Raw genomic sequence first — 72,089 nt, forward strand, 5'->3', positions numbered from 1 at the left:
CAAATTTAAAAAGAAGGCTCCTTTACCAGATTTTTCTAAAAAAGGTTTTTTTTTTCTTAAAAAAAAAGGGATATTTTCAAAAAGAAGTTTTTTTTAAAAAAAAAACCAATTTTTTGGTTAGATATATATTTTTCTTTATATTTTCCCTTTTTTTTTTGGTATTTTTGGAATAAAACCTTAAAATTTATGAGAAAACGAGGATTAAAACTAATTTTTTTGTATTTTTGGGAAATATTTACAAAAGAGGATTTTCAATGCTATTTTGGGAAAATTTCTTCAGAAAATGAATTTACGTCTGGATCTTTAGAAATAAATTCGAGGTTTAAAACCTCGAATCGAGAAATACAAGGCTGTGGATCCAACAGGATACCAGATGGACAATCTGAGCTTTTCAAAATTTATTTTTGATATTTTAAAATTTTAATTTGGAACTTTGGACAACGAGGCTCAGATTTAGGTTTTTGACACTGGATCCGGATCCGAAATCAAGTTGGATACATCAATATAATTTTATTTCAGATAATCTGAAGAATAACTGAATTTTGGCTTTGAAATTGCTATTCATTTTCTTAGAGAATGGGGTCAGGGGCAAAAAGGGGATATTTACGATATTTTGAAAAATTTGGGGTGTTCACAATATGGTGCCATCTTCAACACAAAGTACGTTGCCAATGACTATTTTTTTATTTTTACCTAACAAAATGATTGAAATCAAGGAGCTACATGGTGCTAGGGTGAAAAGACATACCTGCCCATATGTGAGAAAACAATAAGTGATTCATAATGCCATATTCAACACGATAGAATATGAAAGTGTGGCACGAAAAGTGCGGATAGACCGATTATGCAATTATGGGGTAAAAAGATAAAACTACTACTAAAATCAGAAACGATGCCGATGTGTTCATGGTATCGTGTTTAATAAGAACAAGTGTGAAAATATGAATGAGAGGACATGATGTTAACAACACATACATTGTTTGAGTTTGACCAACCGAAATAAAAGAAAACATGTATCTACATTTTGTCGGGGTAAAAGGACAAACCTACCCTTATGTGATAAAACAACAATAAGTTATTAATAATGTTATCTTCAACACAATGGAATGTCAAAGTGGAATTAAAAGTATGGATATACCCACTACGCAATTGTTGGGTAAAAAGGCAAAGTTAACCCTAAATTATGAAACCATGCAGATGTGTACATGGTATCATGTTCAACAAGAACAAGTATGAATAAAAAGATATAATGTTAAACAAGTACGTTGGTAATGACTATTGTTTGAGTTTGACCATACAAAATGAGAGAAAAAAGAGAGTTGCATGGTGCCAAAATAAAAAGACATACCTAGAACTATGTGAGAAAACAATAATAAGTTATTCGTAATGTCATTTTTAATACGACAAAATGTGGAAGTGTAACAAAAAAGATTTGGAAAGAATGACTATGAAATAGTGGGGTAAAAAGACAAAACTACTCCTAAAATAAGAAACCATGCTGATGTGTACATGGTATCATGCAAGTGTGAAAGTATGAATTAGAAAATATGATGATCAATAAGAAGGACCTTGGTGATGACTATTATTTCAGTTTGACCTAACAAAATGATAAAAAATAGGGAGCTACATGGTGCTTAGGTAAAGAGACATACCTACTCATATGTAAGAAAACAACAATAAATTATTCATATTGCCAACTTCAACATGATGAATTGTGAAAGTGTGACACGAAAAGTATGGATAGGCCGACTATGCAATTGTGATATAAAAAGATAAAACTATCTCTAATATAAAAAACCATGCTGATGTGGACATGGTATCAAGTACCTTGGTGATGGCTTTTGTTTGAGTTTGACCATACAAAATGAGACAAAAAAAGTTACATGGTGCTGGGATAAAAAAAAATAATCTACAACTATGTGAGAAAACAAAAATAAGTTATTTGTCATTTCATTTTTAACACGATGAAATGTAAAAGTGTCGCAAAAGAAATTTGGATACAAAGATTTTGAAATAGTAGGTTAAAAAGACAAAAGTACCCCTAAAATTAGAAACCATGCTGGCGTTTTCCACAAGAACAAGTCTGAGAGTATGAAGTAAATGTATAATATTCAACAATTTCAATGGTGATAGATATTGTTCGAGTTCGACAAGACAAAATGAGCGAAAACATGGATCTATATGGTGGTGTAAAAAGATAAAATTACTCTTAAAATAGGAAACCATGTTGATGTGTACATGGTGCAATGTGTTACGACAATGAAGCCATACATGATACTTCAAGAACAAGGTTTTGATGATGAGCAAGTAGAATCAACTGCATTTCAGCTAAGGCTATGAAGAAATTGAAGAATTCGATGAAGAATCTTTGAAGACTAGTGTGCAAATGTTTAATTCATTAAAAAGTCTTAGATTCTTGTAAGAGCCTTACTTAGAGTGCATATTTAGGTTGCATTTTACCTAAAATGTCTTTAGAAAAACTTTTCTAAAAGAAACCCTCTTGAAAATCTTTTTAGAAAACTCTTTTCTTAAATTTTCGTGTTTATTAGTCGACCAATAGACTTACCAGTAGACTAATCCTTTCGCGCCATATTTTCTAAAAAGTCATTTTTGTCAAATTAGTCGACCGAAGGTTTTATCAGTCGACTGGACAGAATGTCTATTTTCTGGAAAATTAGCAGCAGTCGACTAATGGTTTTATCAGTCGACTGAATAGAACATGTGTTTTCTGAAAAATTTAGCAGCAGTCGACTAATGCTTTTATCAGTCGACCGAACAGAATGTTTGTTTTTCAGAAGATTTTAGCAGCAGTCGACTGAAAGGTTTTTCAGTCTACTGATGATATTATCAGTCGACTAATTTTTCTCTAGTCGACTAAGTTTCAAAAGTTTAGATTTTCAAATAGCTCGATTAACAGATCAGTCGACCGACGATAACTGTCAGTCTACTAATAACTAACTATTAGTCGACTAACTGATGTTTCAGTCGACTAATTTTGCCATTTTCTGAAACTTCAAAAAGGTGTGTCTTTTCATTTTTCAAACATTTTGATCGTTCAAAATGGACGATTTTGACACCCTTTCATACTCTCAACGTATGGAATCTTTCAACTATAAATATGAGTGCATTTTACACTCAAATCAACTGGAATTTAATCGATTTGAATCATTTACTTCTTGCTTTTCACTCTTATTCATTCAAGTATTTGTTTTCTCACTCACTTGATATTTTCACTTCAGTTTTTCATTCAAATCACTTTGAGAGATAGTGAATTTGTGAGTAGAGTATTTCAACAACCTCAAAAGCCAATTGCATCTCATTTGCATTCAAAAGAAAGGCTCATAGGTTGTATTATAAGTTGTTACTTATTTTCTGTAAAAAGAAGGACTCCTTGGTTTAAAGGAGTTGTTTGCTTTCAGTAGGGTTGTTACTGAAAGTGGGACCGGTTTTGGTCTGTGTGATCTTGTAGTTAACAAGGTTGATAGTGGAAATCTTAAGCGGGTTTTGCTTGGGGACTGGATGTAGGTCGGGATAGATCGAACCAGGATAAAATCTTGTGTTCTTTGTGTGTTTGCTTTTCAAATTGCAAAATCCTTCAATATTCCACAAACAATTTATAAAAGCACTATTCACCCCCCCTCTAGTGCTTGTTGTCTCGATCCTAGTGCACTTTCATTTGGTATTAGAGCAGGTTTGCTATTATTTTGATTTAATCATCATCTAGCATGACAACTACAACATCTCAGTACAAAGAAGGATGCTCCTCTGTTCGTCCTCTTCTCTTTGACGGAACAAACTATGGTTACTGGAAAGTAAGAATGACAATATTCTTGCAATCCATAGATCTAGATATTTGGAGAGTTGTTTCAGAAAAGTACCAAACTCCATCAATTGATTTCAGCCGATGGATCGATGAAGAAAAGAAGACTGCTTCACTTAATGCCAAGGCAATGAATGCATTATATTGTGGCGTTGACAAGGTAGAGTTCAATCACATCTCTCAATGCTCTACAACAAATGAAATCTGGCATACTCTTCTCGTGACTCACGAAGGTACGTCAAAAGTAAAAAAATCTAAAATTGCTTTTTTAGTTCATAAATTTGAATTGTTCAAAATGAATCTATATCGGACATGGTAACTAGAATGACCGATATAACTAACACTTTGAAATCCCTTGGAAAAGAATATTCACAAGTGGATTTAGTAAAAAAGATCCTAAGGTGTTTAACTCCTGAATGGGAGAGAAAAACCACTGTTATTGAAGAAGCAAATGATCTTAACACTCTCACTCTTGAAGATTTGGTTGGTAACCTAATGGCATATGAGGTCCAACTTCAAGACAGACAAGAAGAAGAGCCCAAGAAGAAATCTCTTGCTTTTAAGGCTACTTCTAACTCAGAAAATTTAGAAGAAGATGAAGATGAAGATATTGCCTTCATCACAAGGCAATTCAGAAGATTCATCAAAAATGGAAGATTTCAAAGAAAGGTAAAGAAAGCAGATTCTTCCAATCCCAATGAAGTCAAGTGCTTTAACTGCAAAAAGGCAGGACATATCAAGAAAGATTGTCTGCTTCTCAAAATCAAGCCCAAGGACCAATTCAAGAAGAAAAAGGCATTTCAAGCATGTTGGGATGATAGTGACTCCTCTTCCGATGAAGAATCAAATGAAGAAGTTGCTAACATGTGTTTTGTAGCACAAGAAGATTTGGTAAGTCAATTTGACTATGATGAATTATATGAAGCATTTAATGATTTATATGCTAAATTTAAGAGTCTAAGTTCTAAAAATAAAGAGTTAAAAACTGAAAATTTAATTCTTGACTCTCAAAATAAAGTGTTACTTCAAGAGATAGAAGATCTCAAGAAGGAAAATTCTTGCCAAACATTTGAGATAAAAGAAATTAGAGTTAGAACCAATCTCTTACAAAAAGAACTATCTAGTCTAAAAGAAAAATCAAATGATCTTCTTTCCATAGTGACCAAATTCACAAATGGTAAAGAGAATCTAGAAAAACTTCTTGGTTCTCAAAGATGCTCTGTTAATAAAACCGGATGGGGATATAGCTTCTTTGATACTCAAAATAGACCAAACTATGTGGTGAAAAATCAAAGACATTATTCTCAACCATTTGTTCATAGAACTAAACTTTCTAGTTTCAATTTAAATGCATCTAATCATGGAAACTATAATGCTTATAAGCCTAGAGATGATTATTCTAGACATGCTAAATCCTTTTATAGAAAGAATATTTATTATCAAAGGAAACCAAAATCCAAATAGATATGGGTTCCTAAGACTAACTCTCATGGACCCGAAAATAGAAATGGGTCAAATGCTCTGTTTTCTAATTTTGTTGTAGGTACACAACATAAGGAGCAAATGGATATTGGACAGCGGTTGTTCCAAACATATGACTGGAAGGCCGGAGTCATTTTCCACCCTCCAAAATAAGGATGGAGGAACCGTCACCTTTGGTGACAATAACAAGGGAAAAGTAATAGTTATTGGTAATCCAAAATTTCCCTTGATAGAGAATGTTCTTTTAGTAGATGGTTTAATGCATAATTTAATATCTATTAGTCAATTATGTGATAAAGGTTTTCATGTTTCTTTTGAAAATGATTTATGCTTAATTTCTGATTTTCAATCTAAAAAGATCATTTTTAAAGGTAAAAGAAGGAACAATGTGTATGAACTATATCTACATGAATTACCCACTTTTAATGAAAAATGTCTTATTGTTTCAAATGAAATTCAATGGTTATAGCACAAGAGACTTGGACATGTTAACTTTAAAATTATTTCAAAGTTATCCAAGAATGATCTTGTAAGAGGCCTACCTAGAATACCATATAAGAAAGATCACTTATGTGATGTTTGCCAAAGGGGTAAACAAATCAAGAGTTCTTTTAAAGCAAAAGATATTGTTTCAACAAAACATCCTCTTGAACTTTTACATTTAGATCTATTTGGACCATCTAGAATTCAATGTTTGAATGGTAGCAAGTATGGTTTTGTTATAGTAGATGATTATTCTCGGTTTACATGGGTAATTTTTCTAAAAAGCAAAAATGATGCTTTTTTGAAATTTTCTAAACTTTGTAGAAGAATTACAACTGAAAAATCTACATCTATAATTAAAATTTGTAGTGATCATGATGGTGAATTTGAAAATGAGTCTTTTCTAAAGTTTTGTGATTTACATGGTATATCTCACAAATTTTTTTTTCCTAGAGCGGCTCCACAAAATGGAGTTGTTGAAAGAAAGAATAGAACTTTGCAAGAATGTGCTAGAACCATGCTTCAAGATAAAAATTTACCAAAATACTTTTGGGCTGAAGCAATAAATACAACATGTTATGTTTTAAACCGTGTTCTTATTCGACCAATTTTACATAAAACATGTTTTGAATTATATTATGATCATATACCAAAGATATCATATTTCAAAATTTTTGGTAGTAAATGTTTCTTGTTAAATACCAAAGATAATCTTGATAAGTTTGATTCAAAATCAGATGAATCAATATTTCTTGGATATTCTTCTAGAAGTAAAGCTTATCGTATTTTCAATAAAAGAACATCTTGTATTGAAGAATCTTTACATGTTGCATTTGATGAGAATTGTGAGCAGATTATACCTCTAAGTGAAGGAGAAGAAGTTTATGTAGAGCAACCTCCAGGCTTTGAAAATGAGAAATATCCAGAAAAAGTCTACAAATTGAAAAGAGCTTTGTATAGACTCAAACAAGCACCAAGAGCGTGGTATGAAAGACTACGAAATTTTTTAGAACAATCTGGTTTTTTCATTAGTCGGGTAGACTCCGCTTTATTTATTAAAAATCTTAATTCAGATATTTTTATTGTGCAAGTTTATGTTGATGACATAATATTTGGTTCTACTAATGATTCTCTTTGTAAAGAATTTGCTAAAGCTATGCAGGAAGAGTTTGAAATGAGCTTGATGGGTGAATTAAACTACTTCCTTGAACTTCAAATAAAGCAAACTGAAGAAGGAATCTTCATCAATCAGGCTAAGTATACAAAAGAACTTCTTAAGAGATTTGGGATGGACTCATCGAAATCAAGAAGGAATCCTATGGGTACAACTACTTCTCTTAATAAAGATGAAAATGGTAAAAGTGTAGATACTAAGCTCTACAGAGGTATGATCGGATCTCTATTATACTTAACTGCTAGTCGACCTGATATTATGTTTAGTGTTTGTATGTGTGCAAGATTTCAAGCTAATCCAAAGGAATCTCATTTAACTGCAGTAAAACAAATTCTTCGTTATTTGAAAGATACTTCAGATTTTGGTTTGTTTTACCCAAAATCATCTTCCTTTGATTTAGTTTCATATAGTGATGCAAATTTTGCAGGAAGTAAATCTGATCGCAAGAGTACTAGTGGAACTTGTCATTTCTTAGGAAATTCCTTAGTCTCTTGGTTTAGTAAAAAACAAAATTCAGTGTCACTCTCAACAACTGAAGCAAAATATATAGCGGCTAGTTTAGCATGTTCACAAGTACTATGGATGAAACAGACCTTAAAAGATTTTGGTTTAAATTACTCCACAACAACTATTTATTGTGATAACGCTAGTGCTATAAATCTCTCGAAAAATCCTGTTCAGCACTCAAGAACTAAGCATATTGAAGTTAGACATCATTTTATAAGAGATCATGTTTTAAAAGGAGATATTTCGTTAAATTTTATTTCCACTAAAGAACAACATGCCGATATCTTCACTAAACCTCTGAAAAATGAAGATTTTATAAGAATTAGGAGAGAACTAGGTATTTGCTTGTTTTTGGATTTGTAAAAATATTGATTTTTGAACAAAATCTCAAAATCACACTATATTAGTCGACCGATAAAATTCTAGTCGACTGATGTTTTAAAATTTTAGAATGAATCGCACCATATTAGTCGACCGATATATTTCTAGTTGACTGATATTTTTAGAATGAGTCGCACATTCTTAGTCGACTGATAAAGTTTTAGTCGACTAAATTTTTTTTTTTAAATTTTAAATGAAGGGACCCGAAACCCCTTGGATTTTTTTTTTTTAAAAACCCGTTTTTTTTTAATAGGCATTATTTCACTTCAATTTCGTACCTTTTCGTTTTTCTTAAACACGAAACCCTTAAAACGAAAACCCTCTTTCTCTTTTGCCTCTCTCTCTTCCGAAAAATCCTTAGAGTGTCGTTTGATCCCATCTTCGCCAGGATTTTCTTGCCGTGACAAGGAGACACCGGAATCTTCTGGCCGTGATCTTGAAATGCCGGAATCCTCTTGCAGTAACTGGCGCATCTTCAAAACACGCCGGAACCCTCTTGCAGTGACAGTGTATTTTCCGCCATTGCTGGAATCCCCTTGTGGCCGACTTCACACTCGCCGTCAGCCATCGTATCCTCCTCTGTTTCTGTTTCACAACGCCAGACAACGTTCTCCTTCTGCCAGAAATCGTTTGGAAGCCGACATTTTTTGGTAACTCTATTTTTAATCATGCCTCGTACTAAGTCTGCATCTGCAAAAGGTTTAGGTTCTCCTCCTCCTACACCTTCTTCAAGACATGGTTTTTCACTCAGATTACTCAGAAATCCTCTTTTGTATGATACTTTTGGATCAATTTCTGCACTACCTATTTTACCAGGCCGAAATGTTCTATTTCACTTATTTTCTCGTTACAACATAAGAGAATTATTTCCTGGAATTTCACATCTTTTTTATGCTTGTGCAGATACCCTTCACTATCCTTTTCTTATTCACTTGTTTTACACGAATTTACAAATGGATCATGAAACTGGAGTTTTGTCCTCTCTTGTTCGTGATGTTGAAATCGAGTTTGATTCAAAACTACTTGGAGAAATTCTTGAAATTCCACCTTCAGACACTCTTTTCAACACTATTGAATTAAATGATGAAAGAGTTTTTGAACAAATTCTTCTTCCAGGTGCACCTCATTGTCCTCCTTTCAAAAATACTAATCTTCAAACTCGTGCACACATTGCTGGATAAATCCTTGCCCACAATGTTCTTCCTAAAACTGGTTCTTTTGATTATTATTCCACAGATCTATCTACGGCTCTTAATGTTTTATTTGGAAATATTTCTGTAAATTGGGCCAATGTGTATTTTACAAATTTGTGGAAACAAAAACCATTTCTTCCTTATGGATGTCTTCTAACTTGTATTTTTAGACATTTCAAAGTTCCCTTAACAAATGAAAAATATATTGAGCAAAAAGAGTTCTTTGATCAAACAAATTTTAAAAGAATGAAAATTAAATATCTGCCTCCTTTAAATGTTGATCAAACTGAACCATCTGATCCTACTGAACCATCAATTTCTGAACCTTCACCTTCTGCGACACCTTCATCTCATGCAAAAAGAAAGAAATTTTCTACAAATCAAGACAATGATGAAGTTATGCAGAGACTGGAAGCTTTGGAGTTGCATCAACACACTTTTCGTGAAGATGTGACTCAACAACTATCTTCGATTCAAAAAGAGATTACTTCAATCAAGGATTTGCTCAACTCACTTTTCTGATCTTTGTTGTCTAAACTTTCATACTTTATGGGTTGTAATATTTTAAACTTATATCTCTATTTTGCTTATGCTATTTCTGCCCTTATTCTTTTTTATTATGACAAAGGAGGAGAAAAAGAGAAAAAGTAAGCTTTGAATGAATGCATGAAGTAATGATGAATGGAAATGCAAACCAATCAATATGTGATATATGTGCTTTGAATGTGCTAACTTTTAATGTTTTGCAGCATATTAATAGGGGGAGTAAAATCTCCATCTAAATGCTTCATCTTTGATTAAGTTTGTCATCATCAAAAAGGGGGAGATTGTTACGACAATGAAGCCATACATGATACTTCAAGAACAAGGTTTTGATGATGAGCAAGTAGAATCAACTTGGGGATCTTGACTGTCAAGAATGGGAGATCTTGATAGTCAAGAATGGGGGTTTTGATTTACGCTAAGGGGGTTTCTATCAACTCTAATCTGAAAACCCCAAATCCATGATTTGGGGGTTTCAGATTTCCTTTGTAAAGGGGGTGTTGAGTTCGATTTCTGTTACCGTTAAGAGGAATGCTTGATTGAATGTTCGATCTATAATTCTAAAGGGGAGTGTCTGATTGAATGTTTATTCTCTATTACTGCTAAGGAGAATGTCTGATTTAATGTTCGATTTATATTACTGCTAAAGAGGAATGCCTGATTGAAATGTCTGATTTCTATTATTGCCAAATCAGTAGACAAAGGGGTTTTAGTAGTCTGCATGGATGTGGATGTGGTCCCACTGAAATTTTCAAGTTTACAAACTCACTTGTTAATTGTATATGTATAATTGAGTTGCACCTCATAGGGGTTAAGGTGGTTTAGTGATGCTTACGTATTCCAAGTTATGTTTATTTGAAATTTTGCTTTTCTTTTTCGGATATTACTACACACCCAGGGTACATGCTTAGTCAACTTTGTTGCATTGTAGATGTATAAACATAGACATGCTCTGCATTATCTGCTATGCCATGATTTTATTCATGATATGTCTGCCTATTTTCTATGGATATTCATCTGATTAACTGAACTCCCAGCATGATCAAAGATCTGTTAATTTGTTTGTTTTCCACATGCAAATGCACATGAACTGAATCTGCGTAAAATATTGTAAAAGAGAAGTGGCCTCAATGAGTTGAATGTTGTAAAATCAAGTGTCATTATGAATTAATTTTTGGGAGGTTTAATGCATGCTCACTAACCCATTCAGAATGTATAAACCAATTGCTCCATTATGATGATAAACATGTATATGTGAAGCCGGCATGAGATGGAGTGTCACAATGAAGTGCAATGTTTTGTTGTCCTAACATGATATGAAACCATACATACTACATATTGAAGATGTTCAAAATTTTTAAGTATTTGGGGTTGGCTGAATATAAAGCTTTATTGTTCAACTGTAACCTATTTCAGCTGCAACCGTTTCCTTTTTTATCTCTAAACATATGTTACATAACTTGTATTTCCAATGTAAAGTCCATCTATGGTAGATTGTACTGAGTTTTTCAATTCCTATACTTGGTTGTTGAACATGTGAAGACTTATCTCATGCACGTGTTGGGCTCGAGATTAGCATGCTTTAGTAGGATTGTATCATTCATTTTCTGTAATACTCCAGTGACTGTTTGTGTGGATATGTGCAATGCTCAATTATGTTAACTAGAACCTGCATATTATAATGAAATCAAACCAAGAATGGATTGAATGAACTACAAATAGTGTTGTTTGAGAAAAACCCTGCCTAATGGCAATAGAGGTTGAATACCTGATGCAGGTACTTGGGCTATTAGCTTGTGTGCTATGGAAATAAAATGAATGAAAACTTAAAGGTTGCGCGCCCGACTTGTTTAAAGGTATCGGGGCATTGGTGCTTGACGGTTTAAAGGTACTAAAGCATTCTGGGTAATAAGCATAATACTGATGAGAAACTTAAATTTAATTTATGTAGCCTGACTGGTTTAAAGGTATCAGAGCTTGTGTGCTTGACTGGTTTAAAGGCACCGGAGCACTTTAAGTGGGTTTATGCAATCAATATGAAAAAGGATGGGATTGTTTATATACCTTGGTAAAATGACTAAGGTTGGAAATCTACTACTATGGTAGTAGGAGGTAGTTGGAGGAAAATGCCCTTTACTACGGAAACTTAATTAAATGAAAAGATCAACCCACTCAGTTTGAGGATTACCTTGGAGAGGGTAGGTGGTACAAAACTTTGAGGACTTGTATTTTGGTTTTGAGTGTAAAGCGGCTCGTTGGTCCCCCGTCCTCGGAGTTAGGGAATCCGAACTACCTATATGTCCTAGGTGGTAGTTTTGTGTCTTCTGCAAAAGTTAGGGATACATCCTATTTTGTGTTGAGCCCTTGGGAGATTCTCTCGGCTACTGGTCACTCTCTTGGGGATTCAGTCTCAGTTAAAACGTTCGAGTTAATAAAATACCCTTGAATAATATACCCCCGGACGTTTTCTTCTGTGATGGTTGCCTGTGCCTATGTGTACCCGCAGGATAAGATAAACTAATCACTATTTAGAATGGTTAGGTATCACAGTGAGTGGAGTTACTAGAGAGACAATTTCATATTCTTGCAAACATGTTTTATATTCTGAGCTTGTGATGAAATGCAAATTCTGAAATGCGTAGATATGAGATAATTGAATTCATATTGTTACTGTTACATGAAAATTATGCATGTTACTGTTGTTGTTGTTGCAAAATATGTTTTGTTTAATTATACCTGTTGCACAATATGCTTATTTGCTTAGATATATGTCTGTTTTATTGCTGTTGCATAGTCTGCTTTACGTGCTTTTATATATGTTAAAGATTCGCACTTGACACTTACATCACATACTAGATTCATGATATACCTGCAATAAAGTTAAAAAAATTCTACTTAGACAGTTGTAGTATAATTCGTATAATTTTACTATTTTCAGGTGAATAATAGCATTTACGAGCGACTGCAGGATGAGGCATCAGATCGAGATTTTGGATTTACTGTTCCAGGGATCGATTGGGTTTATTGTAATTTAATTGTTCATATCATTTATAACTCTTATGTTAATTTTCATTGATATTGAAATGAAATAAATGTTTTGGGTTTTCTCTCCACTATAATGTTCCGAAATGCTTAACCCTATAGTATTTCTTGTTTCCGCTGTTATAAAAAAAAAAGATTTCCTTAAAAATATAGGTTAAAATTTTGGGGCGTTACAATATGGACAAATATTATTAGCGAGAGAAAAGGACAATCTAAAGCCTATCACATGGTGGTCAAAAGGATTGCACTTGCTACCTAACTTTGAACAAATGATACTTCACCTGCTAATGGGTAAATCGGGAATGATCGTCCTAAGAAAAGAAGATCATATGGCGAGCTTTCATAATGGGTAAGTTAAAACCCCTTGCAGTGGGCAAATGCTCTTTAAGTGCTCAGGTGGGCAACGCTTTTTTGGATTTTCTACCTTGTTTGGAGGACTAGTAAGAGAAATGAAGAATGAACCGATACAAAAAAATGTTAGACATAGCTGTTTTGAGGCATGTTTTAGCTATGTTTGGGAGCCACTGTTGGGGAGGAGATGAGATATAGGCAATTGTAGTTGAGAAGAAAATGTGAGATTAGGTTAGAGTCAGCAGCATCCTGGTGAGAATTAATTGAAAATGGATCATTTCCAATTTTCCACCAACACCATTCTCTTCTCTCAAAATGAGGTTCTTAAAGTACCTATTAAATCCTCATTAAATACCATCTCCCCTCCTATTTTAAGCGCATGTTTGGTTGAGTCTCATGAGATATGAGAGAATGAATATTATCTCATTGGGATCGGCTAAACAAACATGAGAAAAATGAGTGGTGAGAAATGGACTCACATTTGCCTTTACAAATAAGAGTTGCTTTCACATTTAAATGAGAACCACAATACCTCGTGTGATTCTGATTCATATGATTTAAGATCAAATTCATATAAAGCATATGATTGAAGTATTTTTTATTATTTGCAAGCTATAGGTTTATAGAGTAAATTACGGGAAAATTTAATATTTTGGTGAACCCATACATGCATGATGCAAGATATATAATTTTATCTTGAGAGGGAAAAACAATAATCTATTATTCCTAGTTCTGTCAAAGATAAGCCACACGAAGTTTGCAAACCTATGTTACCATGTAAAGGCTTTTTCTTTTCAAGCCAAAGATGAGGAGATTGCTTGTTTTCTCTAGCAGAACTTTTCCCAGTTGTGATCCAAACACGTTGTACGCAGGATACTAAATTAAAAGGACGTATAGTGCCTGAATAATATCATATTATTTTTTTCAAAGGTGTGTTGGTGTGTGTTTTTTGTGCCAGAGATATGAGAGAGAGAGAGAGAGTTTTGTGTTGTTTGGGGTGGATGGAAAAAATTACTTCTATCATTCAAACAATGTATTTTTTTTTATTAACAAGCTAGCTCAAAATACGCTCAACTTATAAGAGAATGAGCGAAGCTTGAACACTTCAAACTTGGTCATGTTAGCTTGTTTACCAGCCCTTCTTGACAAAACCTTCTCCATGGTCACAAATCTCATTATAGGTAAAATATCACAAAGTAGAACTCAAGATAGTTTTTTTGAGATTTTTTACAAATATCAGTATGTATAAAATATAATAATGTACATAACACAAAAATGTGGTAAATATGTTTTTGTTAGAGTTGTTCATTAAATATAAGCATTTTTTAAACTGTCGTGCTACTTTTAATAAAATATCAACGATATTTGTTCCATGTGCATGTCTGCAACTACTCCTTACAAATGGAATTGGTATGGGTGCACAACAATTCAACAATCACAGATCAAATCTTTTATTTGGCAAAATCTTGGTGAGGGAAAATATTGTGATATTTTAGTAAAAATACAACAAAGTGTTTTATCAAGTTAATATTGTGATAAAAATTATATAAAAACAATTTCATTTTTTTCCCAATTATATCAGCCATCTTATTTACAGTACTTATGACACAGATTGGGTCCAAGCTTTACAGTTAGCTGTTCCCACCGCAAGTAGACAGGCATTGACAGCTACTACCAACCCCACAAGGACACCTTCTTTACCAGTGTCATGGCATATTACTTGGAAAGTACATAATTTTCTGAAGGAAAATATCATGATAATATTGCAATAATTTCGTTTCAAAGATTTTTTAATATATTGGGATATATTGTGATATTTTGGAGTTTTCAATATTTTTGTGTTGATCTCTCTTCAACTTCTCCAGCATAACTTCCCACTTTTTTCGAGTTTTGAGGTCGAAAAAAAGTGATCCAAAAACCTCGAGAGCTAATGGAAGTCCATCAGTAGTCGCTACAACTCTCTTAGATAACTCCATGTACCGTTCAGCTGGCTTGTCCTTTCCAAATGCATGATAGCTGAAAAGTTCAAGAGACTGGTCAGGGTTCAATTTGGCAAGTTGGTAAATTTCATGTTTGTGAACTCTTAGAACATTCAACAGATGATCATCTCTTGTTGTGATGATTACCCTACTTTCTTTACAAAACCAGTCTTAAGTACCAGCCAATCCATTAAGCTGGTCTTGATCATCGACGTCATCAAGAATTATCAAAACCTTCTTAGCTTTAATCCTTTTCTTGATCAGGTTGACTCCTTGACTAACACTAGTTATTCTTATACTTTCATCTTTTAGAACATCATGCATAAGCTGCTCCTGGGCAACCTCAATTTGTTTATGCCTAATATCAGAAATAAAGTTGTTGGCTTCATACTTGGAAGAAATTCTGTTGTAAATGGCCTTTGCGAGGGTGGTCTTGCCTATACCACCCATTCCATGGATACCAACCATTCGAACATCATATGCTTTGGTATCCAACATCATCAACATACCATTTACAGAAGAATCAAGACCAACAGGGTACCTAGCTACATCCAAGGGAGTCTTATTAACTTCACTTAGAATCCTCTTAACAATAATTTGCGTAAGCTTTGATTCATGTCTGCAAAATGGAAGAGAGATAAACAACTCAAGTAAGACACATGCTTATCATAATCACAAATAGAAGAAAAGATCAAACATATTGAAAGAAAGAAATAAAAGCATTATATTGTTTGTCATGTATTGGAGTTGCTGAGTCTAATGTTGATAGCTAACTGTAAACGAGGATTCTGGGATTGCATCCCCTTGAGAATTATCCTCAGCTTGCTTATTAAATATAAAACTGAACAAATAAGGGATTTCTGCAAAATGGTCCCTGCCTTATGAGCATATTTTCAAAAATGTCCCCGCCATATGTTTTTGCAAACCGTTCCCTATTTTTTGGTAACTTTTGCAATAAAGTCGTTGAGGTTTCTGTCACCCCCTTATAGAAATCGTTTAAGAGAAAAAGAATGATGTTTTTACCTTTAAAGAGGGTCTTTTTGCAAAAAAGAGTTACAAATGGCACGAGATCGATTTGTAAAAATGCATAAGAGATGTTTTTGCAAATCGCTCATAAGGCATGCTAAAAGAATTTAGCATCATTAAACTGAATGAGGGTAGGTAACCATAAGGTGGTCATGCCATAGATCACCGAACTCTGTTTAGTGTGATTGAATGAAGAGATCTACAATGCTAAACTGGATCAAATGAATCTGCTTACATAATTTCCCAATACAACGAGCTAAAATCAACAGAGAGAGAGAGAGAGGGAATGGTCACGCACCCATCAAGCTCCGATTTGAGATCGAAATCTCTCCTGCTTTTCTCAATGCGTCCCTCCAATCATCCACCTTCTTCGCGTCCAATTTCTTGTTCTTCCGATGCCCTCTGAATGTCGATTCGAATGTTCCGGTCTGATGCCACACATCAGAAGGATCGACATCGAAGAACACAGGAATGATCAACCTCCCGCACTTGACGATTTTTGCGATCTCCATCAAACACCATTTAGACTCGGCATAGCGCTTCGAGAAGATGGGCACAAAGATCTCGCACCTGTCGATTACACCGAACAGTTCATCGATCCTTTTGCCCTTTTCGAGCTTCTCACTATCTATGAAAGCAGAAACACCACGGTCCACTAAAGCTCTGTAAAGATGGCTGGTGAATCCCTTGTGGGTGTCTTCTCCTCTGAAGCTCAAGAAGACATCAAACTTGAACCCACGACTTTCTGATGATGATGGTTGGGCTTCCTTGTTGGCTATCCTTCCAGGATCTCTGTTGTTTCCTTTCTTTCTTCTGAAGCAGTAGATGGCTATGGCGATGATTATGGGTGCTAGTAATCTGTCAAAACTCAGATTTTACGATTTTAAAAGTCAGCGGAAATAAGTTGTGATGTATTCTTTTAAATTGTTGTAATTTTGAAAAGATTTTTATATGTAAAACATGTGAAAACTAGACATCAAATAATAAAAACCAGTTCTCACTAGTGGATGAGACCGGGTCGAACTCAGGGAACGGGAATATTTCGTATTCAAACACACAATTCTAAACTATTCTTTATTGCTAAATTATTAAATGGAAAATGTTCGAGAAAAGTAAAAACAACTATCTATTACAACAAATGAATACCCTTCGCAGAGGGCGTAAAAAGCAATATTTACAAACCCAGAATTAAATTCCTAATTCTAAACTGAAAATAACAACTTCTACTCTTGTGCTTCCTGTGTCACGTAATCGCTTTCGCTCCACTCCTGTGCTATCCTGCACAAGTCAAATGAACACGAGCAGTATCAAAGATAGAAATAGACTATACTAAACTAGATAAATGCTAAAAATGTGAATCAAATTATGCAGGAAATTTAAATGACAAAATAAAATTGATTTCTAATTAAATCTAACTAACTACTTACTAATTACAAACTAAGTACAAATGCTAATTATCTTGCTTAACTAACAACTAACTCAATTAACTGATGTCTAACAGGAAAGTAAACTAATTAAAAAAAAAACAAGAATTTCAACAGTTAAACAAACTAAAGAAAACAAACAAGAATTTTGTATTGAGAAAAGCAGGAAATGAAGTTATTAAAAGAAAACAGGAAATAACTGAACTGTAAGAACAAGAAATGAATTGTAAAGCAGGAATTCAAGAGAAGAAAGAAAAAAAAACAGGAATTTAATCATGCAATTACTAAAGATTATACTAAAGAAATGAAAGAAAACACAAGTAGATCTCTAATTAACATTCAAAACAGGAAAAATACATGAATGAACAACCAAGAATACAGTATAATAGGAAAACATACAGGAAATTAAAAAATTAAAAAACAGACAAATCAACATATAAAAATCTAAGAGTCAACAAGAAATACAGGTACTCAACAGGAATTTATAGAAAATAACAGAAATTCAGGTAATGAAAACAGGATGAAAAACATGTAAAAAACAAACTGGAAAATTACACAAAATGTCAAAAAAATGAATAACGAAAAAAATTTGTAAAGAATATTAAATGAAGCAAAACAGGAAAATGCTTGATTAGAAAACAGAAAATCAACTTATAACAACTGAAAAACATAAGAAATAAAGGTAAAACAGAAAATGGAATGATTCAAAACAAACACAGAAAAATGAAACAGGAAAATGAATTGAAAAAAATATAGAAAATGAAATATAAAAACAAAAACCAGAGGTTGCAAAGCAGAATATTAGAAAATGCAGAAAATATAAATTTACTGAAAGAAAACAAAACAAGAATTCAACAAAATGAGAAGGAAATGAATGCAAAAGAAGAACTGAAAAATAAATGTAAAACAGGAAATGACTTAATTGAAAAACAGAAAATTCAGAATTCAATTCGATGACTGAAAAACATGAACTATTGAATATAAAACAATAAAACAAACAGAAAATTACAGAGGAAGAGCACAAAAAATTCAGAAAAGAAAAACAAACAGGAAATTACATAACAATAGTTGAGATCGATCTAAAGTAGACTACTGCAGACACACAACAGAAAAAAATTAAAGAAAACAAACATTACAAAATTAGCACACATACCAGTTCTAGATCTAAACAGAAATTAGATGAAAATAAAAAAAATCTGAAGATGCAGATGCGATGAATGATGCAGAAGATCGAGAATGAGGAGAAGATGTTGAAATCAAACTCGATTTATATATTTTTTTATTTTTCGTAACCAGAGAAAACAAGAATGATTGAACAGGAAGAAGAAGAAGAAGAAGAGGACTTACCGTACCAGAGGGGTTAGAGGAGAGGTGGTCTCCACTGCCCACGCCGTCGCCGGACTGAAGGTTGTCCACCACCACTGGCTGGAGATTGAACAGAGAAAGAGGGAGAAGGGGAAGGAAGAGGTAAGAAACGTCGGCTATGGTGGAGAAGGGTGAGAAGAGAGGGAAGAGAGGGGAAAGGGGAGAGGTTCAGGCGAGAATGGGGAGACCTTGATTTTTCATTTTTTTTTTGTTTTTAAAAGCACAAACCGGTTTGAACCGGTTTGTTATAATTTGTTTTTTCAGTTTTTTAAAGAAAGCAAACCGTGTAAACCGGTTTGTTATTTATTTTCAAAAATTAAAAAAAAACTGTTTAAAAAAAAACTTATTTGCTAAAAACCTCATTTGATTATTTTTTTCTAAAAAATATAATTATTCTAATTTATATATTGAATAAATTTTTTCTTCTTTTCTATAAAGAAAACCAAAATTATTTTGTTAACTAAATTGCAAAATAAAGCTACTTTTTCAAGCATTTTCTAATTTTCAATCCTTTTAGCTCATTTACTGAAAACTAACATAAAATTGGGTTTTTGAAACATTTTTTCATAAAATCATGCATATTTTAATGTTAATTAACCCTGAAATATATGCATGATCAAATACCCCCATGCTTATGTTTTGCTAGTCCTCGAGCAAACTAGAAAAATACAAGAAATCAAACTATCATCTAACTCATTTTCATAGGAATCGCGGTTGCATTTAGCTCATGCAACAAGCCCTTTCAACCCCTGGGTTTGCAGTGATGCTACCCACAAACATCTTTGTCATGGATGCATAATATTACACATCCTCATAAGTAGTAGGTAATTAAAGACTTTGTTTTCACAAATATTTCGTGTTACAAAATCACAATATAATTAGAGTCTTTTATATACCACCACAGAAAAAGAATTTCTTTCACTTTTCTAAATATCATAATTATTTATATTTTATTCTTAGAAAATCCAATAAAAATATATTATTATTTACTTATCCTCACTCATATGTTTTCTGCACAGATTTTCTCAATCACTTAAGCATTGAACTTTCCTTTCTTTTTAAGCTCTTTTCTTGATTTTTCATTTTTTTTACGCTTTTTGTTTTTGCGTATTCATTCTTCTATTATAGCTTGCGTGTGGTCTGCTTTTATGCCCTGTGCAATGTCAATATCTTCTATACTTTTTCAATACATACAAAAAGATATCAACTAAGATATAAAAGTGACTTCCTTCATTCACCTTTGCAACATGAGAGTCAAACATTTCAACTTGTATTTGTTCTCAGCTACTTAGGATCACGAAGTTTTCCACTCTCCTTTTCAAAATGGAATTCAAAAGTTTCAACTTACATCTAAGTCCCATCTACTAAGGATTATGGAATTATCCAAACAACCTAACACATGCGCTTTTTTCACTTTTTGAGCTCATTTTTACGCTTTTGTTCATTTGCTTAGTTTTTTCAAAAATACAACTGTGCATATTCATATTTGTGATTCAAAATAAATTCTAACATGTATCTATCATCATTTCTTCGAAATCCACATAAACAACCATAATTTTTAGATCCATGTCAAAGAAAATTTTTCGTGGAGCTTAAAAATCCTCTAAAAACATCAGATTTGAAATAACATTCATATAAGTTCAAACTTTTTCTTTAAAAATCTACTTTTCATGAGAGATGTGTAAACATGTGCAAGAACGTCAACAGAAATATCAAGGTGTGCAAACTGCACCCTCCCCCATGCTTGAATGACACTGTCCCAGTGGCACTCCCCCATGCTTATATAAAACTAAGTGAATGCACATGAGACAAAATAAATGAGGGAAAAGAGTAGAATGACCGGACATGAATTAAAAATGCACGTTCTATGAATGTAATGAATGCAATGTATACATGACATGAATTGAAACTCATAGAAAGAGATAGAGAAAATAAAACCAAATAAAATCTACAAATCCTAAAAACGAATATAATACTGTACAAAATATGGGTTGCCTCCCATAAAGCGCTAAGTTTCACGTCCCCAGCCAGACGGATCCCTGAAAAAACCTTCATCGTCCATGAGATCAATGGACATGAAGTCAGGCTCAATCGGGCTCTATGAAGAAAAGAATGTCATCTATGACACTATGCACTGTGTTTCCATCCCGTCAACCTCTAAATATGGTATCATGACTCTCTCGACATGAAGAACGGATATTAGTCTCATCTGAGAGACTGGTCAGGAAATAAGAGTCTAGGACCGACCGACTATCGATGAATGCAACTTCAGACAAGTGGTGAATATGATCTGGCATGACTTGGTCAAGCACCTTCTGCATTTGTACCTCTTGCTTACTAAAAACAATCGGTGATCCTAAAGGCTGAGAGAATGGGGCTCTATGAATATGTGAAGACTGTAACAACTGAGGGCCTTGCCCCTTCTATTGAGGTATCAGAGATTGACTCGTCAGTAGAAATGATATGGGGCTCATGAGTCGATTCCTGAATGGGATGATACGCCGTCCCATACTGAAGGGATATAACAGACTTAACATGTTTATGATGTGAATCGTTGGGATGCAGGTTAAATGACCTGGGCTCCTCTCCCTTGGATGTGACTACAGACTTACTATGAAGGTTCCGTTGGCTTTGTCTACTCAATGTCTGAGCTAACTGTCCCATTTGAGTCTCTAGCTTGGCTATTGATTGCGTATGGGAGCAAAGAGTGGCCTTGATATCAGAAAAGGCCTCTAACATGTTCTCCTAAAATGATGAACTTGGAATGGGCTCCTTAGGATAAGGTAGACTAGACTGAGAATGAACCTGTGGAAATATGGGATGCGAGTAACCTTGTGAAGGGTTACTTTGTCTATACTGTGTCTGGGAGGGCTTATGGGATGAGGGTATGGACTGGTTTCGCCAACCTCGGTTATATGATGGTGTAAATGAATCATGCTCGATCCTAGCAAAACCTTGGGCAGCATTCACCTTCTCCTAAATGAATTCAGGATATAGCAGTGCTGCCGAACACTCTAAAACACTATGTGCAGGGCTAGCACAAAGCTCGCACATTCTTTCTACTGGACTTCGCGAAGAATTAGCTAGGAGTTGATCTAACTTCCTATTCAACTGGTTAACCTTGGTACACAATTCTAACTCAGACCCAACTTCGGAAATCCCAATTTTCCTAGGACCACTAGACAAAGATGTAGTCCTATCGAGCCGTGAAGACAAACCATGATGCATTGTGTTTTCACTCAAGGTCTCAAATAGAGACCATGCCTCATCCTCACTCTTGAGCATAAAAGTACCCCCACAAGACGAATCAATCATTTGACGGTGCTTCTCAGTAAGCCCGTCATAAAAATACTGCACCAACTGCCAACGAGGCACCTGGTGATGGGGACACTTGCGGAGAAGATCTTTCAATCTCTCCCAAGACTCGTGAAATTGTTGTCCATCAATTTAAGAAAAACTGGTTATAGCTTTACAAAACTGATTCATTTTAAAAATTGGGAAGTACTTTTTGAGGAATTCGCACTGCATTCCTTCCCAAGTAGTAATACGAACCGTCTCAAGAGATTTTAGCCAGTGCTTGGCTTTATCCTTGAGAGAGAATGGAAACAAAATTAACCTCATAGCATCATCTCCAAAATTATTGATTCGCACTGTCGAGCAAATCTCAAGGAATTCGTCGAGATGACGATATGGGTCCTCATTGCTAAGGCCATAAACGAAGGTAGCATTTGAATCACACTGGCCTTAATCTCAAAATGGCTCGCTCCTACATCAGGTCTCGTGATGCAGGAGGCAGGAGTATATGTATTTGGCATGAAGTACTCCCCCAAAGGACGGATCAAATGATGATCGTCAGTCATTGCGTACACCTTGGAGTAAACCGGTGTAGCACACATCCTAACTTCGGGTTTTCTACCTAACTAACGCACTAAGCGGCCAAACCACGCAAACCACAAAGCGAGTAGACTAAAAACAACAAAAACTAAACTAACATCACGCAATTACACATAACAGAGATTATGCAAAAAAATATGAAATCTATGTGTACGGTACCAATCGTACACGGTCACCTCTAAGGGGATCCTAGTAGGTGGGTTGTGCAGAAAAGTAAGCTTGTCTCTAAGATATGTACATACGTGGTTCTAAACCTAAATGCAAACAAACACTAGGCAATAAAGTGAATACTAGTATTTCGCCGTTCCCCAGCAATGGCGCCAAAAATTTTGATGTCTTCTTTTAAATCGTTGTAATTTTGAAAAGATTTTTATATGAAAACATGTGAAAACCAGACATCAAATAATAAAAACCGGTTCTCACTAGTGGATGAGACCAGGTCGAACTCAGGGAACGGGAATATTTTGTATTCAAACACACAATTCTAAACTATTCTTTATTGCTGAATTATTAAATGGAAAATGTTCGAGAAAAGTAAAAACAACTATCTATTACAACAAATGAATACCCTTCGCAGAGGGAGTAAAAAGCAATATTTACAAACCCAGAATTAAATTCCTAATTCTAAACTGAAAATAACAACTTCTACTATTGTGCTTCCTGTGTCATGTAATCACTTGCGCTCCACTCCTGTGCTATCCTGCACAAGTCAAATGAACAAGAGCAGTACCAGAGATAGAAATAAACGATACTAAACTAGATAAATGCTAAAAATGTGAATCAAATTATGCAGGAAATCTAAATGACAAAATAAAATTGATTTCTAATTAAATCTAACTACTACTTACTAATTACAAACTAAGTACAAATGCTAATTATCTTGCTTAACTCACAACTAACTCAATTAACTGATGTCTAACAGGAAACTAAACTAATTAAAAAAAACAAGAATTTCAATAGTTAAACAAACTAAAGAAAACAAACAAGAATTTGGTATTGAGAAAAGCAGGAAATGAAGTTATTAAAAGAAAATAGGAAATAAGTGAACTGTAAGAACAAGAAATGAATTGTAAACCAGGAATTCAAGAGAAGAAGAAAGAAGAAAAAAAAACAGGAATTTAATCATGCAATTACTAAAGATTATACTAAAGAAATGAAAGAAAACACAAGCAGGTCTCTAATTAACATTCAAAACAGGAAAAATACATGAATGAACAACCAAGAATACAGTATAATAGGAAAACATACAGGAAATTAAAAAACAGACAAATCAACATATAAAAATCTAAGAGTCAACAAGAAATACAGGTACTCAACAGGAATTTATAGAAAATAACAGAAATTCAGGTAATGAAAACAGGATGAAAAACATGTAAAAAACAAACTGGAAAATTACACAAAATGTCAAAAAAATGAATAACGAAAAAAATTTGTAAAGAATATTAAATGAAGCAAAACAGGAAAATGCTTGATTAGAAAACAGAAAATCAACTTATAACAACTGAAAAACATAAGAAATAAAGGTAAAACAGAAAATGGAATGATTCAAAACAAACACAGGAAAATGAAACAGGAAAATGAATTGAAAAAAAATATAGAAAATGAAATGTAAAAACAGAAATCGGAGGTTGCAAAGCAGAATATTAGAAAATGCAGAAAATATGAATTTACTGAAACAAAACAAAACAAAACAAGAATTCAACAAAATGAGAAGGAAATGAATGCAAAAGAAAAACTGGAAAATAAATGTAAAAACATGAAATGACTTAATTGAAAAACATAAAATTCAGAATTCAATTCAATGACTGAAAAACATGAACTATTGAATGTAAAACAGTAAAACAAACAGAAAATTACAGAGAAAGAGCACAAAAAATTCAGAAAAGAAAAACAAACAGGAAATTACATAACAATAGTTGAGATCGATCTAAAGTAGACTACTGCAGACACACAACAGAAAAAAAATTAAAGAAAACAAACATTACAGAATTAGCACACATACCAGTTCTAGATCTAGACAGAAATTAGATGAAAATAAAAAAAAATCTGAAGATGCAAATGCGATGAATGATGCAAAAGATCGGGAATGAGGAGATGATGCTGAAATCAAACTCGATTTATATATTTTTTTATTTTTCGTAACCAGAGAAAACAGGAACGATTGAACAGGAAGAAGAAGAAGAAGAAGAAGAAGAAGAAGAAGAAGAAGAAGAAGAAGAAGAAGAAGAAGAAGAAGATGAAGATGAAGATGAAGATGAAGAGGACTTACCGTACCAGAGGGGTTAGAGGAGAAGTGGTCTCCACCGCCCACGCCGTCGCCGGACTAAAGGTTGTCCACCACCACCGGCTGGAGATTGAACAGAGAAAGAGGGAGAAGGGGAAGGAAGAGGAAAGAAACGCCGGCGATGGTGGAGAAGGGTGAGAAGAGAGGGAAAAGAGAGGAAAGGGGAGAGGTTTAGCCGAGAATGGGGAGACCTTGATTTTTCATTTTTTTTGGTTTTTAAAAGCACAAACCGGTTTGAACCAGTTTGTTACAATTTGTTTTTTCAGTTTTTAAAAGAAAGCAAACAGTGTAAACCGGTTTGTTATTTATTTTCAAAAATTAAAAAAAACTATTTTAAAAAAAACTTATTTGCTAAAAACCTCATTTGATTATTTTTTTCTAAAAAATATAACTATTCTAATCTGTATATTTAATAATTTCTTTTCTTCTTTTCTATAAAGAAAACCAAAATTATTTTATTAACTAAATTGCAAAATAAAGCTACTTTTTCAAGCATTTTCTAATTTTCAATCCTTTTAGCTCATTTACTGAAAACTAACATAAAATTGGGTTTTTGAAACAGTTTTTCATAAAATCATGCATATTTTAATGTTAATTAACCCTTAAATACATGCATGATCAAGTTGACAAATGATGAAGACGTTAGTGCAAAAACCAACCAAAAACATATTAGCAAAACGGTTGATAGGCCAAAAAGTATGTATATATTCATTATAATTTTCAGTTTGTACAAACTTGAGGTTTACCCCAGTGAACAAAAGTACAAAAGCCAAAAGAATAGCTAGGGTGCATGCAGAAAGTAAGTGAGATCTCGAGCCATGCTGCATCGTGCTATTGGCCTACAGAAGCACTTATTTGTCGCATGCTCATAAAATGGGTCAGTTTCATGAAAAATTGGTAGGTGCGCAAAGAAAGACCGTAAAGAACAAAGGCTAAAACAAGCATACTTACAAGATAAATAATTAAAAAAATTAACAGCAAATTAACTATGCATGCAATGATCTATGAACAATTAATTCTACAAGCGGAGAGTAGCTAAGCAAAGCAGAGTAACTGTTGCAGCTGATATTAAGTACAATAAGCAGTTTACGCATCTCAAAGTGTACAACCAAACAGTAGTGTGAACAGGATGTTCTTAAGTTCAATATTAATTGGCCTGTGGCTACGCATACACGTGAAACGTAGAAACAACCAAGACCGGTCCGAGGGTTTATTATGTTATGTGTTTTATGTACCTCAGATAACAGATTGAGCCCACTCCTAAGAGGACGGCCGGTGGCCAAGAGAGAATTCTCTAAAGGCATTCATGGTCATGGATGCATCCAACTTCTGCAGAAGTATTTGGTAGCTACCACCTAGGATAATTATGGTATCCCCTATTCCCTAACTCCGATGATTTGGGAAACTGTAGGAGACAAATGAGCATGACAGGGGTTTCTTAACCGTCGCCTCATTCTACATGTTCTGTTCTGTTAGACTCACTCAAACATCTTGCTTGTGAATGTGCAACATCACCCTTTTGTGTGTTTCAACAAATGTGCTCAGTGCACACTTTGAGGTTTCATCGACCTCTCGAGCTACTCATCGTAGTACAATATAATGTCTCTGTCAAAAGAGCACAGCTACGATGGTAGGCATGAGTTACTCATAAATGCTATAGGATGTTCATTTTGTAGGAAAACTGCCCCAATTCCAAAGTCACTTGTGTCTGTTTCAATTACAAACTCATTTGAAAAATCTGGTAATGACAAAACTGGAGCACTAGCAATGACTTCTTTAAGTAATATGAATGAGGAGATGATAAAAACAAACAGGAAATTACATAACAATAGTTGAGATCGATCTAAAGTAGACTACTGCAGACACACAACAGGAAAAAATTTAAAGAAAACAAACATTACAGAATTAGCACACATACCAGTTCTAGATCTAGACAGAAATTAGATGAAAATAAAAAAAATCTGAAGATGCAGATGAGATGAATGATGCAAAAGATCGGGAATGAGGAGATGATGCTGAAATCAAACTCGATTTATATATTTTTTTTATTTTTCGTAACCAGAGAAAACAGGAACGATTGAACAGGAAGAAGAAGAAGAAGAAGAAGAAGAAGAAGAAGATGAAGATGAAGATGAAGAGGACTTACCGTACCAGAGGGGTTAGAGGAGAAGTGGTCTCCACCGCCCACGCCGTCGCCGGACTAAAAGTTGTCCACCACCACCGGCTGGAGATTGAATAGAGAAAGAGGGATAAGGGGAAGGAAGAGGTAAGAAACACCGACGATGGTGGAGACGGGTGAGAAGAGAGGGAAAAGAGAGGAAAGGGGAGAGGTTCAGGCGAGAATGGGGAGACCTTGATTTTTCATTTTTTTTGGTTTTTAAAAGCACAAACTGGTTTGAACCGGTTTGTTACAATTTGTTTTTTTAGTTTTTAAAAGAAAGCAAACTGTGTAAACCAGTTTGTTATTTATTTTCAAAAATTAAAAAAAACTTATTTGCTAAAAACCTCATTTGATTATTTTTTTCTAAAACATATAACTATTCTAATCTATATATTTAATAATTTTTTTTCTTCTTTTCTATAAAGAAAACCAAAATTAGTTTATTAACTAAATTGCAAAATAAAGCTACTTTTTCAAGCATTTTCTAATTTTCAATCCTTTTAGCTCATTTACTGAAAACTAACATAAAATTGGGTTTTTGAAACAGTTTTTCATAAAATCATGCATATTTTAATGTTAATTAACCCTTAAATATATGCATGATCAAGTTGACAAATGATGAAGACGTTAGTGCAAAAACCAACAAAAAACATATTAGCAAAACGGTTGATAGGCCAAAAAGTATATATATATATATTCGTTATAATTTTCAGTTTGTACAAACTTGAGGTTTACCCCAGTGAACAAAAGTACAAAAGCCAAAAGAATAGCTAGGGTGCATGCAGAAAGTAAGTGAGATCTCGAGCCATGCTGCATCGTGCTATTGGCCTACAGAAGCACTTATTTGTCGCATGCTCATAAAATGGGTCAGTTTCATGAGAAACTGGTAGGTGCGCAAAGAAAGACCGTAAAGAACAAAGGCTAAAACAAGCATACTTACAAGATAAAGAATTATAAAAATTAACGGCAAATTAACTATGCATGCAATGATTTATAAACAATTAATTCTACAAGCGGAGAGTAGCTAAGCAAAGCAGAGTAACTATTGCAGCTGATATTAAGTACAATAAGCAGTTTACGCATCTCAAAGTGTACAACCAAACAGTAGTGTGAACAGGATGTTCTTAAGTTCAATATTAATTGGCCTGTGGCTACGCATACACGTGAAACGTAGAAACAACCAAGATCGGTCTGAGGGTTTATTATGTTATGTGTTTTATGATACCCCAGATAACAGATTGAGCCCACTCCTAAGAGGACGACCGGTGGCCAAGAGAGAATTCTCTAAAGGCATTCATGGTCATGGATGCATCCAACTTCTGCAGAAGTATCTAGGAGGTACCACCTAGGATAATTACGGTAGCCCCTTTTCCCTAACTCCGATGATTTGGGAAATTGTAGGAGACAAATAAGCATGACAGGGGTTTCTTAACCGTCGCCTCATTCTACATGCTTTGTTCTGTTAGACTCACTCAAACATCTTGCTTGTGAAAGTGCAACATCACCCTTTGTGTGTTTCAACAAATGTGCTCAGTGCACGCTTTGAGGTTTCATCGACCTCTCGAGCTACTCATCGTAGTACAATATAATGTCTCTATCAAAAGGGCACAGCTACGATGGTAGGCATGAGTTACTCATAAATGCTATAGGATGTTCATTTTGTAGGAAAACTGCCCCAATTCCAAAGTTACTTGTGTCTGTTTCAATTACAAACTCATTTGAAAAATCTAGTAATGACAAAACTGGAGCACTAGCCATGACTTCTTTAAGTAATATGAATGCTTGATTGGCCTTTTCATTTCATTCAAAAGCATTCTTTTTCAACAACTGTGTAAGGGGTGCGACAATGGTTTCATATCCTTCGATAAATCGTCTATAATACCCTGTTAACCCGAGAAAGCCTCTCAGCATTTTAATAGTCTTTGGTGCAGGCCATTCTATCATATTCTTTATTTTATCAAGATCTGGCATCACCCCATCCTTTGAAACAATATGCCCAAGGTACATGACTTGAGGTAATCTAAACTCACATTTAGACATCTTAGCATATAGATTTTTCTCCTTAAGGACCATTAATGCTTCTTTGACGTGTAGTAAATGTTCTTCCCAACTTCTACTAAAGATGAGGATATCATAAAAAATATATATATATTTTCTCAAGAATGATCTCAAGATATCATTCATTGTTCTTTGAAATGTTGTTGGAGCATTCGTAAGACCAAAAGGCATGACAAGAAACTCATATTGTAACGCACCAAAATTTCAAACTTGCAAACCTTTCAGAAAAACAGACAAAAGACTCACAAGAAATCTCTTCATCTCAGAGATGGTTTACGAAATCAGCGAAAGACTATACTTTTGTTAACTTCAAAAAGGCAAGCTGACAACTTTGGGCGCGTTAGCTAAAAGAACCAAAATGCACAACCCAGGCTACTTGAAAACACTTGGAAAAGCCACTTTCATTTAAGAAGTTCTACAAATAGTACAAAATTTGGATATCTCAAGGAAAATCCATTACAAAACCCTAAACAACAGGACGCGAGCTAAGAGCAGGAAGAAGAACGTCTTGGAGCCATTTTGCCATCGCGCCATCGCTTGTGGTGTACCTAATCATCACTTGTACCCATAGAATGGGTTAGTTTCGTGAAAAACTAGTAGGTGCACAAGAGAGACTACAAGAAATTGAATTATGTACATTTAATTCAGTAGGTTACGCAGTTTAAAGCAAATATGCAGTCAAACAGGTAAGCAATGCACGAGGTAAAATAGTGCAAGCGCGAAAGTAGTACAAGCGAGTAAGTAGTGCAAGCAGATCAGTAGTGCAAGCGAATCAGTAGTGCAAGCGAATCAGTAGTGCAAGCGAGTCAGTAGTGCAAGCGAATCAGTAGTGCAAGCGAGGCAGTAGTGCAAGCAAATCAGTAGTGCAAGCGAGGCAGTAGTGCAAGCGAATCAGTAGTGCAAGTGAACAAATCTCACTACTCAACAACCAGTGTAAACAGACTTTATGTTTCGATATTACTGACCTGCGGGTACACGCAGGCAAAACGTAGAAACAACTGAGACTAGTTCGGGCATCTGTTATTTTATGTATTTTGAATAACCCGAATAGGTAGTTGAGTCCGCTTCTAATGGGATGGCTTTAGCCGAGAGAGGATTCCCCAAAGGCTGAAAGGCAGTGCCACGGATGCATCCAACTTCTGCAGAAGTGTTGAGCTAACTAATATAGCCCCATTCCCCTAACTCCAATGACTGGGGAGGCTGGATCATTGCCCGTGAGGTGGTTGTTAACAACCTGTCCATTGGAGTTTTGTACCGCTTTGTCCTCTCCCTTGACAGACAACAAGAAGTGAATGGGTGTGTTAGGGGTTGCTTAACTAACCACCCATTCTATGTTGTGGTCTTTAAACCACTCGAGCATCTTGCCTATGAAGGCGAATTAGTCACAATTTAAGTGATTACAGTATTGTGCATTTAGCACTGTTCGAGGTTGCACGACCGTCTCATTCAATCATCACAGTACTAGACGTGTCGTGCACGACTACAAGTACTCTAGGATGAAGGGGGTATAGCTCCTCAATAAAAGCCTCAACAGGAGTGTTTCATAAAGATATAAAGTTTATCAACTTTACTTTATCCTTTGAAACAGCAGTACTGTGATCATCGCAAAATTTTCCTCTCTCGTTGGTTTCTCTCTCTTCCTTCTCTTTTCCTTTTCCAACCTCTATTTTTCTCCTTTTTGAAGGGAAGAAAATAAAAAGAAGGAAAAGAAAGAAAGAGAGAAGAGAAAAGAAAGAAAGAGAGAGAGAAGAGGAACTATTTTGCGCGGTCTCACTTGACCTTAATTTGAAAATATTTAGAAATTTAACTCGCCTCCGTTTTTGAAAAATATTGCAGGAAGAATGGAGAGACGGGATTCGCTCGTCGGTACGAGGTTCGACCGTTCCTGGCGCCTTTACCAGGGGTAATCGAACCAATGATCGAATCTATGCCTTTTGCTTTGCCTAAATATAACCTAAGAATTTATTCTAACTCTAAATGCACAAAGAATCATGCTTGTGCAAATGCAAAAATGTATGCTTCTTTTGAAAACTGATTTGGAAATTTCCAAGTATTCTGAGATGAACTTGGGTTCTGGATCTTAAAATGGAGTGGATCTGAAGTCTGAGACCCAATGTAGAGTTGGATTTTGGATCCTAAAATGGAACTGGATCTGAAGTCTAAGATCCAAAGTGAAATTGGGGTCTGGATCCTAAAGGGGAATTGGATCTGAAAAAGTGGAATTTGGACTCTGGATCCTAAAGAGGAATTGGATCTGAAGTCTGAGATCCGAAGTATAATTGGATTCTGGATCCTAGAATGGAATGGATCTGAGAAAATTAAATGGTATTTAAGAATAGAAAAATGGATTTAGGGAGTTCAAATGAGATTTGGAAATGGACTTGGATTTGAAATTTAGAAACGGAATTGGATAATGGATTTAAGATCTGAGATTCAAGAAGTGACATTGGAGCTGAAGTCTGAGATCCAAAGTTGAATTGGACTCTAGACCCTAAGATGGAATTGGATCTGAAATGTAAGATCCGAAGTGAAGTTTGGATTTTGGATCCTAAAATGGATTTGGGTCTGAGTTCTAAGATCCAGGATGGAATTGGGTTCTGGATCCTAGAAAGGATTTTGGATCTGAAGTCTGAGATCAAAAGTAGAATTGGGTTATGGATCCTAAGATGAATTCGGATCTGAAGTCTGAGATCCAAAGTGGAATTGGATTCTAGATCCTAAGATGGATTTGGATCCAAGGTCTGGAATCCAAGATAGAATTTGGATTTGGAGTCTAAGATCCAAAGGTAGATTTTATATTTAGAAAATTGGATCCAGGTTGATCTGATTTTGGATTTGGGAATTTCCAAAATTGATTTGAGAATTGAATATACAAAATGAATTTTTAAAGTCAAATTGGACTTTGAATTTGATCGGAGTTTTTGAACATAAAATGAATTTGAAATCTCAAAGTTAATTTTGAACTTTGAAATCTGACTTGAATTTGAATATAAAATGAATTTGAAATCTCAAAGTTAAATTGAACTTTGAGATTGAAAAATGAAATAGAAAAGATGAAAGATGAAAGGATGAAAGGATGAATGGGATTTTATAAGAATTGAAGATAGATTCAGGAAGATATTTACATCACTTGGAGCTTTTGAAAAAGGAATTTTGAAAATATGATGCAGTTCTATCCTAAATGATGAATGAATTTAAAGAATTTGAATTTAGATTTTGAAAAGCTATCTTATTCTTGAACTGAATTAAAATAAGATTGAAGATATAATACATCCCTGACTATGGTCATTGAATGTATTATATAATAATCTATATTTAAATTCAGGTGAAGAATAAAATACATTTGGTGCTTTTATAGAATTTAAAATGAAATTAACTCTCAATATACCCTGACTATGGCCATTGGTATATATTTTGAATTAATTTTAAGTTAAATTCTGATAAAAGAAGAAATAATATTTAAGGAAAATATGATGAATTTTGAAAACGGATCTAGTGTTATTTCGTAAAAGATAAAAATCCTAAGTTTTGTCCACACCCTGGCTATGGCCATTGATGTGGATCATCGACTTAGGATCAATTACCTCTTACGAAATGGTGCACGTGCCATTCGTGTTTCACCATTTGTGAGAATTTGAGAAATAAAGGAAAAGATGAAAATAAGCAATTCACTCATTCATTCTATATAAAACAGGAAATGTAACTTCTCATTACTAATCTAGCTATTACAATAGACATCTGAGAATGAAGCTCTAATTTAGAGGAGGGAATCAACATTTCTCATATACCCCTACAAAACAAGTTTGGCATAAAGTAAGATACAGAAAAGAATAAAGAATATATATAAGAACTGATATATATATAGGAGATGCCTTATTGTTAAAAATCAGAAGGTATATTCAAGCAAGGTACAATATAATATAAGGAGATGATTTATGTTGCTTATATTTTTACATAAAACGAATCAACCTATATACTGATGAAGGCTATCAATAGAATCACCAGAGGAGTTTCAAGGGCTTTACCTGAGGTATCTTGATTAATTCCAATAAACCTGGGCAGCAAAACTAAAAGATGAATATCAATGTCAGCAAGGTAATTTTATCCTGGAGACTACAACCTTTTAAATTCTTAGATAGACAGCAGGAAATTAATGTTCCCCAATCGGCAAATGACATGGGTCTTCACATAGCAATATTATTAAGAAGGTCATAATAACATTAACAACAAGCATCTAACTTGTAGCCATATGATAAAATGGAAGGCAATTATGTACAGATGGATAAATAACATACAGCTGCAACAGATAAAAGGGACCTGTGTGAATATATGCTGAAGTAAGTGGCTAATGACATAGAGAGGTCATTATGAGAACCATCATTTCATCTTATAAATCCACTGTAATTGACCATCAAATTTTGGAGATTCGAAACACTTACCAGAGTTGCAGGAATGCAGAGAAGAGGAGATATGCTATGCGTTTGCTTATTCAGCCACTGAGCATTGCCTAACAGTCTTATTCCGCCCGTGATCTGAGCTTGATATAACAGATTGAATTCTGTTGTTCAGCAATTCATGAGGGTTTTCCTGAATGAAGTGATGAAGCCAAGTTGCAGAGATCACATGGCCCTTGACTTTGTTCCTGTCTAGTACCATTCTATTCACCATCTATGCTTTGCATTCATAGTCTCAAGGATGGTCTTGAGGTAACCATAGTGTGGATTGTGAGCATCAAAATCAAGTGTTTGGCACACGTCCCTTTTTCAGGGACCCGCCTCAAAATGATCAATAAAGCCCATAAAGATAAGCACTTCCTTAAACATAGCAATGACTGAATGGAGTACCATTCTGCCGAAAAAAAAAATACTCAAGTCAATATAGTCCAAACTAACAAACAGAAAGCGTAGATCCATATTAAAAAAAATATATATGTATATATACGAAGAATCAGCTATTCAACTCCATCTCTGTACAACACAATTTGGGAAATCCATCTTTGGCAGTGGCAAAAGCTTCACTTAGGAGAACTCAATGGCCTCAAATACAGATGAATGAAGTGGTGTTTAGTCAATAAACATGAAGACTGATGCAGATTAATGAACAATTGATTACATAAAGCACATATAACGATTTGCTCAAATGACTCCAAGATCCTAGATGGAGATGGCGTCAGGCATGAGCTTGATGGATGAGGGCATGAAACCAAACATCTCTTCTGATTATCATCTCTGCAGCTTTACCATAGCGTTCAGGCCCTTGGAAACGTCATCTTTATCATCTATCTTCAGTCTCAGAGATACCTATGTTGACACACTTTTGAAGATTTGTGGACCTTGTGGCATCTTGTGACATGATTTGCAGAATCATAAAGAGATCTCCTTATATCAATGAGAAGCTCAAATTCGTGCTTCTTTTGAATGTTAGGCACACGTAGACCCTTAAACAGAACTGGGCTCTGTTGTCAAAGAGGTTAAGGCATCTGCTAAATACACAAAATCGCAAAAGAAGCATATAATTGGATTTTATCAGATCATATTAGTGACCCCTGCTGTGAGCCAATCACATGTCAAATTGGGGTTTGGTTAAGTCAATAGTGCCAGTCGATTTCATTTCAATCACTACATGCAGATGCCCTGCTCTTGCTCCATAGAGCATCTGTGTAAACACATCATGCGATCACCTCGAACCTGTTTATTCCCAGTAGCAGTAGCTCTCGCTGAAGTCCAAAGCCATGTGATACTTACAGCTGAAGTTTTTAAGGTAAAGGTAAGGATAGACCTCATATCAGATTCCATGGATGGATAATGAAAATAAGAGGAGATGGATTTCTCCGTGGGTTAGATCCCAACAAAGCTGAATCATATTGAGAATTAACAAGTCGATAATCCATGATAATGCAAATAAAAGAATGATAAAACAGAAACCTCATATTGAGCCACCGAATCTTCCCCAGAAATGGATTAAAATATGAACTCAATGTGTATTGACCATACTGGGACCTTTTCATTCATGCTGGCCGATAAGATGGGTGAATGTGTTGCATAACCTCTGAAAGGCAGAAACATAACATTAGAAACAAAGATACAGAAACCAAAAATGCTGGAATTATAGAGGATGCAACTCGAGACCTGGAAAACATTTATCATGATTTGCTTATAATGCCTCTGTACTAGATTTTCACAGAAAATGAACTTCAAAGTGAGTGTTTTAAAAAAAACACTCTCATAGATATGGCAATATACTCACCTTTGCTGGCTTAAGACACATTTAAAACTAATTACCTCTTACCTCGAGTTGTGACTATCTAGGTGCTCCTAGATTCAGGTCATATTCCCAAGTGGTTGTGCAAATGTCATTCTTGAATAATGGTATAGGCACCCTTCCATTTTATAAGGCTTCTTCCCCTTTGTCAGGGAGGTCCCATTCCTGTTTTTTTTTTATCACTCAATTTATAGCAACAGAGAATAAAGTTAACAGCCAGCAGTAGACCAATCATGAAGGTCTTTTATCTAGCACAGGATCGATCAAATGGTTAGGACAAAGCATATAATTAAGGGTCTGCAAATGCTCTTCTCGATAGATAGGTACTGTGGGATAATCATAAAAGTCAACATGAATTATATAGGTCATGTACAAGGATAATTGAATAAATTGCTAACAAATGTAATGAAAATAAAAGACTTCCTTCATCAGGGATTATAGATTCAGTGAGGTTTATCCAAAACCGTGTTTCTAAACATGTAAGAATTATTCTTGCTAACATACCCAGATTTTGAAAATAATCTGAAAACAGTAGATAACCTGAGCAACCAGAATTCAAAATGTAGGGTTACCAAGAATAGCCAGCAACTTGCGACTCTTCTCAAAGTGTCTGTCAGCCAATCTAAACCCTCATAAAGGCTTTCTTCTTTGATGGGACAGATTCTCTGGATATACCATCTTCTAATCTTCAGATCATAAAGACTAAGCTGTTGACAAACCCTCACTGGAGTCATGGCCCCATTCGTGCTCTGTTTGTTTTCGAATATCAAGACGTCATTCCACAGAGGTCGAAGCTTTTCCTGGCCACCAACATCCCACACAGTGAACTATACATTTTTTACTTTTTTTATTGGACCCCCTTTACATTGAAACCTGTTCTGCAGAAACCACTTGCTATGATGAAGTACTCTGAAGATCTCTGCGTTTTAACCCAACTATGTGTCCCTGCATTCTCCTAAACACAATTAACTGTATCACAATAATGTATGGTTCTAAAAAAAATTGTAATAAGGCCTATGTGATTTTCCAAACCTGATGGGCTGGAACTAACCCATTGCTTCAAGGGATCTGACTTACCATTTATGGATGACATGCCAAATTTCCATATAGACAGAGTAATTGGCCGTGAGTATCTTAAAAGCCCCAAGAATTCCTAACCGATCCTGATTTACAAAGAACTAGTTCATCTAAAGAAACCCAAGGCCTCAATTTCCTGGATGAGACCTAAAGACAGGTGGGACCAAAACAGAAGAAGGTACGAACCCCTGCACAGATTTGGAACTAACAAGCAAAGAGAAAGAGAGAAAAAAAAAAAAGGTATGACAACAACGGAAGACAATTGAGGCTAGTATAGAAAGGAAAAGAAAAGATGTTTAAAAGGAGAACAAGAGAAAGAAAACGAGAAAAACAAAAGGAAAAGGAAAAACAAAAAAATGGTGAGATGAACAATCAGAAAGACAATCGATAAAAGATTAAATAAACGAATGATGGTAACGACGAACGAGATACAGTCGGACACCATCAAAATAAAAAATCAAAACAGATGATTACAATCGACAAGGAAAATAAAACAGATAACTAGAGATTTGTAACATAAACAGATTATCAAAACAACATCAGAACCCCGATGCAAACAAGAAATTGTGATAATTAAATGTAAAATTAGCTATGGATTGGGATGCAATATAAACGAAATCATAAAAACACAAAAGGAGAAAAAGAAATCAAAGATGTGTTGGAATCCACCATTCCGTTATTATCGCACATCTGTAGATCGATTATGCGATCAGCAAATCGATATTACAGGGGTGCTTCTAAAAAAAAAAGAAAAGAAAATCTAAACCATAGGATTCGTAAAAGAGGACTTAAAAAGGAAAAGATAGTAAAAAAAAAAGGAACAGATAAAAGAGGGGAATATGGGAAAAGGCAGAAATACTTACCTCGGTGGGGTCCGGATGGATGCTGAAAGAGGAAGGAAAGAAAAGACCAGGGTAAGAAGCAAGAAGGGCTCTGGGTTTTTCCTCTGTAATCGCCGATCTCCAGCTACTTGGGAATAAGAACCGGAAAAAGAATAGGAAGCAGAAGGGGAAATGAAGAAGAGGGAAGAAGGTGCGGTGGTAGGGTGAAAACGGGTCCAGAGTGAAGAAGCAATGGAGAGGTGAAGAAGCGGTCCGGAGGAAGAGGGTCTTCGTCCCTTTTTAAAGATGGAAAGGAGGATGTGGTTGAAGATGGGGGGCTTACGAAGGAGGAGATGGAGGATTTTGTTAGAGATGGACGGCGACTGAGAGAGACGATGGGGAAGTTGAAGATCAGTGGTTCCTCCGCGGGGATGAGGGATCGAAGGGTTTTGGGAGAAGGAAGGTCGGGCCATGGAGGAGAGAGAGAGGCGGCTGAGGAAGGAAAATGGCGAGAGTTAGGGTTTTCAAAAACCCTAACTCGACTTTAAAATGAAAATAATGCTTTTTCCAAAGAAGGGCCTCTTTTAAAAGGTTTTCTCTAAAACAGGTTTCTAAAAATCATTTTGCAATTTTCTTCATTTATTTTTTATTTTTTTTGTTCTTTTCCGAGTATTTTGATTTTTTTTGTATTTTTGGAATAAAAACCTGAGAAAATAAAGACTAAATCCTAATTTTTTTGTATTTTTCTAAAAAGACTATTTACAAAAGTATCTTCTTGAGAATTTCAGACCATTTCGGGAAAATTTCTTCAAAAAAGAGGGTTTGGACCTCGGTTTTGAGAAAATATTCAAGTTTTGACACTCAAATCGAGAAATATGATTTGATGGATCCAAACAGATGTCGGAAGGACTGTCCGAGCTATTTAAAAATTATTTTTGGTATTTTCTATAATTTTAATTTAAAATTTGGACAATGTGACTCAGATTTGGATCTGGACAACAGATCCTGGTCCGAAATCAATTTAAACATATACAATGAATTTAATTTCAGTAAAACTTGAGAAATGAACCGGAATTTAGATTTTTTGCTCAAAAAATGAATTTAGGGGCAAGAAGGGAATATTTAAAAGATTTTGAAAAATTTGGGGTGTTCACAAGTACCTTGTGCCAACATTATGCATGCAATTTTCTAGAACCTCATCCGCTATCGAGGTATCTACATGCCTCGCATAACTCGATACCGGCCTCGATAGACGGGATACGGGTGTCTCAACAATACTCCTGCTAAGTAGCTCGTTCGAACCCCAACTCGTCTGCAGGACTGCATACTCAAAGAGTTAGGATCCTTGTAAGGTATCCCTCTCCTTAGACGAGGATGTAACGCTAGCTTCCAACTCAACTCTCATAGCAAGAGAGAAAGTGGTAAATGCCCCTTGCATCCTCCACAAGGATGCCCTTAAGGCATACGCAAAGAGAAAGAACCAGCACGTCATCTGAAATAGCAAGACAATACCAACACATATGCAAAAGCAAGAGCCTAGGCGCAGAGCGCGACGTAAGGTAAAGGCGGTAAGCAGAAGTGCAACGCTAAACCTCGACGCAATGCGTGACGGCAAGTAAAAACTGATAGAAGGTAAAGGGCAAGGATTGTGAAACCACATCCTTGAGTGAAGTGCATACTCGTATAAATATATATTTGTATATAAATATTCATTTAATGGTCATTTTTAGTTTAATTGAACTTAATTCAATTATCCAAGTCTTTCGTGCAATCTTCCCCTACCTTGGAGAGTTACGAGCTTGCTGGCGTATGCGGACGTACATGATTGACGACTCGGGTCGCGGAGCACGAGTGGGATCCGTCGTAGCTGTAAATATGCGATATTAACATGCAAACCCAGACAAAAGCAAAAGCAAGGCAAAGACTCAACTTCTCTGATACATAGGGCTGGGGCCAACCATCCCAATTGACTCGAAAAAAGGATGGAGCAGGGCCAAATGACCCTTGCTGCCAAAAGAGGGATGTAGTCAATGCGAGCAAATGACTCACGATTACTAGGAATTCCTCGCTGGAGACCAACAATTGTAAGGATCTGTCCCATCACGATGTAGCTTCCAAATATTTCCCGGGCCTGTCGGCCAAGGGTATAGGCTTGCGCACAAAGGGCAGGGGCCATCAGCCCCTGCTGGCAAACGAAAAGGAAGAGGCCAATGGCCCCTGCTGGCAAACGAAAAAGGCAAGGGCCGATGGCCCCTGCTGGCAAACTAAAAGGCAATGGCCCTTGCTGGCAAACTAAAAAGGTAGGGACCGATGGCCCCTGCTGGCACAACTAAAAGGGGCAGGGGCATCGGCCACAGCCAGAACAGCCAAAAGAGGCAGGGGCCTTCAGCCCCTGCTGAAATAAACACGACAGGCAAAAAGGAGCAAGGAGGAGGGGCTCGGCCCCTCCCCTGCCGTAGCAGAGAGCAGGGAGGAGGGGCTCGGCCCCTCCCTTGCCGTACAGAAGCAAGGAGGAGGGGCTCGGCCCCTCCCTTGCTGTACAGAAGCAGGGAGGAGGGGCTCGACCCCTCCCTCGCAAAAAAGGGGGTCGCAGGGAGGTGGCGCAGCCCTCCCCTCCCTGCGTAACAGAGAAACGAGGGGGGAGGAATGAGAGAGAGAGATAGACGAAAAGAGGAGAAGAAGAAGAACGTACCTGGGGAGGCTGCCGAAGAGAAGCCCGCCGGAGTACGTGTGTCGCCGATGGCCACGGGTCGTTGCGGGTCACCTGCGTACTATTCTTCTTCTCTTTCCTCATCCATTACAATCCACCGGCATCAAGTCTTCCCATCATCTTCATTCTTCCATTTTCCCTTCCTGAGTTCTCCCTTCCGTAAGACACTGAAGAAACAATCTCCCCAAAGCATTTCCTCGACAAGAAGCCACAATAAAAGGAGTCCTGATCCCCCTCTCAAATCAAGTAAGTGTTCTTTTCCTCTTCTGTAACTTTTTTTTTCTCTTTAATGCATCAGTGGTGGTTTTGAATTGCTTATGCAATATCCACCCGCCTTCATGCAACAACGATGGGAATCTTTAGATTCCAACACTACCATTCCTGGTTATAAGATTTTCTTCAATTTTTGATTTCTTCTCTTTATTTCGTAATATCTTCTCCATTGTGCTTTCATTTGGGTCTAGTCTGTTAGGGAAACCCATTTGCGTCTTTTTTTTTCTTTTTCATATTTGGAACGACCTCTATAGCGAAATCTGGTTTGATCCAGTATCAGATCGGGCCCCTTTTGCAGAATCTTTCAATTGATCATGTAGCTTTTCTTTTATAACCATTTTTATGGGCTTATTTCATGATTTGAATCCTTTCATCATACGCGTCTATGATAATTCCTGTAGTTACAAGTAATTTTCTGTTTGTATCTACCTTAGCTGCTTTTAAATTTCCTGCTTATTAATTGCCCTCTCTTAGCTTTAATTTTCTGCTTGTGTAATCCAATCATTGGTCGATTGTCCTACATTCTTTGCTCGAGCATACTGATGTTTGCTGTGACGATGAAGCTATTTATGACATATGCAGACGTTCTCTTCCAGACTGATCTCATCCTAAAATTCATTTCGTGCTTTCTTCATAAGCACTAGTTACCTCTGTTGAGAAATCATGAGCAGTTGGAACAACCAATAATGGTTTCTGAGCCATCCAGTATGATGGCCAACTATGATCCAAGGCATGGAAGACATATGGCCTGTTGTCTAACATATCATGGTGATGTTGCTCTCAAGAATGTCAATACTGTGGCGGCAGCCATCTGAACCAAAAGAATTGTTCAATTTGTCGGATGGCCCTCAACTGGTTTCAAATATGGAATAAATTGTCTACTTTCAGTACTTTATTTCTGGATGGGATCTTGTCAAAGTCCAGAAGGCTGTATACGTGATCAGCAGTAGTGTGCCTGTTATCACATACGTTACATTTTTTTTCTACACTCACATCCTTCTGCGAATACTCCCTCTTTCAAATCCATTTTACAGTTACGGTGGTTATCTGTAAGTTGCTATATTTTTGAATCATTTTATTCTCACTTTTCTAGCTTTTTTGGCTAATAATATCTCATGAATTCAGAAATTCTGATTAGTACACCCTCATCTTTGCATCTTACTGTTCCATACTTGCTCTTTTACCCTTTTTTTTCGTTTCGTATCTTGTATTGGCTCTCTCATATCTTGTAATTTCAATCTCCATCGTCTGTATTATGGTATGGAATGAATCCCGATCTCCATTAGCTGCTTTTGAAATAAGTTGATGGTATAGTATGACGGCATGGCTATTGAATGTTATTGACTTGCAAAATGTTATCAGGTAAAATCACTACTGATTGCATGGGATGTTTCCATTATATGAACTTTCTGCAGATTGTGGCTACTCGCAGAGAGCTTCTGCAATATATTATTAAAACCGATACAAAGTTATCTTGTAATAGGGCAGTGCCTTTGCAACGTCTTCACCAGTATCTACATAGGCGATTCATATCATTTTGCATTCCACTAAGTACTCATCATCAGCCTTTTCTTTCACCTTTCACTGTTATACTCATATTCATTGCTTGCACATCTTTCACAATACACCTATGTTTCGTTAATATCATTTTCAGTGTACTATTATTATATGCGGCACCTCCATAAGACACTCTGGTCATTGCTGTCATGATTGCATTCCATCTCCTACGTCAGATTTCCAGTGGTGTCTTCACCATCCTGTAGCCTCACTTGCTACAGCCCATCACTTCCATTCACGATTTCACAGTCTACCCACTTCACGTTGTGGTATGTTCCCACTGCTGAACCATATCTCACGCAATCATGTAGGATCCAGCCACTTTAGCTTTCCACCGCTATATTCATTATCGCACATCATTCACTCCTACTGCCTCACAAACCTCACTGTCATAAGCAGTCCACTGTCAATACAACCACACCTCATCCCCACCTGTTACACAGCACATACTCAATGTTTACACAGGTTTACACAGCCTTCACTTGCATCCACACCTTCACTTTCATTTGATGCACCAGCATCTTCCTGATAACATTTCAGCCACTTCCATCTTTTTTTACTGAAAATTATGGCCAAACTTTGGGCCTGCTGGATCTGTAGCATCAAAATCACCATTCCCCTTGTCCCAAAGTGATGTCTTCATCAGTATAGTTTGAGAAATAGTTTTTAGAGATTATCAGCCAATACTTGATAGTTGTAAGTAGTGTTTAGCAGTAGCATCAAACAGAAATAGTGGCTGTTTGCACCAAATTCCCCTTTTGTCACTCACCATTTGCCCAACACGTGACCTACAATAGCTCATCTTCCACAGTACCCTGTTACTCCTCATTTCTGACGCTTGCAGCAGCAAAGCTGCATCCATTCACTTGCTGTGTAGCACCCTTTACACTTGCTAAACACATTGTTCTCTTCATGTCTTCATTACTCATCCACCATTCACCTCCACTGTAGCCTATACTTTCATCACTGCCCCTGTGTCATCACTTGAGTCTGGCCCATACCGAAATAGTATTTGGGTGTTAGGATAAGTTAACACTTGTATTCCACATCCTTCCTTTCTCTTCCATTTTATCATTCATTTAGGATCCACTTGCATTTATGGTCAGTTGTATAAAGGTCATATCACGTTCCTGTATTTTACAATAACCCAAGTCGTAGATGATGGACTGATTATAAAAACACCAACCACCACCATTTTACTTATTGCATGTTGGTTTAGCATAGCATCATATCTCCATCATCTACAGCCCGACCTACTTCCAGCATACATTCTGCACTTTCTTCACAAATAAATCTAGGTTGCTGCACCTTCACTCAGCTTCTTGTTGCCACTCATCTACATGGTCCCTTCACTACAGCCTTGTGGTCATTACCTGACAGCATCCACCACCAATGCCCAGGCCTCTTCTCTAATGCTTGCACATCTGCTAATTCTTCACATTTGCTGAATCACTATGTGTGTGCATAGTATGCTATTCACGACACAGTAAACAAATTGTGTAAAGATACATTTTATCATTTATTTCAAGACAAAATTCTGAATGTCTTTTTCATATGTAGTTTCTCATTTGATTTTAGATGCTCTGTACTCATATACAAATATATGTCCATACACACATGTGTGTATATATATATATATATATATATATATATATATATATATATATATATATATATATATATATATATATATATATGCCCCTATGTTTTCCCAAGCTATTGATATATATACATCTACCTATATGTATACCCATATACATGTATATGCATGTATATAGATATATATATGTATATATATATATCATTTTTTTTTCATCTTTCCATCATATATATCTTGGCCTATGAGCATTTCACTATTGGTCTCCAGAAGATATATGTCATTTTTCTTCTATTTTCATGTTAATCCAGTTGTTTTGCAGAGAATATATGGAAGATATCATTATTTGGAGTTGTAAATTTGATTTTATGTGTTGTAATAGCTAGATCTAAATAAGAAGTTATATTTCCTGTCTTAGATAGAATGAATGAGCATTGTAAATATCATAAATTGTTTATTTTCATGCTTTTTGCTTTTATTTCTCAAAATCTCATAAATGGGACCACGAATGGCACGTGCACCATTTCGTAAGAGGTGATTAATCTTAAGTTAATGATTTACATCAATGGCCATAGTCAGGATGTAAACAAAACTTAGGATTTTTATCTTTTATAAAATAACACTGGATCCACATTGGATCCTTTTCAAAATTCATCATGTTTTCTTTAAATATTTTTCTCTTTTATCAGAGTTTAGTCTAAAATTGACTCAACATATATATCAATGGTCATAGTCAGGATATATTGAGAGTTAATTTCATTCTAAACTCTATAAAAGCACCAAGATGTGTTTGATTCTTCACTTGAATTTAAATGTGGTTATTATATAATACATTCAATGACCATAGTCAGGGATGTATTTGTGAACACCCCAAATTTTTCAAAATGTTGTAAATATTCTGTTTTTGCCCCTGACCCCATTTTCTGGGTAATTGAGTCACTTTGAAATCTAAATTTCATTTTATTTCTCAAGTTTTACTGAAATTAAATTCATTTTATATATCTGACTCAATTTCGGATCCGGATCCAGACAAAATATCCAAATCTAAGCTTCGTTATCCAATTATTAAATTAAATTCTCAAAATTTTCAAAACAACTGTTGAAAGGCTCAGACAGTTCGTCCGGTATCCGTTTGGATCCATCGCGTTGTATTTCCTGATTCAAGGTCAAAAACTCAAACATTTTCTCAAAACCTGGGTCCAAAAACTCGTTTTTCGAAGAAATTTCCCCAAAATGGCCTTGAATTCTCAGAAAGACCCTCTTTTGTAAATATTTCTCAAAAATACAAAAAAAAAATAGTTTTAAATCTTTGATTTTAGGGTTTTATTCTAAAAATGCCAAAAAAATGTAGAAAATGTCAAGAAAAGAACAAAAAATAAGAAAATAGAAAAAGAAAAAAAACACAAAAAACCTTTTGAAAACACCTTTTTGAAAATTGAGTTTTATAAAAACACCTTTTTAGCAAAAATGTGTTACCCCCCCCCCCCTCTTTATAAAAAAATCTTGAAAAATAAGGACCCGTATGAAATTTTTTTAACAAACCTTCATTAAAAGAAGTCGCAAAAGAGGGTTTAGGGCGTCGTTTTCACCCCTCTCATTCTCCTTCTCCGCCTTTCTCGAAGCTTCCATCGTTCTCCTCCTTCAGCCGCCCATCACCAACCGAACCCCCATCAACCCTTGATCCCCAACGGCTCAAACCCCTCTGGATTCTGCTTCTTCTTCTTTAAGAAGGGATCGCAAGGGCAGGCTTCCCCCATCGCTCCTCACCCCACCATGTTCTTTTCCTTCTTCTTGATTTCCCCTCTTCTTCAGCCCTCCTCTCGGATTTCTTCCATCTCCTTCTTCACGGTTTCTTTCTCTCCTCCCTCCTTCAAAGTTGCTGCGATGAAGGGGTCTCGATCCTGAAGAATCCGCTGTCACCCCCCTCCAGAATCTTCTTCTTCCTCTCGATCTTTCCCCTTTTTCCTCTGAGCACCCTTCTTCCTCTTCAGATCCGCGCTTCACCCCAGCCCTGCTGATGATCAACCCCCATAGCCTTACATATAAGCATTTCTTCCCTCCTAGTCGGAGCATAGATCGTGATTACAGAGAGCAGTGAAAGATTAACTCCATCCTTTTGTGACTGAATCCTCCATCAAATCACGGTAGGTAGCCTTTCCGCTTCCCTGTTCTTTTATATTGTTCATCTCCGTTCTAATTTTTTTTTTTACATTATTCTTCTCTGAAATTTTTCCCTTCCGAGTTCTCCTTCCTTTTTTTTTTTTAATCTTCCATAGATATTTCATTTTGTCATTTTAATCCTCTCATTTTGTTTCACCAAAATACATAGAGGGTGAGATCGACCTGCATATAGCAGGATCGATCCACCTATTGCAATAGTAAGAGGAATTAGTCATTCCGACACATTTTTTTTATTATTTTACTTCTTCTATCTTTTATTTTCATTTTTTTTATCATCGAATGTCAATGAATTCATGTATGTTCATCCTCTTGTTATCATGCTATAAATTATATCTTGTTCTAAATTCTTTCCTCATTTCTGTTTTCTCTTTCACATTTGGTTTCCAATTAATAATCATGCTTCGATCCTTTGATGTCTATCGCATTACATTCCGTTTCTTTTGCATCCTCATGCACGAATGGTGGAAACCGACCTACAAGAAGTAGGATCGATCCACCCTATGCGATATTAATGGGATTTTTTTTTTTATGTTCCAGCATTTTCTTTTCCTCATAGCCCCTTTTCTGAATTTTCCTTAGATTTATGTAATGCGCTTAGCATTTTGTTTTAATTTCCCATTCTTAGCATTCTTCTTTTTTTTTTTATTCTACTTTCCTGTAATTGGTTTCTTTCCTCCTTTATAATCTCATTTGATGTAGTCCATCATACGATGGCTTCATCCCAATAGACATTGGTTTTGAAAGGCCCCATCAGATCCCCTGGGGTGTGATATTTCTTCGTGAGTTGAAGAATTCATCTAACCTCGATTTGACTATCCATTCTGATCTGCTAAAGCATGAGTTGGGCCCCTGCGATATGAATGTGAATTGTAGCTGGTTATACTGTGTAAATTCAAATTCGTTGGAAATAATATAATCAATTTTTGAAATTAACCTGTTTATATGAGTCCCAATTTGGGAAAAGTCTGATGCATTGAAGCAAATTAACTAATGTGAAATCAATTTGAAGGAGATCTGTTGTATGGATTCAGTTTGAATTTTTTAGTGATTTCCCAGTGGTACGAGATGGGCATATGCGTATGGCTCAAACTGAGTAACACACCATCTTCAGATGTTTGATATCAGTTGCAGGATTCATATTTTGTAGTCCTTGATTATCGCAGGAATTGATAGATGGCCAAAAGGCGTTCGGTGTTGCTGAATCATGAAAACAACAACCAATGCTTGTTTAGTCATGGGATCATTGTAGTAAAACATATTTTCATCGCACATTAAATTTTAAGGGAGCTGTTTTATTTTTGAGAGTTTGAGGAAGCACAAAGGATGACACCTTCGTTTAGAGTACAGCTTGAGTTGCCCATTCGTTCCCAAGAAGGCAAACACATTTCTTAGAACTATCATTCAGAAGCATTTCCAGTCAACATAATTACAACTGTTTATATTCCACAGCGTTCTCACAAGGTATGTCGTACGATTTTTATTTTATTTTTATTTTTTTTTATTGCTATCATTTTATTTTAGCCATTGATTACCTCATATCCTGTTCATTCATTGGTATCTCACTAATTGCCTGTTTCACCTCTTAACATTCCAGCTGATCATAAGCATGGTTATCTTGCATATTTGTGTATAATTTTTGTTGCAATATAGAATTGGTATGTTATCCCTCATCTGATCAGTTTGGTATAGATGCGTTTACATGCAAATTTTACCATTACTTCAAAATAAAACCTCTTACCCCAGCTCATTGCATTAGATATGTTGAGATATCATTGTACTGTGAGCAATATTAATTCAAGGCAGCACGTCTGCATCATATATTACCATTTGTCAATAACTGAGCCAAGTCTGCTAAAGTGGGCAGAAAGAATTGCATAATACTTGCAGTTGGCAGCTTCACTTCATACCAATCAAGGCAGTCGACCTGTTCTGACATGAAGTTATCTTGTAACAAACAAGTTCCAGACATCCTTTTGGTATGTGTTATATGTTTGATGCATCAAAGTTCATGTGGGAATGGACCTGGAGCAGTAATGTCTACCTAAGCTAGAAGTAGCAGATGGGGTACCTGTAGTTGGGGAAGATCACTCTCCACACACATATTTTTTTTAGCATGGGATCCATTATGTCGGTGAAATTGCATCCATATTGCTTGGTTCAAAGCTGGTAGAATCAGCCAACTGACATATCATCTGATTGCAGACCTTATCTAGATCTTTAGACACTTTCAAAAATTGGATAGTTTTCTGAACAGTGGAGGACATAGTCTGCAAAGCATCTAAAGGTAGTTTCTGGATATATTGCTTGATAACTATCTAGAAGATGCTGTGTTAAAACCATTTGGGAATGCAGCTACAAAGGTCGATCGGACAATCAGATTGTTGCTGAAAGCATCACATCAATAGGTAAATGGTTTATATGCATTTGGATCCTACTGATTTTTGAAACCTTGGCATTGTACATCTTCAATGATGCTTGCATTCTGGCAGCCCTTTTCAATCTGTGAGGAAAAAGGTTGTTTGCTATACTGTTTAGTTCCTTCCTTCTCTGCCAATCCAGTGATGAATGAAATTATGTTCTGATATGCTTCAATCAGCTTTGGAGAACTGAAATTTTTGACATTAAAAATAGGTGTCATATTATTAGAGAAAATTGTTGTGAGTGAATTTTTCTTATGTTGCAAATCTGATGGAATCTCGTGTTGTACTCTATATTCTGTGTGTATTGTTGTTGTATGTGTGCATGCATGCACTTTAGAATATTTTCTTTATATCTGGCACGTTCCTCTTGTATATGTCTGCACCAAACCATAAATAAATGCTTGAAAATGTATTTAGCCTGTGACTTTTTTTTTATCTAAAGTCTAGATTGTAAAACAATCTTCATGTTGCACCATGAAAATATGTGAATAATTGAAATAACTGTAATTTGCATGCTACTAATATCAACCAGGAGCCACATTAATAACATCTTTGTAGATTGAAGTGTCATTGGGCAACTGCACTTACAGGTATCATCTGTTGTTGCAAGTGTATTCTGTACTTTGAGAGTCTGCTTGTATTTCCCGTACCCTGTTATAACAGCATGTGTGTTGATCACATCCACCTCCTGCATTAAAGTCAGCCTCAACATTTGCACATTAGTTATACATCTTACACCTTCACGATCACCATTATAACATTCCACTTGCATAGTCATGTCATTAGTTGCATCTACTACAGTCATTTGCAGTCAGCACCTGCAAATGGCACTGTTCATGTTTGTCTATCTCCTGTACCCAATTCATGCATTGCCCCTTGTATGCCAATTGCAAGTTAGACTTGCTAAAACCCTGTATTTGCCATATTTTTACTAAAGTTTGTGTAAGTTCAGTGGTATGTAGATCTAGCATCTCACTAAAACCTACGAATCCAATTCACTGATCTTACACAACTGTGAAAGTCCCCTCTTCTTTTCTTATGAATACATGTGTATATATATATATCTGTGTTTTTAGGCATATTTTTTCATATACATTTTCATGTATGTCTAGATAGATCCATTCCCTCATGTATATACATTTAGCTATAAGCCTCTCATGTGTATTTTTCTTTAGACCTATAAATATTTCATTACATTGATGGAATGTTACTTCCTTTCCAGATGCATTTCTCTACTTCATGCCAAAATTTACTTTTGCAGGAGATATGTAAAGAGTGCCATTAAGGTAACTCCAATTCCATTAAATAAAGTGATAGCTAGATCCATGAGAAATTTCCATTTCTAGCTTAGATTAGAATGCATGAACATATCTTTTAGAATTACTCGATTCATGACATTTTTCTCTCTTATTCTCAAAACTACACAAATGGTGAAACACAAATGGCATGTGCACCATTTTCGTAAGAGGTAATTAATCCTAAGTTGATGATTTACATCAATGGCCATAGTCAGGATGTAGACAAAACTTAGGATTCTTATTTTTATGAAATAATACTGGGTCCACACTGGATCCTTTTCAAAAATCATCATATTTTCTTTAAATATTTTTCTCTTTTATCAGAATTTAATTTAAAATTAATTCAATATATATGCCAAAGGCCATAGTCAGGATATATTGAGAGTTAATTTCATTTTAAATTCTATAAAAGCACCGAAAATGTATTTTATTCTTCACTTGAATTTAAATGTGGTTATTATATAATATATTCAATGACCATAGTCAGGGATATATTATATCTTCAAACCTCATTCTTAATTCATTTAAAGAATGGAATAGCTTTTCAAAAATCCAATTTCAAATCTTTTTCATTCATCATTTAGGATAGAATTGCATCATATTTTCAAAATTCCTTTTTCGAAATTTCAAGTGAGTTTTTTCTTCATTTCTCAGATCAAATCTTATTTATGGATTCAAATTCAATTCTATCTCATTTTCAAGATTCAAAATTCTATTTCAAATTCCAAATTGACTTTGAAATTTCAGAATCATTTTTGTATTCAAATTTCTAATTCAATTCAAAGTTCAATTTAACTTTGAAGTTTCTGATTCATCTTAAAATACAAAACCAAGTTTATCTTCCTATCTTCAAATTCAAAATCTCAAAAGCTCGACCTTTCCTAAATTTTAAATTCAATCTGGGTTTTCAAAACCCAGATCCATACTCAAAAGTCCTATTTGGACTCTCAAAATCCAAATCCAAAGATAGATCTTAACCCCTACCTGGATCCAGAACCCAGTTCCATCTTGGATCTCAGACTTCAGATCCAATTCCAATTTAGGATCCAGAACCCAACTCCACTTTTGGATCTCAGACTTCAAATCCAATTCTATTTTAGGATCTAGAATCCAAATCCATCTTGGATTCCAGATCTCGGATCCCATTCTATTTAGGATCCGAAATTCAATTCCATTCCCAATTCTAGATTTCAAATCCAATTTTAGATCTCACCTAAACTTCCTAAATTCGTTTCTATTTTTAAATATCATTTGAATTTCTCAAAATCCATCCTGATTTCAAACTTTAAATCTGGAATTCAATATCACTTCAAATTTCATCTCTTTCTCTGAAAACCAGATTCAAAATTCAAAGTCAATTTCTGACTTTAAAAATTCATTCTTTTTCCTTTTACCTCAATCTTCAAATCATTTTTTTCAAAATTCAAAAAAAAAATATTTTCCCAACTCTGATTATTTCAAAGATTTAGAACTTCTCTGATCTATTTCAGGTTCTAAGTTAGATTTTACCATTCAGAAACCATTTCTTCACTCCATTATCAAGTCTATCGCAGAATACTTGGAAATTTTCAAACATTTTTTTAAAAGAAGCATACATCTTTGCATTGCACAAACATGATTCTTTGTGCATTTAGACTTAGAATAAATTCTTAGATAATATTTAGGCAAAGCAGAAAGGCATAAATTCGATCCTTGGTTCGATTACCCCTGGTAAAGGCGCCAGGAACGGTCAAACCTCGTACCGACGAGCGAATCCCGTCTCTCCATTTTCCCGCAATATATTTTAAAACGGAGGCGAGTAATTTTCTAAATATTTTTCAAATCAAGGTCAAGTGAGACCCTGCAAAAGAGTTCATCTTCTCTCTTCTTTCTTTTCTTTTCTCTTCTCTCTTCTTTTTCTGTCTTTTATTTTTCTTCCTTCAAAAAGGAGGAAAATAGAGGTTAGAAAAGGAAAAAGAGAAGGAAGAGAGAGAAACCACAAGAGAGGAAAAATTTTGCGATGATCACAGTTTTGGAGACCGAGATGGGACATCGTCTTCGTCCGGTCGAATTTGTGCCCTTTGCTTTGCTTTAATATTTTCTAAGTCTTTATTCTTCTATGTCAGCTTCATTTCCATGCAAACCTTAGGAGCCTAGACTCTATCCTAAGCTGACATCATTACATATAGGATTTAAGTATGGTTTGGTAGGACCATATTGAGGGGATTATTCCATGTTCACATTAGACTTAGGTCTGAAATACAACTCTCCTCAATTCTAGGGATTGAATGCAAACAATGTATGCAAGTGTATGCTTCTTTTCATTTAAATTCTATCTCTTTAGGACTTGCATTAGAGCTTCCTGGTTTTATTTGCATGTTGATCATGTTTTTGAAAAAATCCCTACCTATATTGTCTCGGTCTTCACGTTGCTGGGCTGTCTCACTGAACCATAGTTCGGGAGAGAGCCTCACAACTGGACCACTTATTTGGGTTTGCGCCCTCCTACCACGTACCTAAGGGCCATAGTCCGAGGTATATCGGTAGGTGCTCAAGGATGTTGGGAAGTCATTACCTTAGAACCAGAGGAATATATTTATGTCGCGTACTTCGAGCTTCGGCTTGAGTATATCGACATACCTTGATTGAAATCAGATGATCTGAACCATAGAATTAGGATTAAGGTCCTATCAACCATTTCAAAATATTGCATATAGAGTCAGCCTTAGGGAATGTTGTTTGTACATCTTTGTTTGTATATCTGTGATTGTATGATATTTTATATCTTCCTTATATTTTCCAAAACCCTGGGTATATATTATTTCCTCTTTGTTTTTTTAAAAACCCAGGTGTATTTTTCCTTTATTCTTCTGATTTCTTCAAATTCTTTGATCCTGCTTGCAAAATTCTTCAAATTTTTCTTTTTATATCCTCTTTCAAATTCCTTTTTATGACTTACCCTCTTTTGTGATAAAATAAATTTTTTGTCGGGATATGTCCCTTTCAAAATTAAATATTTGTTCATATTCTCATCTTTTTTCACAGAAAAACAATGCGGTTGTCACAAATTTTTGGCAACAACTTGATCCCTCGTAATGGGATATTTTTATTATCAGACTTTGATTTCTTTCTTTATCATAATTTTCCTCCAAAAAATTTCCTAAATATCCCATTTTAACCTACAAAGAGGACATTTGACATTTTATCATGGTTCGAACAAGGACCGGAAAGGAAATAGTGCCACATCAAAGCGACAGTGAAGGAGAAGAAATGAACTCCATCAAGTCATCCAAGCAGCAGGGCCAAGAAGTAGAAAGCAATGTTGATTCAACTACATACAAGTTGTTTCAGAAAGTGATGGCCAAAATGATGTCTGAACAAGCTGAAGAAAACCCCGAGAAAATATCTTCTAAAAACAAAGCCAAAGGAAAAGCCAGCAAGAAGCAAGTTCAGTATGACAGCACTTCAAAGTCAGCAGAAGAGGACTCAGAGGAAGAGCAGCTTGCATATTTTCACAATCCCTTGTATCGGCCCAAGAAAGTCAATGAGGGGCACGAGCCAAGCAGCAAAGCCAAAATTCAGACCCCGACAGAAGATCCGATGCATGAGCAAATGAGAAAAATGACTCATGCAATCAAAGACTTACAAGTCCAGGACAAAGGCAAAAAGATCTACACCGGTGCAGATTTTTATGACGGCCTAGAAGGGGATGACAGCTGGGAAAATCTTCCTCGTAAATTTCTAAAGTTTGATGGGACCGGCAACCCCAAGGCTCATCTGGCTACAATTTTCGCCGAATGCAACCGATTCAGAAAGAACAATAGGGCTTTATTCCTATGCTTTCCACACAGTCTAGAGGGAGTTGCAGCAAGATGGTATGCTGATCATATTAACCCGATTGAACTGCGAGACTTTGTCAAAGTCATCAACCTGTTCATCGAAAGGTTTCTCTTCAATACTGAAGCTCTGCCTACCCTCAACCACCTATTCAACCTAAAGCAAAATGACAATGAGAGGGCAAAAGATTTCATTCATAGATGGAGATCTACCTGCAATAGGATGAAGGATCTGATATCAGAGGGGCATGCACTCTCAATAATTTTGAACAATTTCTCTCAACCTCTGAAGGGTCTGATCTCCACTTCTCTGTCTAAATCTTTCATCAAGTTAATAGAGCGAGTTGAATGGCTCGAAATGGGATTAGAGAATGGAACCTACCATGGCATCACCTTAACAGGAGGCAGTCAAGATGCGAGAAAGAGAACCAACTTTGCCTTTTCTACCAGTTCCTCCAACAATAATGGCAAAAACAAAAGAGGTGGTAGAAAGAACCATACCAGCATATCAGGCAGAGATGACTATTCTGATCAAAAGAATGGAACCAGAAGCAGAATGACATCACTCCCTCGAGCATCCAGTTAGAATCAAAGCCCCAAGGGAAGCCGAAGCACGATGGTTGGGGATATGACCGTGCGTTTACCCCCTTAGAGCAATCGCTTGAGGAAGTTCTTAAGTATATGACAATAAAGAAGATGGTTAAACTTCCCAAGGTAGCAGATCCTCCTGTGACTATGGGAAGGTTCAAGAATCAGTTTTGCAAATTTCATCGGGCGATGGGTCATGACACCGAGCACTGCTTTGTTTTCAAAAACATCGTCCAAGACTGCATTGATAAAAAGCTGCTGGTGGAAGATCAAGAAGAAAAGTAGCTACCCGTCCTGGCCTAGCTTCCCGAACCATGTCAATATTTTTCTGCTTCCTTTCCTTTTTCAGTCACCTAATAGGGACAACTCAGTCCCAGTTTTTTGTGACCTTTGGTCAACAAACTTGTAAATATCTCAGTCGTTGTTATCAATATTTTCTATCAATGAAATGTCAAATTTCTTCATATCAGTTGATATCGAATACTTCTATCCTTCGCCACGATGGGGCATTTATTTTGAAAATTTTGTATTTTTTATATTATTTTCAAAATAAGGGACAATCCCAAAACATCATTATTGAGAGAAATGATATTACCTATGAGGGATTTTCAAAATCATAAAAAACTTGAGAATTTCTGCAAAATCTTCGTCATGTTCACCAAAAAATTCAATACTTTGGTCCAAATCTTCTTCAAAATAAACTATCACGTTGATTTTCCTTTTTTCAAAATGGGTTTTTAAACCATTATCTTCAAAATTAACCCTCATGATGATCTCTCATGATGATCTCTCATGATGATTCCTTTTTTTTTAAGGGTCAGCTCTCACGCTAATCATTCTTCTCGTGGTTGATTTTCTTCTCAAAGTGATTTCTCAATTGTCTTTTAAAACATTCTCCTTTCAATTTAAAGATCCCACATGCAGACAGGATCAAATAAATTTTCTTTTCTTGTCTCAATTTTTATCAATTTTTCTTTTGTCAATCTTGTCAATTTTTCACCTTTTACTAAATTTCATCAATTTTATTGATTTTTCATCAATTTTATTTTTTGGTCAAATTCTATAATTTCACATACCCTTTCAGGTTAAGGGATAAACCTGATGCCTCTTTCCCATGAGGTATTCTTTTATTCTTTTTCCCGCTCAGGTTAAGGGATAAACCTGACCCTCGTTGTCCGAGGTGTTCCCATTCAGGATAAGGGATAATCCTGAAACCCCTCTTAGAAGCAATAATGTTACCTATGAGAATTCTTTTGCAAATACAAGTTTTATCAATCTTTATTGATTTTCTAGATTTATATCAATTTTCCTTCATTAAATTTTCTTAAACTCTATTCTTTTTCCCATCCAGGATAAGGGATAATCCTGAGATCACTCAGGAGAGCAACAATGCTACTCATGAGAATTCTTTTACAAAATAAATCAATTTCCTCAAATTCTTTTTCATCGAAAACTTATATCCTTCTGTCTTCTCAAATTTTATTCCTTCTATTTTCCCCGTTCAGGATAAGGGTTTAATTCTGAAAATTGGACCGCATACCTATTTCATCTAAATCATAGATCATAAATTCTAAATCTTGTCATGTCCCTTCTAAATTCCACTCTCAGGTGATCTCCTCACCAAATCTTCTATTTCCCCTTCAGGTTAAGGGATAAAACCTGAATCACTTTTTCTTAAATTCTCATCAAATGTCTATTCTATTTTCCCTTCAGGATAAGGGATAATCCTAAAACCCCAGCAATCATTCCTGCTTTGATCCCTAAATATCTTAAGAATGCCGGTCTCCTTCCCGACTCTCAGTTGGAAAACCCAGTACTCGCACTGGTTATTTTGCTAAATTTTCAAATCTAAAGATCAAGTTCATTCATAAGAATCAGTCCTCGTGCTGTTTGTCTTTCATAAAGTCTCAATCTTAGATCAAATCATTAAATCAAAGGTCGTTAAATGAAATGTTTCAGCTACTTCGCTGGTCGTTAAATGAAATGTTCCAACTCCTTCGTTGGTCGTTAAATGAAATGTCCCAGCTACTTCGCTGGTCGTTAAATGAAATGTCCCAGCTACTTCACTGGTCGTTAAATGAAATGTCCCAGCTATTTCGTTGGTCGTTAAATGAAATGTCCCAGCTACTTCGCTGGTCGTTAAATGAAAGGTCCCAGTTTTCACTGGTCGTTAAATGAAATGTTCCAACTCCTTCGTTGGTCGTTAAATGAAATGTTCCAACTCCTTTGTTGGTCATTAAATGAAATGTCCCAGCTACTTTGCTGGTCGTTAAATGAAATGTCCCAGCTACTTCGCTGGTCATTAAATGAAAGGTCCCAGTTTTCACTGGTCGTTAAATGAAATGTTCCAACTCCTTCGTTGGTCGTTAAATGAAATGTCCCAGCTACTTCGCTGGTCATTAAATGAAATGTCCCAACTACTTCGCTGGTAGTTAAATGAAATGTCCCAGCTACTTCGCTAGTCGTTAAATGAAAGGTCCCAGCTACTTTGGTGGTCGTTAAATGAAATATCTCAGCTACTTCGGTGGTCGTTAAATAAAATGTCCCAGCTACTTCGCTGGTCGTTAAATGAAAGGTCCCAGCTACTTCGCTGGTCATTAAATGAAATGTCCCAGCTACTTCGCTGGTCGTTAAATGAAATGTCCCAACTACTTCGCTGGTCGTTAAATGAAATGTCCCAGCTACTTCGCTGGTCATTAAATGAAATGTCTCGGCTACTTCGTTGGTCGTTAAATGAAATGTCCCAGCTACTTCGCTGGTCGTTAAATGAAATGTCTCGGTTACTTCGCTGGTCGTTAAATGAAATGTCCCAGCTACTTCGTTGGTTGTTAAATGAAATGTCCCAGTTTTCACTGGTCGTTAAATGAAATGTCCCAGCTACTTCGTTGGTCGTTAAATGAAAGGTTCCAGTTTTACTGGTCGTTAAATGAAAGGTCCCAATTTTACTGGTCAGAATGTCCAAAAATCATAAATTGCAACTAAAGGTCGCATCAAAATCTATATTGAGTAAGTATTTTACATAAAAGTCATGAAAAATTTGCCAATTTGCTAAAAGTATTTGTTGATTCCAATATTCTTACTACACAGAAGAATCACCTCTGATTACCTCTAGTATCCTTTCCAAAAAGGTGAAACTTTTGCGAAAAAGAGGTAAAATTGAAATCTTTTCCCTCTTGATCAACCAAAAGGATGAGAGAAATATCCTTGATATAATTGGCGAAAGAAATATTCGATGACGTTGAAAAGCCAGAAGCGAATTGATATTGATCATGGCTATGACGCATGTTTAAAGATGATTTTCTGGCAATCAGATAGTGGAAATATCCTGAGCTACAAAAAGAATCCACTTAATCCATATCTTCTCATTTTAAAGCTGCAATCAAATATCTGCAAAAGGGATCTCTCAATTGTCGTCAAGATGAAGGCGAATAGGCGAGCAGACCCCCGGGGCCAAAGAAGATTTGGATCATCTACCAAGATGAAGAAGTTTGTGAAGGATTCTTCTAGGAAAAGGTTTAGATCACCGTCGAGATGAAGGCGAGTGTGATGAACCTACCGACAAACCCTAAATGATATTTGATTTCTGCTATCATCAATAGACCTTTTGAGCAAATATCATCAATAGAATCCCTGAGATAAAAGAAGGATCGAAACATCTCCAAGATGAAGGAGTTTGTGACGTACCCTTCCCTGAAAAAGAGACAAAAGTCAGGACATCTCCAAAATGAAGGATGATGTAAAAAGCTCGAAAAAGTTCAATGACTCAAAAAGAGTGCAAAACGATTATCATGAGAAAACACTCAGATATCAAACTGCCTAAATTGCCAGAAGTCATCTTCTCTCATGCAAAATTCTTTTATCAATATCTTTTCACTACTTGTTTTTATGAAATTAAGAATATTTCTTCTCTTCTCATATCATGGAAATGGATAGCTTCCTTGAAGAAAATCATCAGCACTGAAATTTTTGAATTTGACTCTTAAAGACCGAGTAGTTAACCTCGTTGGAGGAAATACTCTAGGTAAAAGAGGAAATGTCTTTTGCACACACATGTACATTCTTCAAGCATTTGAGTCAACTACAATTTTATCTTATTGGCAAAATTTTCTAGCTATTCTAAGAAAGAAATAAATATTCAATATCCATTTTGATACAACCTAGAGTTGTTTACATCTCCGTCTTTCGCTTTGATCAAAAGACTCGCCTTCTCCATCTTTCGCTTTGATCAAAAGATTCGCCTTCTCCTTGATGAAAGGATCGCCTTATTCATCTTTCGCTTTGTCGAGAGACTCGCCTTCTCCTTGACAAAAGGATTGCCTTCTCCATCTTTCGCTTTGATCAAAAGATTCTCCTTCTCCTTGATAAAAGGATCACCTTATTCGTCTTTCGCTTTGTCGAGAGACTTGCCTTCTTCTTGACAAAAGGATTGCCTTCTCTGTCTTTCGCTTTGATCGAAAGATTCGCCTTTTCCTTGATAAAATGATTGCCTTCTCCGTCTTTCGCTTTGATCAAAAGATTCGCCTTCTCCTTGCTAAAAGGATTGTCATCTTCATATTTCACATTTTGCCTTCTCCTTGTTAAAAGGATTGCCATCTTCATATTTCACATTTTGCCTTCTCCTTGCTAAAGGGATTGCCATCTTCAGATTTCACTTTTGCCTTCTCCTTGCCAAAAGGATTGTCATCTTTATATTTCGTTCTCACATTCTCCTTTCAAAAAAGATTGCCCTCCCCATCTTTCACATTGATCGAAAGATTTGCCTTCTCCTGTCAAATGATTGCCTTATTCATCTTCCGCTTTAAATCAAAAAAATTTTGCCTTCTCCGATTGCTCTCTTCATCTTTCACCTTGTCAAAAGATTCGCCTCCTCAGATCGCCTTATTCATATTTCGCCTTATCGAAAAATCACCTTTCTCCTATTACAAAGATCGCCCTATTCATCTTTTTACACCCTTGAAGGGTTTGCCTCTTGTTACCTTATTCATCGTTCATTGCCTCACATCTTCTCATTTTTCATCTCTCACATTCCCAGAAGAATTACCTCATTCAGCTGAAGTATCTCTCCTGTCCCATCACGGTTTCTCCATTTGAGAATTCTGTATGGTCGTACCCACTCAGGTTAAGGGTCAAACATGTACCTTCTGCGAGAGGTCATCAATTTCAAAAGCTGACTTAGTCTCAGCAATGAGACGCCCAAGGTCATCCCTTTTCCAAGCTTTAGGGAACCCCATGTTCCTCCTTTCGCAAACCCCTTTCGAATTTGTTCATCCAAATTCCGAAGGTCTCATCATGGTTTCTTCATTAGAGGATTCCATTTGGTCGTCTTCTTCAGGTTAAGGGTTACGCCTGAACCTCGTGCCTCGAGGTATCTTCCTTTTCAGGTTTTGGTTTAAAACCTGAGTCTCGTTTCGACGAGGTCCCTCGTTTCGACGAGGTGTTTTCTTCCAGTCCCATCATGGTTCTTCCCCATCGAGGAATCCATGCTTTGTATATCCATCCAGGACAGGATCCTACTTGAGCTTCATCTCACGAGGCATTTTTGCAAAAATGTCCCATCAAGGTCATCATATATTCCTTTCCCCATTCAGATTATATTGAGATATCTTCGTCCCATCCAGGTTAAGGGCTAAACCTGACTCGTTCCAAAAGTTGATCTTGTCTCACCCATGAGACTCGATCTAAATCCTTATCTTTCACCACTTCGGGATCTTTGCCCAAAGTCCCGTCACGATTTCCTCATTTCTATTATCCAGTTATATCATTTTCGAGGATTTCGTCTTCCTAAAGCCATTCAGGATCAGGTTTTAAGCCTGAAAGCCATGTTTTTAGAATAAATTCTTCCACACCCAGCTCAGATCTGCTGACTGGGGCATTTTTCAAAATTTGGAGTGTTTCTTTGCCACTAAGCTCGACTTTCAACCGGCTTAGTAGCAAAGAGGGGCATATGTGAACACCCCAAATTTTTCAAAATATTGTAAATATTCCCTTTTTGCCCCTGACCCCATTTTCTGGGTAATTAAGTCACTTTTAAATCTAAATTCTATTATATTTCTCAAATTTTACTAAAATTAAATTCATTTTATATATCTGACTCAATTTTGGATCTGGATCCAGACAAAATATCCAAATCTAAGCTTCGTTATCCATTTATTAAATCAAATTCTCAAAATTTCCAAAACAACTTTTGAAAGGCTTAGACAGTTCGTCCGGTATCTGTTTGGATCCATCGCATTGTATTTCCCGATTCAAGGTGAAAAACTTGAACATTTTCTCAAAACCTAGGTCCAAAAACCCGCTTTTTGAAGAAATTTCCCCAAAATGGCCTTGAATTCTCAGAAAGATCCTCTTTTGTAAATATTGAGTGATGGGCAGTATACAGAAAATGAAAATTGCAGCGGAAATGAATAGTGATACATGTAAGTGCAAGGTGATAGTGGGGTGTCGTAGGTATGTGCGGATGATGAAAGGAGGTAATATTGGGTGAATACACAGATGTGATAGTGAAATGTGATAGTGCCTACAAGTGTAGGAAATATTACCTCTGGATGGTCAAGACGATATTGCAACAACCCAGCCATTAACTATATAAATTCTACATTGAACTGGATTGGCAAAATCATCATCCGGGAGTGGATCTAGGACAGCTCTTGAAGAGGATTTTAGTGGCTCAAGTGGATTTCAAGACAGATATCCACCCAATTTTACCGTAAGACCAATACTTCCATGACAGGTTATGACAAATTTTATAGTAAAAGAAGCAAATCAAAACGGGAATTTGTCTTAAACCAAATAAGCAATTTATGGCAAATCAAAGATGAATGTTGGATGGTACATAAACAATATATAGATAATGTGCAACTTTTATCTGATCAAATTGTGGTTGAAGCTTGCTCCTATAGATGCTTGATGGAGCCCAAGTAACATTCCTTGATCATAACAAAAGCTTGGTGTGCTCATTTAGATGAACCAATAGTGGCAGTGGGATATCATGACTGAACACCAAATTTCTACCTTTTTGAGAGTCACCTGCCACATTTCCTAAAGCCCACATAGCTAGAATCAAGGCAAAATAAAGCATTTGGCACATTATATTTACCAACACCCATCCTTCTCACAAATCTTATTTCCTGCAGAGACAGAAAAATGATACATTTTCAGTGCTGGAGGCAAAAGATGACATATATTTCAGTATAACCATAATGTCATGAAGCCAATTAAGCCTCCTGATGATGTCACAAAGATCCTAGCTGGCCACTCTACATCCACGTTGTGAACTTAGATGGAAGGCTCTAAGCTCATGGCGCCTTTCAGCCATACTGAGCAAATCCTCATCTTCTATTTCATTTGGAAACATGATTTAAAAAAATGGATCTGCAGCTATGCTTTAAGACATACTGAAGGAATTCATAGAAATTTGGGCTTGCCTTTAAATCATTATGAACCGATTTATATATGGCCCTCCAACAACTCATGTCTATATATTTTCAACAGAGTTGATCCTTATCATGTACCTCAGTAGCCACCCACGAGTCATATGCTATAATGCTCATGGCTCAACAGAATATATGTGGTGGATTCTTATTGATTCGATAGAGAGTGAATCAGTAAAACTAGTGAAAACAGCAATCGAATCAGTGAATTAAGTAAACAGCAGATGAATCAGTAGGGATAAAATATACTGTGGAATCAAACAGTGAATGAAAATAAATAAAGTGCAGGTAAAATGATATGAAATGAATATTGTGAAGGTGATCATGTGAGTATGATTCCTACAAGAGAAAGAAAAAAAAATCAGACCTAATATCACACTATATGATGAAAACGCATGGTGAATTTAGTAAACCACAACAAAGCATAGCAGGGCATTTCATATGGTGATTTTACCCAGATTTCACTGCATATCCTGATCTAGATCGATTGTAGAATAAATTTCTCTGCAAATTCGAGCAAAAGGCTTCATATCTGGATTTCACCGATGGATCCAGTGAAACAGACGCTGGTAACAAGTCACTAGAAACAGCTATTGCTCTTTGTGGTTCAACAATAAACATGGCTGCTACTCCAATGAAATGCATACAACACAACAAACCTTTGTTAGATTTAAACCAAGAACCCAATAATGATCCCCTTCAGACTTCTTTTCTTTTGTAGTACTAAAGAGGAACCATATGAACTTAGCAACCCCTCTTCATTAAACCCCAGTCATGTAAGACATGAGCTCTAAGCCAATGGTAAACAACCTTTGGTGATTAGAGTTCTATCAAAATTGTTCAGCAATTTGAATTCTAACACCTGATCTCTAGTGAAAAGGCACTCAGAAGCATGTGTAACAACAATAAGCTCATCCTCGCAGCCGAACGTAGTCACCACTGGTCCATCAACGCAGAACACATATTTCTTCAACAATTTCACCAATATTTATTATATATGCCCCCTTCTTTTTCTTTTCTTTTTTTATATATTTGTCACTATTACGATATATCTCAACTTGATATTCTTTACATCAGATGATACAGGTAAATAAAATAGACAAATTAAAGTAGGAAAACTTGAATGAAACATAAGAAATAAATATTGATAAATTACAGAAATCTAAGAGAATGCTTAAGATGGAGATGAACATGGTACTATGCCACGGATGGGATTGTGAACCAACATCAATCATAATAGAGTTTCATGGTGATTTCAGCAGGGTATCCCTAAATCCAGGTGCATAGATGAAAATGACGAATGGTGATGATGCAATGATAACCAAAGTGTTGTGCGTAAATAATGGGAAACAGAAATATACTAATATATACATTGGTTAAAGGTATATAATACAATACACAAAATGAAACGGAGACTCGAATGCAAACCAGAGATCATATAGAAGAAAAGAAGAGAAATGGGAAGTCGACAATGCAAATAAGAAACCACCTGTGAAAGATAATGGAAAATGAAAAACAGGAAAGTAATTACTCGAACTATGCAAAAATCAATGAGATATCGTAATAAATCAAAAAAAAAAAAAGAGAATGTCAGAACTTGTATGTTCCTATTTATCTTGCACGTGTGTGGATCGATCTTGCTATAAGCAGATCGACCCTGCACGGGTGCTCTAATGGACAAAAATAGGAGAAAACCAGGAAAATAAAGAAAGACAGAGAAGGGAAATGATACTTACCACAATCCTATGCTATGAGGTTGATCTTTCTTCATTCAATCAATTAGAAGACCAGAAGGTGAGAAAAAGAAGAAGAGGAAGAAGACAAGGGAAAAGAAGGAAGGTGCGATGGTGAAAATGGATCCTGAAAGAGGAAGGAGAAGAAAGGTGGGTGTGATGGCGGAAAGGGGTGAAGACAATCAATGGAGGATCCAGCCTTTGTAAGATATTGTGGCTGATCTTCTGATGTCATTGGCACCCTGAGGTTTTGCTGAGACTTCAGAGGGCTTCGACTACCATCGCTGGGGCCAGAGGCTCCTTCAATCGATAAAGGGGGGATGACGAGAAGATGGAGAGAGGGAGAGAAGAAGGGTGAGGGGGTGAGGAATGGATCATAGAGAGGAAGAAGAAGATGGGCAAAGGGTGAAGGCAATTCTGGAAGAGAAGAGGGGTGCTGGGGTGAGGAGGTGATGGATTAAAGAGGGGATCGATAGGTGTTTATATAGAAAAAGGGAGGAAAGATCGAGAAGGGAGAGGGAGAGGGAGAGAGCGATGGAGAGAGATCGAGAGCAGGAAAGAGCAACCTTTGTGATCCCTTTGCAACAGAAAGCCCTTAGGGGCTTTTTTAAAGCATGTCCTTCAAGTTTTCCAAATTTTCAAAACAATGACTCTTTTTATAAGCTCTTCCAAAAAAATGGTTTTTAACAAAAGCCGATTTTCAAAAGGGAGCTTTCAAGGAATTTTCTTTTTGTATTTTCTATTTTTTTTGGTGTTTTTCTTTATATTTTCTTCATTTTTTTGTATTTTTGACATAAAAACTTTAAAACTAAGAGATTTAAAACTATTTTTTTTTTGGAATTTTGAGAAATATTTACAAAGAAAGGGGTTTTCTGAGAATTCGGGTTCGATTTATTCAGAAAATAGGTTTAGATTCGGATTTTGAGGAAATATTCAAGTTTTTAACCTCAAATCGAGAAATACAGAGCTGTGGATCAAACAGACACCGGATGGACTATCTGAGCCTTTCAGAAATTATTTTTGGTATTTTTGTAAAATTGGTTTAAAAATTGGATAACGAGGCTCAAATTTGGATTCTGAACTGAATCTGGATCCAAAATTGAGTCAGATATATAAAATTGATTTTATTCCAGTGAATCCAAGGAATAAACCAGAATTTAGATTGCAACTGACTCAATTTACTCAGAAAATGGGGGCCAAAGGCAAAAAGGAAATATTTACGAAATTTTGAAAAATTTGGGGTGTTCACAGTTATTCATAATAGCATCTTCAATACAGTGGAACGTGAAAGTGACACGAAAAGTATGGATAGACCGACTACACAATTTTAGGGTAAAAAGATAAATTTACTTCGAAAATAAGAAACCATGCCGATGTGTGCATGGTATCATGTTCAACAAGAACAAGTATGAAAATATGAATGAGAAAATATGATCTTAAACAACAAGTACGTTGGTGATGACTATTGTTTGAGTTTGACCATGAAAAATGAGAGAAAAAAGAGAGCTACATGGTGCCAGAATAAAAAGACAAACCTAAAACTATGTGATAATACAATAATAAGATATTTGTAGTGACATTTTTAACACGATTAAATGTGAAAGTGTGGCAAAAACGGTTTAGAGAGAATGACTACAGAATATTAGCGTCAAGAGACAAAACTACTTGTAAAATAGGAAACCATGCTTGTGTATATGGTGTCGTGTTCCACCAGAACAAGTCTGAAAGTATGAATTAAATGTATGATATTCAACAATTTTGTTGGTAAGGGCTATTGCTTGAGTTCGACAAGACAAAATAAGAGAAAACATGGAGCTATATGGTGCTAGAAAAAACAGACAACCTTACACATTGTGAAATAACAATAATAAATTATTCATAATTCCATCTTCAACACGATGAGATGTGAAATTGTAGCAAGAAAGATATGGAACAACTATGCAATGATAGGATAAAAAAACAAAACTACCCCTACAATAGAAAACCATGCTGATGTATAGAAGTGTAAAACTATGAATTAGAAGATATGATGTTCAACAAGTACATTGGTGATGGCCATTGTTTGAATTTGACTTGAGCAAACGATTGAAAACATGAATCTACATGGTGTTAGGGTAAAGAGTCAAAACCTACCCCTATTTAAGATAGCGATACAAGATATTCTTAATTCCATCTTCAACATGATGGAACATGAAAGTGTTGCGAGAAAGATATGGATAGAACGACTACACAATGGTCGGGTAAAAAGATAAAAACTACTTATAAAATATGAAACCATGCTTATGTGTACATGATACCATGTTCAAATAAAACAATTGTGAAAGCATGAATGAGAATATATGATGTTCAACAACAAGGACAATGGTAATGACTATTGTTTGAGTTTGACTTAACAAAATAATAGAAAACAGGGAGCTATATGGTGTTTGGGTCAAGAGACATACTTACCCATATGTGAGAAAACAACAATAAGATATTTATATTGCCATTTTCAACACGATGGAATGCGAAAATGTTGTACAAAAAGTATAGATAGACCGACTACGCAATTGTGTTGTAAAAACACACAACTACCACGAAAATAAGAAACCATGCCGATGTATAGATGGTATCATGTTCAACAAGAACAAGTATGAAAGTATGAATGAGAAGACATAATGTTCAATAAGAAGAACGTTTGTGATGGCTATTGTTTGAGTTTGACCATATGAAAAAAAAAAAGAGAGCTACATAGTGCCTGGACAAAGAGACAAACTTACAACTATGTAAGAAAACAATAATAAGTTATTTGTAATTTCATTTTTAACACGATGAAATATGAAAGTGTGGCAAAAGAGATTTGGATAGAACATTTACGGAATAGTGGGGTAAAAAGAAAAAACTACCCCTAAAATAGGAAACCATACAGATGTGGATATGGTGATTTGTTCAACAAGAACAGGTCTGAAAGTATGAATTCGAATGTTCTTCTCTCAACAGAGAAGGGCAACGCCCTCTTTCACAGAGGTCTACTTCTTTAAACAAAGAAGGAATACAGTGAATAACAGAGTTACAATACTTCCTATAGAACCTTCAGAATGATATGAATGCACGAATGAAGGATTCTAAGAATGTTCTGTTTGTCACTCAGAGGATACTCTTTGTCAAAGAGCTGGACTTGACTTTTTCTCTTTTCGTTCTTTTTCTTTTTCTCTTTCTTTTTCAAGGCTCTCTTTTCAAATCACGAATAGAAATTTTTCTCTTTGTAAGCTCACACGTCTATTTCATTCCATTGTTTGAATAGTTTATTTGTGTGTGTTTATATAGCTTATAAAAAGTAGTCGTTACATTTTGGAATTGTAACTTTTTGAAATATGAAATGTTAGGTCATTTCAAAAACATCTTTTAGAGAAGTTCGAGAATGCCTTTTTCCATAAAGGTGAAATAGAGGGTACACTAGTCGTTGTAATATTTTAGGTAATACATATTTTATGTAAAAAGTCTATTTCTTACAATAGTACATTGAACGTTGGGTTGTAGTTTTGTCTTTATTCTAATTAATGATTTGAGGTACATTAGTACTTCTTTACTTTAAATGAGTGTAAGTACTATGAGTGCTTTGAGATATTTATTTGTACATAGTCATGTCAAGTGTTTTCTTTATGTTGTGTATTTCAAAGTCTCCAGAGAGAATGAGGACCAAAAAGAAGGTCGACATTCTTTGAGAAGGATATTTAACAAGGATTTGTTACAGAAGGCATTTAATGCTTTGTAGAGAGAATGATGACTTCAAGTAAGTCGACATTCTATGGTTATGAAAAACGGTAACTAGAGTCCTTTTAAAAACATATTTTATTTGTTTTTCTTATGTGTAGCCGATTTATGTTTTTGTCTTCTTCTTGTATTAAGAAACATTTCATTAAAGAAGATAACTAAAGTCTTTTCAAAAACATATTTTATTTGTTTTTCTTATGTAGTCGATTTTATGTTTTTGTCTTCTTCTTATAAAAAATATTTCTTTAAAGAGGGAAACTAGAGTCTTTTCAAAAACATATTTTATTTGTTTTCTTCATGTAGTCGATGTTATGTTTTTGTCTTTTTCCTACATTCCTTTTTTCATGTTGTCTTGTATATAGTGTAAGGTACAATGAAAAAATGTCTTTTTCATAAAAGGTTGTAAGAAGGTACAATTATTATATGACAAAATATCTTTTTCATAAAAGGTTGTAAGAAGGTACACTTATTGGTTTTCAAAAAGGAGCTTTTTGAAACTATCGTATACTTTTATGACATAGTGTTTATGAATGAGTATGTAATATGCAATATGCAAGTTCCTGAAGGTTCTGTTACATATGACTCTAAAGAAGAAAAAAATCTTCATCTTGAGGTAGCCGATCTCTTCATTTGAACTTTAGGAAAGCATGGCTCATCAAGCTTTTTCTTCAAGGAGTATGATTGCACCATAGTTGTACTTGAATAGGAAGTCTCCATCCTTATTGGGTGAGATATCCTTGCATCAAATACTCGTTAGATTTAAGGCAAAACATATTCAGTCATAATATAACATTATTTCAAGAGAACATATTATCATATCATATAAAATCAAATGAGACAGTGTATCATATTATGTGACATCAAAACCGAGTTTCTCAACATTCTCCCCCTTTTTGATGATGACAAAATATGCTCCCCCTGTCAAAAAGACATTATGCATAGAAATAATAATATGATAAAAAAGTGAAATAATGTTTAAAGAGAGAATATTTCTCCAATAATGGAGACAGGTTTTCTCCCCCTTTGTCATGGACAAAAAGGAGGGATCAGAGTAAGAAAGTTATTACAGACCAAATATATATAAAAAATGAGTCTATCTCGAAGGTGGAGAAGGTGAAGGTGGTTGGTTGGCACGATGCCGCTTGCGAGTCTGCTGCAACAGGGCTTGATTACGAAGGATCTTGAGTTTGCTCGATATCCATCATAGCAGAAAAGTAATTGAAGGAGGACATTGGATCTGCTTCATCAGAGCCGGGCATGTGCAGGGACCTTAGATTGAAGGTGGTACCATCGAGGACGTGAGAGGGACGGAGGATGACTTCGTTGTGAAGTGGTACTTGGAAGTATTTGAGAATGAGAGTTATAAAACACCCAAAAAGAAGAGGCTCAAATTTCTGATAACGAATAAAGAGGTCGAAAATAATGGATGACCAATTTATCGGAAGAGAAGAAAGGACTGCGTAGATAAGAAGAGAGATTTTTCGAGAAACTAATCCCTGGCGGGGACGCTTGGGATAGATGTTGTGGAGAAGAATATGGGCAAGTAGCTGAGCATGAGGTTGGAGATTCCTCATATGCCACGGAAGTTGGTGCAGAGAAGTATTTTTCGAAGTACCGATCGGTCGATTGGTACTATGGTGTTAAGGTCGGTACCGGTGGAAGGTAGGTTTAGAATTCTACCCAGGTCGGAAGCATCGAAAATCATCAGCTGTCCTCGGACTTTGCTGGTGATTGAGGTTTGTTCATGATCAGTAGAGAAGTTGGTATAAAACAATCGGACTAGTTCGGGATAATAGGCAGCTGGAGGTGAAGATCCTATGAGAGGTTTGAGTTCAGGGAGATAGGTGTCTAAGTCGAAGAACATGAAGTCGTCAAAGTTGATCAATTTTCCTTCATGAATGGGGCGAGAGCAGAGTGAGTTGTAGTTGTGAAACAAATCAGAATACCTTAGATCGGCGGAGGTGATCACATTGGTGGAGGAGGAAGAGGCCATTGCAAGAGTTTGTAAAAAAAAAAAAGAACTAAGGAGAGCGAGTTTGAACCGAGAGAAAGTTTGTATAAGGATAGAAAACTTCGAATGGAATGGTAAGAGATGAACCAATTGATTAAATAGAAAGAAGAAAATAATTGTTGATATGAAATGAATGACATTGGAAGTGAGTAATTTTTAGATTTTAGTCAAATAAGGAAATCCGTGAGTAGTAAGTTAAGAGACTTGTGAATGACAAATCAAATCAATGTTTGAGGATAGTGTATTATATTAGATTGAGGAGGACATAGTTATTGAAATATATAGATTTTACTATGGATGAGTTTATCGACTAGTGAGAGAAGCCATTAATAGAGTATGGGGTGTCATGTTGAATAAAAAAAAATGATTGATCTTGAAAATAATGGCCTAATAAAACAAACAACTTTTTACTCTATGTGGAGGGATTTTAAATTCGTGAATGGAGAGTTAAAGACATAAAAAGATGATGTGGATATCTAGAGATGAGAGAAAGATGATAAAGGACAACATTTACTTGATTTAGATATGACATAAAGTAGAGTTAGAATAAATAAAGGTTTGCTTGGAGACAAGACTTTAAAGGTTCTCAATTTTAGAGAGATATACAATAAGAGAGAGGCAAGGTCACAGATGGAAAGAAAGGTCATGATTGCTTATTTAATATAGAAATAGTTTTTTATGGAAATAGGTCATAGGGTGATCATGTGATGTGTACTTTGAAAGATATGACATTTTAAAGAAAAGAGTGCCTTAAAAAATGTTTCATGATTAATGTGTTTTCATATTGGTAATTTTTATGAGTATACGTAGATATGAGAAGGATACATTTTGACTTTGACTAGTGGTAAAAGAGATGATGAGACAAAAAGGAGAAAGAGTCAAAAGTATATAAGAATTGATAAATGATAGATTAAAAATAAGAATAGACATGGAGGAGTCGGATTAAAAAATATATAATAAAAAAAAGTATTCGAGAGATAAAATGAGGAGACAAAGAAATATTTATGAGTGAAGAGTAATAATTGTGAGTTGTCATAGAGAGAAATGAGATGACATATATGGATTTTTGTGTAGGATAAAGAAGTAATAAAAAAAAACATGATTGATGAAAGACATAATGTTATGATTGATATGAATTATTGTTTATATTCTTAAAGAAGCTCGATTTGAGGAAGTTCATAGTTATTAGAGAATAAGGTTAAGTTTTAAACAAGAATTGACAAGAATGGAGGCTCAATTTGTATATGAGAGAGATGATAATAGAGTGTATGTAATCTATGATATATCAAATGATATAGTAAAAGCAATTTACGTGAGAATATAGCAACTAGATCTTTTAGAAAAAAGGTAAAAGGACCAAAAAGAGTCATTCGATTCTAACTAATGAAAAGTAAAAGTTCTCATATACTAAGTAGAGAGGTGAAACAATTTATCGTAAGACAAGTTTTCATAAAGGACAAAAATAATAAAGGAGTTGAGTGATGTGAACATTGTTATGATAGCTTTTAATACAATTAGTTTTTATGGATACGAGAGAAAGGAGATAGGACAATGAGTTATAATGGATGTGTACTTGAAAGATGACAAGTTGAAAGACATAAAGAATGTGTCTTATAAGAATACGTGAATATGGAAACTTAGTTTGACTAACTAAAATCGATAAGAAGGAAAGCAATTTAAAATAAGATTTAAACAAGACTTATAAGAAGTATTATAATAAGTGTGATTAATTTATAAGTCATTTAGTTTGCATATTCCTAGTTCTCTTCTAATTCGTGTGAAGTCTTCATGTTTTAATGGTTTAGTGAATATGTCTGCTAACTGTTGATTAGTGGGTATGAATTCTAGTTTAATTATGTTGTTTAAGACTTGTTCTCTTAAGAAGTGGTGTCTTATTTGAATGTGCTTAGTTCGTGAGTGTAAAATAGGATTCTTAGATAGGTTTATAGCACTCGTATTATCACAGAAAATAGTTGTATTTTCAAAATTTAAACCAAAATCTTTTAAAGTTTGTTTCATCCAGATGACTTGAGTACAAGCTAGGCTAGCAGCAATGTATTCGGCTTCAGTAGTTGATAATGATACACAGTTTTGTTTCTTACTGAACCATGATACTAGTGAGTGCCCTAGCATGTGACATGTTCCACTTGTGCTTTTTCTGTCAGATTTACTTCCAGCAAAGTCAGCATCGCTGTATGAGATTAGATCAAATATAGAGGATTTTGAATAGAATAATCCAAAATCAACTGTGTCTTTTAAATATCTCATTATTCTTTTTACAGCTTTAAGATGTGATTCTTTTGGATTTGACTGAAATCTAGCACACAAGCAAACACTAAACATTATATCTGGACGGCTAGCAGTTAAATAAAGAAGTGATCCTATCATACCTCGGTATACCTTTGTATCAACAAACTTACCATCTTCATCTTTGTCCAACACAGTAGTAGTGCTCATAGGAGTGGATTTTGAAGCAGTTGAGTTCATGTTGAACCTCTTCAGAAGTTCACGAGCATACTTAGATTGATTGATGAAAACTCCATCCTTGGTTTGCTTAATATGCAGTCCAAGAAAGTAGGTGAGTTCTCCCATCATACTCATTTCGAATTCCTTCTGCATGGACTTAGAAAAATCTTCACAGAGAGTGCTGTTAGAAGATCCAAAGATGATGTCGTCGACATAAATTTGAACAATTAGGGTATGATTATTCACTACTTTGACAAATAGTGTAGAATCTGCTTTGCCAACAGAAAAAACAGTTTTTAATAAAAAGGTTTTAAGTCTTTCGTACCAAGCACGAGGTGCTTGTTTTAAACCATACAAAGCACGTTTGAGTTTAAAAACATGATCTGGGTATTGTTCATTTTCAAATCCTGGAGGTTGTTTTACATAAACTTCTTCATTTATAAAACCATTTAAGAAAGCACTTTTAACATCCATTTGATATAATTTGAAATCCATATAGCTTGCATATGCTAAAAGCATTCTAATAGATTCAAGTCTAGCAACAAGAGCAAATGTTTCATCAAAATCAATACCTTCCTCCTGGTTGTATCCTTGAGCTACTAGTTTGGCCTTGTTTCTTATAACATTACCTATTTCGTCTAGCTTGTTACTGAAGATCCATCTTGTCCCAATGATTGGATGATCCTTTGGTCTAGGTACAAGATCCCAAACGTCATTTCTTTGGAATTGATTCAGTTCTTCAGTCATGGCTAGCATCCAGAACTCATCAATGATGGCTTCATCAATCTTCTTTGGTTCAAGTTGAGAAATGAATGCCATGTTTGCAATCCGTTCTAGCTGAGCTCTAGTTTGAACCCCCTTTGTTAGTTCTCCCAAAATCTGCTTTTGAGGATGATCTTTGATATCGACAAAGGTTCTTTGGTGATCATCT

General features: G+C 35.5%; 1 protein-coding gene across 1 annotated transcript; it reads right to left on the minus strand.

Moving 5' to 3' along the window:
- Window positions 1–15,126: 15,126 nt before the first annotated feature.
- On the minus strand, window positions 15,127–42,728 carry LOC149818293 (disease resistance protein L6-like). The gene is made up of 4 exons (XM_089986193.1): window positions 42,636–42,728; window positions 42,249–42,298; window positions 16,280–16,839; window positions 15,127–15,500 (listed from the first exon to the last, which is right to left on the minus strand). Exons 1-4 carry the CDS (start codon window positions 42,726–42,728, stop codon window positions 15,127–15,129), a joined length of 1,077 nt encoding a protein of 358 aa, XP_089842319.1.
- Window positions 42,729–72,089: the final 29,361 nt, after the last annotated feature.

This window comes from Nuphar pumila, chromosome 13 (assembly GCF_984573655.1).
Source record: "Nuphar pumila chromosome 13, dmNupPumi1.hap1.1, whole genome shotgun sequence".
Taxonomy (NCBI): Eukaryota; Viridiplantae; Streptophyta; class Magnoliopsida; order Nymphaeales; family Nymphaeaceae; genus Nuphar; species Nuphar pumila.

What these genes read in the sequence shown, in the direction of transcription:
- LOC149818293 (XM_089986193.1), bottom strand. Translation starts at nt 42,728, where the DNA reads ATGGATGCAGCTTTGCTGCTGCAAGCGTCAGAAATGAGGAGTAACAGG. An exon ending in GGTCACGTGTTGGGCAAATG is followed by an intron (nt 42,299 to 42,635) that starts GTGAGTGACAAA and finishes GCTGTGTAACAG; the next exon opens with GTGGGGATGAGGTGTGGTTG. An exon ending in GGACTGCTTATGACAGTGAG is followed by an intron (nt 16,840 to 42,248) that starts GTTTGTGAGGCA and finishes GAGTTTTGACAG; the next exon opens with ATTACTAGCACCCATAATCA.